At 37.0% G+C, this 72,089-nt stretch overlaps 2 protein-coding genes and 2 long non-coding RNA genes across 4 annotated transcripts; 2 read left to right on the forward strand and 2 right to left on the reverse strand.

Moving 5' to 3' along the window:
* Positions 1 to 23,908: 23,908 nt before the first annotated feature.
* LOC139128841 (uncharacterized) lies at positions 23,909 to 32,214 on the reverse strand. Its single transcript, XM_070694549.1, has 9 exons — positions 31,669 to 32,214; positions 30,978 to 31,099; positions 28,948 to 29,117; positions 28,309 to 28,547; positions 27,823 to 27,862; positions 26,782 to 26,847; positions 26,208 to 26,460; positions 24,560 to 24,727; positions 23,909 to 24,246 (listed from the first exon to the last, which is right to left on the reverse strand). Exons 1-8 carry the CDS (start codon positions 31,864 to 31,866, stop codon positions 24,676 to 24,678), a joined length of 1,140 nt encoding a protein of 379 aa, XP_070550650.1. The 5' UTR covers positions 31,867 to 32,214; the 3' UTR covers positions 23,909 to 24,246; positions 24,560 to 24,675.
* A 1,747-nt stretch (positions 32,215 to 33,961) lies between these two features.
* On the forward strand, positions 33,962 to 44,748 carry LOC139128842 (uncharacterized). Its single transcript, XM_070694550.1, has 7 exons — positions 33,962 to 34,840; positions 35,582 to 35,886; positions 38,262 to 38,415; positions 41,114 to 41,283; positions 41,756 to 41,961; positions 43,207 to 43,231; positions 44,581 to 44,748. The coding sequence occupies exons 3-7, from the start codon at positions 38,382 to 38,384 to the stop codon at positions 44,746 to 44,748; spliced, it is 603 nt and encodes a 200-aa protein (XP_070550651.1). The 5' UTR covers positions 33,962 to 34,840; positions 35,582 to 35,886; positions 38,262 to 38,381.
* A 174-nt stretch (positions 44,749 to 44,922) lies between these two features.
* Positions 44,923 to 48,710, forward strand: LOC139128832 (uncharacterized). The gene is made up of 4 exons (XR_011551424.1): positions 44,923 to 45,204; positions 46,216 to 46,405; positions 47,156 to 47,368; positions 47,824 to 48,710. It is a non-coding gene; the product is annotated as an uncharacterized lncRNA (long non-coding RNA).
* An 18,870-nt stretch (positions 48,711 to 67,580) lies between these two features.
* LOC139128836 (uncharacterized) lies at positions 67,581 to 70,847 on the reverse strand. Its single transcript, XR_011551426.1, has 3 exons — positions 70,518 to 70,847; positions 69,090 to 69,163; positions 67,581 to 67,756 (listed from the first exon to the last, which is right to left on the reverse strand). It is a non-coding gene; the product is annotated as an uncharacterized lncRNA (long non-coding RNA).
* Positions 70,848 to 72,089: the final 1,242 nt, after the last annotated feature.

Raw genomic sequence — 72,089 nt, forward strand, 5'->3', positions numbered from 1 at the left:
AGGGATTGCGACTAGAGAATGAGAAGAAGCACATGCATTTATGACAGATTATGCGTCTATGGAATTATGGTACGTAATTTATTATATTTGCAAACGTGACACCAACTTGCCTTTATTATATCGGAAAAGGTTTGCGCGATGACAAGGGATTACACATTGTCGTTTTTCACCTCGCATGATATAAAAATGAAGCTTGAATGGATGTCAATATTATTGACCAATGCCATCCACGATGATATGTGAAACAAGGGAGCAGCATTGAAATAACCACAAGGTTATGCATGTTTAGTCTTGGGTCGTTTGGACAATTGAAAAAACTATTTAGCTCCTACCAACCAGTGAAGATGAAATGACTGGTACTGGTACTGCTGCAGTGTGGGTGCCGATAGCCAGCCCTGCCACTCCCTCTGCTGTGTTGTCGACTAGCAGCAAGGATTATCATAATTGTAAGCACGCTTGAACTTGCGCCTAATACATGTACTTGATCATTTCTCGACCTACCTATATGAAAAGAAAATTCATTGAATGTCTACTTCGAAGCCCTAGGATCCATAGACTATAACTGTATGTAGCGCTTGATTCGGAAATGCATTCGATCGTAAATTACTCGATAACCAGTCTTCCTGACACTCGGAATAGTGTAAAAGTGTAGGTATGGTGTACAAAATATATACGCCGTGTTGGCAGTGTCACATCTGTTGCCATCACAAACTAAATTCAAAACATTCATGGTTGAAGAGCGCAGCATAGGAGCGCAGCCCTTACGGAAATGTATTTTAGGATGCCCTAAAGGAAAATGTATTTTAGGATCTAAAGTAATCGTAAAGGAATATTCTTATAAGAACATTTACCATTTTGGTCTCTTCCTTAAAGAATATTTAAGGAATATGAAAAGTATTCCTAAAAGAATATTTTTGAACCTTAAGGTATTCATAAATAATACAATTTAAATGGCAACAAAATTCATAAAGGAATACTTACGGCTTTAAAAAAAATTCTTATAAGACTATAAATAGTTTCCTGAACGAATACTTTTGAATTTTATAAGTATTCTTAAAGGAATACTATTAACAATCCTGAAATTTCCTAAAAGAACAAAGAATACATTCATGTTCTTTTTAAGTAACATTCAAGGACACAAAAGTCAATTATATACATATTACTAGTATTTTATACAACGAAACTTATTTGTGAAGTCCAAAAAATGACAAGTTCTTGAGATATGCAAACTGATGACACAAAACTTTAAATTTTCAGTACCATAATTATAACAATTCGATAGTCGAACGAGGTAATTGTCACCAGCATAAAATAATTCAGGCTTCATGATGGCAATATGTTGGGCAGAATTTTAATGAAATATCCACTTCCTGTTTTGTGATGTAACACGGTCGAAACCCTTTGTTTCATAGCTCTTTTGTATCACAATGGAGGTCTTTCGTTTACCTCAATGGTCTCACTTAAATGTCAATGCATTTTGGATAATTTGTATACACAAACTAACTTTATGCCTTTAAGTTTAAACTGCATTCCTGTGTATGCCATGGTCTACAAGCTGCAAATTATACAGTGGCTATACACTGAACAGGCATGTAGACAAATGATCATTGTGAACCTGATTGTGTCCAAAAGCAAAATATTCAAATAGATAATAATCTGTCCTACCCAACCTTGCCATATATAGAGAAGAAAAGCTGTCAAACCCTGGTTATGTCGCTACAACCGTCATTTTTTACAGCTGCAACAGCCTTATGTCTTTCAAGTGGCGGCCATGTTGTTTTGATGATGCCTACCCTTAATGTATTGGATCCCAGAATGGATGTGGAGCCCCCAATGCATTCTGGGCTTAAGGAACATCCTATGAGACAATCACATACGAGTCTTAGGACTTAAAAAGGGTCGAATACAGCTTTTTAGCAAAGACGGTGCAGAAACAAGAAAGAAAGAAAGGATATTAAACTACTTTTGTGTGTGCAGATTAAAAGAAGTGTATGATGTCTACTGCTACTTTCTATCCTTTTTTGTAACGGATAAAGGTTCTGACTTCTCTCTTTAGTATTCTTTGAAGAATATTATACACCTGTATAAAACATTTATAAGTAATACCAATATGCATAACAGAATTCCCATAAAACACATCTTCAGTTTTCTGGCCGACTACATACCAATATACACATATGCTTTAAAGAATGTAATACAGTAATCATAAGATATTACATTTATGGTTGACCAGAAATTAGGTGATTGTACATGTGTATGTTAAATATCCTTGTCTGAGTACATATACTATACAACCTTCAAAGAAGAACTTTTGGAATATAAATTTTGGGAATTTAAATTGAAAATTGTCAAAAAATCTACAAATCAAAAAGAATAACTTTATATGACAATATTTTTATATTCATGGCATACCTATAACAAATGTCCTACAGGAAAATTTAATCCTTTAGTATTACTAAAGGATATTCTTTTAGGACAATTACTCCCAAATCAGTTCTTTAGGCTGGCTAAAGGTCTTCTAGTAATCTTGAAGCAGTAATAAAAGACATTTTTGTAAGTGAGATTCATAGCGCAGAATGTGGGCGTTGATCAATAGCGCACATGGAAATGAACTAGCACAGATTGGAAGACAAGACTATCGATCACATACCTAAACTGTGAGGAATCCAATTAGAACATGGGGAGGGGGAGGCGAGAGAAAACATATCGCCCGATATTGGCATTCGTGGTAGTCCGTGGGCTTGACTGTAGCTCGCCTTAAAACCTCTGGAACTCGGCAGTCTCTTCCTTCCACGGCCCGTCACGGTGACACAGTGACAGGCCGGTATAAAACTTAGCATGACCTAACAGAACTTGAATACGGAGGGAAAATGGTCAAAATCCCACGGCGCACTACGTTCCGGGCAAAGGAGGCTGCCGTGGGCGCCAGGAACATAGTGTTAATATAGCATTGAAAGTATGTTGCAAGGCCAACAATTTGGAACATCCTACAGTCTGCATTGTGTTAGCAAACCTGGTGACTGGTATAGTCACTTGTATCATAAGTAGGGGCCAGCTTACATCAAAAGTTATATTACATAAATATTGCTACTTGACAGTTAACCATGCATTTAATCATTTACAATTTCAGTCAATAAACAAAAGACACTAACTCTAAAATTTGCTGTTTCTATTATTTTTTTCTATTCAGAAAAATAATCGTCTGTTCTGTGTCTGGCACAGATAGCTTTAAAACATCTGTCATTGTGAAAGTTGCTAAGTCTGATAAAATATTGACAGGAAAAATATCTGACTTTGCCTGATTTGAAATTTTCATCCAACAATTTGACTTTTCCGTAATTAGATATTTTCATGTGCAAGAAGTGGGCTCATTGAATATGAGATTGAATGATTTGTCATATGACTTTGTTAATATCAAAAATTTAACTCTTTAAATAATTTTCTCTTTGAATAATTGCCTAAGGTGACGTTTTGTAGAACTTCTTACATCACTTTGTTTTATGATCTAATATGGTCATTTTGTGGTATGTATTTTTTAATTTGTCTGTCCAGAGCTTTGCTTTGATTCTAACTTGCAGTTGATCTTAAAAAAGTGAAATATAGTACAGTTGATTGCTGTGCATTTACTATAATTTCCAGACAGATTAATTTACTTTGTTTTTAAGTTCTTATCTAAATGTGTGATGAACTTGTACAATTGTGTTTATCATTGTACACTAATGAGCTTAGCAGAATATAACACCAACACAGCATATTTGATCGAGTACTCCCACAGTGTTACATCAGTAGATGAACTCTCAGTATATAAACATTATTGCTGTTAAAGAAAATGTACATTATTTCTCAATTTGCCAATATAAGTTTGATATCTGCAAGTAAGATTATTACAAGGAACCAAAATGGAAAATTTACATTTTTGCTAGTAACTCCTGAACTTATTTTTCAAGGAAAATGATGACAGACAACAGAGCGCGAATGTTTATTTCTGAATAATGACAACAACATTATCAGAATTATGCTAGCATATTACTTGATATATCATTATTTTGAATAGGTATCTCTTGGAAACTAAAAACGCTCATTTAAGTAATTCAACAATTATTTATTGCAAAAATTTTTTCTCTAAAAAAATTCATCAACATAAAGACAACATTGCTAGCATTGCTGTTAGGTCTTGCAACCTCATTGAACCAAAATATATTTAACATGTAAACATTTAAAGGAAAAAATGCAAGTGGTCTAATGACAATCTTAAAGTACACCGTTATTATACAGTGTGTACGATCAAAGTTCTCGTAAACCATGAAAGTTAACATTTCATAGAATGTTTGTATTGTAATAGGAATTGATACAAGACAGGTTCCACTGTATCTCAGTATGTAGTTAAAGTAAATATTGTAAACATTTCAGTTTACCATGTTGAAATATTCAAATAAAGAGTATGCAATGTAATAAGCTGTATTTTATGAGAATTTCTCAAAGAAACAACATTGCTTAGTCATGTTTGAGTGATTTTTATATAATTTCTTTAGAATCATTCAAAAAGGCCAATTGCAGAGCAATAGGAACTGACTTCAGGGAAGAGAAAGAATTGAAAGAGTTACTCTGAAAACTAAATAATTTCTACAAGTCATGGAAGTAACCTCGTCAGATATTTTAAATTTGTTTGGAAAGCAACATTGTTTCCAAATAACAATTGGCTCTGATTGAGCTAACTTGGTTGGCAGGTATATTTAACGCACTGTCGAGAATAGCAAGCCCAGATGGCAATTTTTACTACTTTGAGCTAACGTGAACGAAGATCATACTTTACTAAAGATTATGCAAGATCGACTGCAATTGAAATGAGAAACACAGAAGCAGAAGAGTTCTATGTGAAAAATTAATAATGCTGTAAAATACTTTTTGTACTGTCGGCAAAACTGTTACATAGCGAATTTAGTATTTGCTCACTTTCTTTCTTTCTTTCTTTCTTTCTTTCTTTTCTTTCTTTCTTTCTTTCTTTCTTTCTCTATTTCGGTATTACTACCATAGAACAATGCTATACACAAATATACTTGGTATGAAAAGTGCAGCATCTTTGAGCAAAATTAAATATTCTCTTCATAAGTAAAAAGCAATGTCAGCACATACAATAATATCTCACTCAGTACATTGAAAAAAATAAAGCAGGCAAGAACTTAAGCCTTACCTTGGCAAATCCATCTACATTTTAATACCAAAATTAAAAGCCCCTCCATTGCAAACTAACACCTGGCTACAGTTCTTGAGGTTGCTATTAGCTGATTCTGTTGCAATCACAAATAGCCAAAGTATTTACGTTGAAATTAGTCTGAAACGGTCTATTAATTTCTGTATGTACCTAAACATATTGTTAAAGGCTGGTAAATTGTACAATAAAATTGTCAAAACATTCAAAAATGATGACTCAAAGAAACTATCTGTCACTAAGCTTAACCTCAGATTTGAAGAATAGAAATCTTAGAAAAAGGGTAGGAATTACACTAATCTGATGTTTATACTTTATAATAGAACAATAGTTTACTGGACTGGCTCAGTAGTCATTCAACACTATTCTCTGTCCTAACATTTATATCATCCAGACATCTGCCAAAAAGCAGTGCTAGATGCTTTGCAATTAGTTAGGTGTTTAGAGCAATCTTTAGTGTTTGAATACAAGAGTGTTTCGTGTATTTGTATCAAAGTGTTCATCTCATTTGTGTTACCAAGAATTGACTACAGTCTTTGCCATGTATTAAAGCCAAATAGCCTAATTTAATGACCATATCCAACATATGCTGTGTCTGGTGTAACGCTGCTAAAATTTCAAATTATACGCTGGGATACTAATGCATTTTCATACTTCACTTTTTGTACTTCAGTTAGTGTTTACATAGGTGCCAGATCATTCACAGCGTTTTGCTGAACTTGCACACAATAGGCGGGCGGCAGGCTCACCTATTTTTCACACTTAATGTACCAACCTTACATACAGCCACATCATACATCATCTGAAAGCTTATTATCTCTACTTCAAGAAAATTGACGATGTTGAGCTGCCAAGTAGGACCATATCCCTCTAATTTGCATAATTCACATGGGTACCCAATTTGCATAAATGTGACATAAATTAGGAAATTCATTGTTAACTACTCTAAACATACTTTAAACTATCGAGGTATATATCAAATGAACGGTATTGGCATGTAAAATACAAAATTGATATCAAAAAGATATTTAAAATGGTTTTACTGAATTATTTTCATATTAAAATTGAAAAAAATATTTTCCCCTTTCCAATAACAATATTTTAAAAATATGAACACATACAGCACATCATACAGCAACATTATACATCATTTGAAAGCTTACTGTCTCTACTTGAAGCAAATAGACAACATTTAGCAGTCAAGTACGGCCGTAGCCCCTAATTTGCATAAATCCGACGAGTACCCAATTTCATAAATGCGATAAAATATTAGATATTTATTATTCACTACTCGAAACATACTTTTAAACTATCGAGTGATATATCAAATGAAAGGTATTTGCATGTAGAATACTAAACAGACATCCAAAAAGATATTCAAATTCATTTCACTGAAATATTGTCATATTTATATTGAAAAAAATATTTTTCCTTTTTCAATAACAATATTTATAAAAATTTAATACAAAAAGCCAAATCGTACAGCATCATCATACGTCATTTGAAAGCTTACTATCTCTACTTCAAGAAAATTGACAATGTTGAGCTGTCAAGTACGGACGTGGCTCTTAATTTGCATAATTTACATAGTACCCAATTTGCATAAATGCGATCTAAAATTAGAAATTTATTAACTACCATAAACATACTTTCAATTATCGAGTGATATATCAAATAAAAGGTATTTGCATGGAGAAAACAAAATGGATATCCAAAGAGATATTAAAAGGATTTTACTAAAATGTTTTCGTATTAATGCAGAACAATATTCTTTCCCCTTTTGAATAACGATATTTTAATAATTTTAACACATAGAACCGCATCACACAACCACATCAAACGTTATTTGAAAGACTATTATCTCTGCCTCATGAAAAATGACGATATGCAGCTGACAAATAGGGCTGTAATTATTTAATTTGCATAATGCACACGGCTACCTAATTTACGCGAGGAGAAAAAAGTTACCGCGAACACTGGTATTCATGCCAATTAGGTACTCGTGTTTACTGATGCGGTTCTATGTGTTAAAATTATTAAAATATCGTTATTCAAAAGGGGAAAGTATATGTTCTAATTTTTATACGATATGAAATTACAATAATTCCATTGTTAAGTACTCTAAACTTACTTCTCAACTATCAAAGTGATATATTAAATGATAGGTATTTGCATGTAGAATAGAATCATGAACTCCAAACGTGTATTCCAAATATTCTTATTGAATATTTTCAATTAAATCGTAAACATCTTGACTCGTTTTTATATTCAAAATATTGTGTAGTAAATACTAGTAATGCTCACATATGATGATAAATATCTGAATTTGTGTTGCAATTGATTTTTTGTCTATTAAGGTTACGCACACTGTACTGGAACCTTTTCCTGTCTAATTCCCATATAGCTGAACAACAAGAATACATAAAACCAATAGGAACTAATTCGGGATAATTGTGTCTTCATAGTTTGCAAATTTTCTAAAACGTGTTTTGCGCTCTGTAGTTTAGTGTTGAAATATTACAAGTTACTCTTAAAAACAAGTAAAAAGAAAAGCAGATGAGCTTAAATTTGCAAATTAAACCGACATTACTTCACCATCCAATTATCCCAAATTAGTTCCAATCTTGTTATAAATAGCTGTGTGTTGAATGGCCCTTTTGTTTTATTGATGTCATTTTTGTTTCAATTTCTCTAGAAATCTTGTTTTGATGGAGACATCATTGGTTACTACATCTGTGTTACATCTGTATTTTCAGTTCAGTTATGTAGAATATGTAGACGGAAGGCACCATATTTTATTTATCGTATTCATTTTTATATAATGAAGGAATAACAACTCAACACACCGTTCATATCTTCGTTGTTTGCATTTTGTGTATGATATTGTGTATATTGTCAGTGTATATTATGTTTGGCTGTTTTATATAAAGTGTTAATTAGCCATGGAGATTATTCCAGTTAACAGTAAAATACTAGCACCACTTACAAGTTGGTACCTCATGCTAAAAATACAAGTGAACAAAATGACGCCCACCAGGAAAGTTCGTGGGCCGCCCAATTATAAGTGGATGATGCAGTTCAACCTTTCACAGATCAGAATCCATTGACTATTTTCTCAAACAAACCGTGAAGAAATAAACAATATACATCAAAGATACGACAGATTTTACACGGAAAATTGAGACAATAAAAGTTCCGGCCAATGCGACATTGTAACACTAGACATTGTTTCAATGTACACTAATACAACGCACAATGAAGCAATGGAATCAGTCGACAGAGCATTAAATCAGGAAAGATCATCAAATGATTGCATAATAAAAAAACCAACAACAAAATACATGATAGCTATGCTGAAAATGATCTTGAAAAACAACAAGTCAACAGTTAATTCTAACATTAGGTATTTGGGTGCGGTACGGGATCTTCAGTTTTACCAGAAATTCCCGACATTATATTTCACAAGACAAAATGAGAACAATCCAGCAACACACTGAACAAATATCGCTCTGACTGAGATTCAGAGACGATGTATTATTCTCATTTGAACTCAACACGAGCTTAATTAATTCATATCAAACATAAACAAATGCATCATACTTTCAAATTTTCGAAAGCTCTTCTCAAGAAATCATATCGTTAGACCTCATTATCTATAAAGGTCATCGGTGCAACAAAGAGAACATTCTCGGCTGCAAAACACACACAAAACAAACAGATATATTGCGGTTCATGAAACCAAACGGTAACATTCAAGGGCCTTGTTAAACGCGAAACATTACGATACATTAGAACAATCATGCAACAACAAGACAATACAAAATACAAGATATTTTTGAGATAAAAGTAAGAAATGCGACAAAACGATTCTAAATCTTGTTTAATTATTACTAACTTTGGACAATCGGATGACATTTAAATGTTATTAAATTTTCATTAAATTACTTTCAAAACCTTGGAATCGTAAAAAGTAAAAGGGAACCAAAACATTTTCAGGTCCCCTATATGCAGATCAAAAACTCCAAGTACCCCTCTGCAATCATCTAAACTTTTCGATTCCATCCCGAATTAATCCGCCCCTCGCCGTTATTTGTGAGCGTAGCCTAATCACATACATAAGAAACGGAAATATAAACGTTACGATGATGCCAAACTTCACAAAACCTACAACAGTCCGATCTCCGGTTCAAATGACCGTACACAAATACAGCCTGAACGGACCGTAGACACTCTAGCTTCCGTACTTGAACAAACTGAACTTCAGTGGAACAACTCGATTGGTAACACCTATCATTCAATCAGTGCACATGTTTCACCAAAAGAATATGAAGGACTGATGCAGACAACTCTATTCTTGAAAGGTAGTATCAAAGGATCGCAGTGTCACATTAGTCTTGCTACCCCATAGGGCAGGACATGTAGATTAGGGCTACGTCTAGCAGGGCAAATCAACACTACACATAAAACGGCCAAACATAACATAATATACACTTAAAATATACACAATATCATACACAAATTTCAAACAACTAAGATATGAACGATGTGTGGAGCTGCTTTCTCTCATTACATGTCACCAATTGTGTCTGCTGTCAAATTAATCTTCCCTGCACAGACCTTTGTTCCTGCCAAGGCAGCGATAACTGTGGCAACCGTTTTACTCATGACAATGTTGGTGAAGAAGAGGATGACGAATTCCTACAATTACTAGATTAACAGGAATTACATAAATGATTTGGATCATGAATCTTGCCATTACTTTGACTGCAGCTTACTCTGACACATTGTTTCAGCTACAGAGCTACTTTTCAACAACTACTTTAGTGTCGTTCATGTGGATTTTTTTATGTTTGCATTTAATAGTAATTGGTGATATTTTCCGAACACATCTTTAGGAAATAATGTTGACGTTCAAATCATTTACCATATATGTTAAAATCAAAATGTTATATATATCCTGTTTTCATGGTTACAACATTACAAGAAAATATTGGTATTCTCGAGTAACATTAAAAAGTTTCCTTATGCTGTGAATGGCTATATTATACTCCAAACAAAAGGCACATTCGAAGAATGAGCCTCTGACCTATAAAAGCTGGACATCGGTATTGGATAATATTGTAAACAAGAAGAGGTGTTCATATCTTTTAAAACATACATTCATCAAAAAAGTAATAAGTTTCAGAACTAATTTCAGCTGTTTTGTTCTTTATGTTCTACGCACTTTTTTTCACAACATGATACTTGTGGTTGCATCGTTACTTTAGTTAATTTTTTTAAATACCATTATTCAAAAGAGGAAATATTTATTTCAACAGAAATATGAAAATATTTCAGTAAAATTACTTGAAATATCACTTTTGATATCAATTTTGTGTTTTACATGCAAATACCATTACCAAATACCATATATCACTCGATAGTGTAAAAGTATGTTTAGAATAGTTAACAATGAATTTTCTAATTTTATATTTCATTTCTGCAAAGTGCCTACTAGTGTAAATTATGCACCTAAAAGGGGTACGGCCTTCCTTGATAGCTCAACATTGTCAATTTTCTTCAAAGAGATATAAAAAGCTTTCAAATAACGTATGATGTGGGTGTATGATAGGGCTGTATGTGTTAAAATTCTTAAAATATTGTTATTCTAAAGGAGAAAATATTTTTTCCATATATGAAAATATTTCAGTTAAATTAATTTCAATATCTCTTTGGCTATTCATTTTGTATTCTAAATGCAAATACCTTTCATTTGATATATCACTCGAGAGTTTAAACGTATGTTTAGAGAAGTTAACTATAAATTTATAATACTATATCGCATTTATGCATATTGGGTATGCGTGTTGATTATGCAAATTAGGGGGTTATGGCCCGATTTTGTAGCTCCAAATTGTCAATTTTTCTTAAGTGGAGATAATAAGCTTTCAAATGATGTATGATGTGGCTGTGTGTTGAGGCTGTATATGATAAAATTTTTAAAATATTGTTATTCAAAAGGGAAAATATTGTTTTCCATATAAACATAAATAATATTTCAGTGAAATCAATTTCAAAATCTCTTTGAATATCCATTTTGTATTCTACATGGAAAGACCTTTCATTTGATATATCACTCAATAGTTTTAAACATATCGTTAGAGAAGTTAACAATACATTTCAAATATTATATGGCATTTATGCAAATTGGGTACCCTTGTTAATTATGCAAATTAGGAGGTTATGGCCCTACTTGGCAGCTCCACATCGTCAATTTTCTTAAAGCAGAGATAAAAAGCTTTCTAATGACGTATGGTGTGGCCGTATGTAAGGTGGGTACATTAAACTCCTAAATAAGGCACTTTTTGTGGATTCGCCGCTCGCCTACAATGCTTACCTGACCAGGATAATTAGTTCCAGAGACCAGCTCTGGAACTGTTAGTTTTTGCTCACTTTCCCTCTTTCTTTCTGTCTTTCTTTCTTTCTCTATTTCCGGTATTACTACCATAGAACATGCTATACACAAATTTTACCTCAATTACCCACAATGCATTGCGACACGCTTATGACGTCATCGCTCAGCTCGGACGGGTTTTACCGGCATTTCTTGTTTGTTTATTTATTTATCTTTTTATTTTGCATTGCTCAACTATCATATTGTGTTCAGCTCTTAATAATTATAGCTTTCTTTCGCTGTCTTTTTTGTTGCTTTTTGATTTTATTTTTCTCTAAATACTCGCCGTGAGTGACGCTATACTGTTTCGCCCGAATGCTCATATTAACAATGGCGGCGGATATGATCGCTGCGCTCGCATAGAGAGATAAAAGTAGGCTTTCCGTAAGTTTACAAGCGCGGCTGGGCACATCATGTACCTAGGCGAGGTGGGAGTGCTCGAAAACGAAGATCAATGCAAAATTTGGATTCGAAATCTTCTGTTTTGGCGGAGAAACTGCCCGCCGTATTTCTGAGGAGCCACCAGTGTTTTTCCCATATCAGTCTGCAGGGCTGTAGTGGGAGGCCGTTTAACGCCAGTTACACACAGCCGGCCCCGCCATGCAGAGCTAGGCATTCATAGTGAACTGTTTGTCAACGCACCGGCATGCGTTGGCTGCATGTAAAAGCAAGTCACTTTCCAAGGTCAAACGGTCAGTAACATGTGAAAACAGCGACATAGCAAAGATAATTGTTTTAGTCTGTGCTTTTAATCAAATGAAAATGCATGTGGCCTCGGTTTTTAATTTCAACGGCCTAGGTCAGATGTATCCTCTCGTCTGATCATCGTCGTAAACCATACGCCTCTTTACGGCAACAACTCAGCACTACCCGTCAAGCGATTGATTTTTGCGAAGGTCAGCGGAGCGAAAATAATTGCTCTGGCTAGCGAGAATGTCATCTGATATACATTTCCGTGCGTTGTCGCCCCCGTATGTATCTGTTGCGTTTTTACCGTACATGTAAGCATTTGTAATCTGTGAACTGTATTCCCCGGACTTCCTTGCTTTTAGTTGTAATTATGGTGTTTACTGTTATCAGCCCTAACTATATAGGTACGTGCTTGAATGTTAAAATCCAAAGCACTCTTTCATTCTGCACCTATCTTTGTTACACATTCTTTTGTTTCTTCAGCTGCTCTGGTCTCTGGAACTTCGCTTTGCTTGCAAATGCTTTCTAGTTTTCACTTTTCGTTGTTTGACAGATGCATATATTCATTGTTCCTAACATTCCATATGTCTACAGTTCATGTGTGCTATTACACCGTTGGCAGCGCCTGCCGAGAACCAAGTCCTACGTTGAGTTGTTGGCATGTCGAGAGTACCTTCTACCTGATGTAGATCTGGAATGCGTCGCGCCTCCATCTACCTAGCAGTCTCTTTATGAGCTAGTCAGGCAGGCTGGCTTTAGGCAGCGGTTGTGGCTGCACCACTGCGGAAGCTATGTGTCGCATGCAGCTTAGCAACGGTAATTCCCGCATGCGTAAGCCGTTCCAGTTGGCATTTGTTTAGTCTTTGTTGTCTGAGCCATGTCCATCCATAAATTGGAAGGCCGGTTCCTCAGGGCACATGTAGCTGTGGTTCACGGTATACTTCCCACAGGCGCAGACTGCACACACATAGAGGTCACGGTTGGAGCAATATGGATGGTGTGCCAAGGGCGTATGGTCAGTCTTGGATGATTTTATCCTAATTAAATCTAAATCTAAATGACTTTGTTTACTTTTACTCAGCAAATTCGAGATATCCCAATATGAGATCAATTGATGACTATTTAAAACTTAAACCACAGTCTTGCCACACAGAATCATTTACTCGTTTTTACTTTAACAGAATTGTACCATTATGGAATCATTTACACACAGATATTAGAATGTCTGGGAATGTCTCTCTTTTCAAATCAAGAGTAACTTTATTTTTTCAGCAGAAATTTGTAAATATTTTCAATTGTACTGATACTTGTACATGGGTTCCAGCATGTCGCTCACAAAATTGTCGTCCAATTTAATTATTTCCGGTCTATTTACTGTTCCAAGCTGCCGACTTTCTTGTTTACTGTATGTTATTATTTCTTATTGTGCAGTATGTTATGTGCCTTGTTGTTTTTTTTTTTTTATATTTCAATTTTAATGCATGGCGGGGCAGTATAGGCCTAGAGGTGCTCGTCACCTGTTTGTCTCAGCCTTTTACTGGCGGCCATCTTATTGCAATGTTTAGTGTCACTCCTAGTGAGTTCGTTGTCTGTCATTGTGTTTTCTCTGTCTTTGTATGCCAGCGATGAAGTTTAATAAATAAATAAATAAATAAAATTCAATACATTCTTGATGTTATAGTAAAATCATTCGAATTACTCGTGTTTGCTTCTAATTATTCAGAAGGCAAAGTCTCATCTAACGTTCAAAATAAATACATGTTGATGGAAAAGTTACAATAGCAATGGCGGAACTTCATTTTCCCATCATTCAAATAAGCACAGATTATCAGTAACCCATGTATATAAATTAGTTTTGGTTAAAAAAATGAAACATACTGCAGCTTTCTACCCACAACTAAGATAAAAACAGCAGTGAAATAGTTCAATCTGATGACACTGAAAAAAGTTGAATGTTTACCTAATTTAGAGTAATGACATTACATGAAAGCTAGAGTATCTCTGACTCTCTTTTTTGTATACTACACCATTGTGACAAAATATCTTTGGAGATACCACTTCAACAAAATACACTTTTTGCCATCTTGATCCATTTTAATGTATTTTTGCTGTCAGTTGACTCGTCAAGAAAATATTTATAGGCTATATATTTTTGACTACTTTTTGACAGATGGAAATGTTTTTGGATAGAACATTATCATGATGCAAAAGCATCATGATATCATGTGTTTCTTTAAGTAAGATTACATAATTGTACTTATGAGAATTTATGTCCTGAAGACCTACCAATAATGCAAGTGATTTTTTCAAAGGATACATATTATTCATATCCTGAGGGTGATTGAATTACTTCCTACGTCATCATAGCTGCAAAAATAGAATGCGCACTCTACGACGGACGTGTCTGCTTTACGATACCGGGCTCACTGTAAAAATCACACGGTGTTTTGAATGGAAACATATATTTATACAACTTATTGTCAGAGCTTTTAGAATAGAGCGGACAATATTAGCGATGGTTGAATGATCATTATATTATCTTCGAGTTGTAGGTTTTAAATGTTTGAATGTCGGTTTATCTACAAATAATTTAAAAATCCAAACAAAATAATTTGAAAAGGACACGTTTCTCATCAAATTGTGATTTTTCCAATTTCAGATATGGGGGGGGGGGGATGTTAAGCTATTTCGCATTGTAAATCGGCTGGCGACCCCATATTTCTATTTGATACATATAATGTGCAATATCTGAGCAATAACTACGTGAAAATAAACAAAATTGTTGGATTGGAAAAAAATAAATCTACAAAGTAAGGATAAGGCGTTGTCATCACTTTTAAGTTTGAAACAGCTTTAATTTTTGTTTTTGGAAGATCTGAGAAGTGATAACATATATACTTATGCACATTTTCAGCGGAAATATAGCTAAAACTGCCATACATTATTCAATGTGGTTCACGTGTAAATAAAAATAGTGCAGCGTTTCAAGAGAGGAACTAAAAGTAAATATATCGATTTGGGCAACGCTTACGGGAGATTCATAATTTTTTGCCATTCGAATGGGATAAAGTGGGTGTATTTCAAATCCTTCTAGCTGCCAAATTAATCAGGTGATTTATTAATTTTTTGTCGTTATTTCATCGTCGCATATAAGTCTTACTGTAAGAGAAAATAACGAAATCGTTGGTTAAAATTTTTGGCTAACTAACCCTTAAATGGCTTCCGACTTTATTTTTATAAATTATCGGTACAGAGACATGCTCTCCCTATTTTTTTTTTATTTCACTTTTCAGAAGGAATTTACTCCACTGCACCATGCTGCAGAAAATGGCCGTAGAGATGTTGCAGAGATTCTCATTGGTGCTAAGGCAAACATAGAAGCTCTCACAAAGGCTGTAAGTAAATAATTGCCATGTAGCTTAAACTCTGAAGAGACATGTAATGAAAATAGTAATGCCTAAATACATTGGTTCAATTAACCTCGCCGCAGGAGCCAATCCCTCCTATCGGGCTATTGGCGTCAGCTCTTGGGGACATAACCCTTGTATTCAGGCAATAATATTTTATTATACCAGTATATTGATGACCAAAAAGCAGCAATCCAATTAGTGGAGACGTGGAAAGAACAGTGGTATGTTCACGATATACCAAGGCTGGCAGATGCGCGAGCTGTCAGGCAGAGCAAAAATCCTTTTCTGATGTTCCCTGCCGGAATTTCAATACAGTGTTATGATATTATAGCTATAAATCACACCTAGATAAGGCAGCAACTCGATTGTGACCAGTTTTTATTATTTTATTTAATAATAGCCTTCTCAGAGGATTTGCATTAGCTAGAACCAGACAATTTTAATCTCTATTGTCCATGGAAAGAAAACACTTCATTTTCAGATAAGTTGTTAGATCATTGGTAAAGATGTGTCAAAGAATTGCAAATGAAGAAGATCTGATACATTCAAGACAAACAGCACGATATCGTAGTGATTAAGTCTGTGAAAAAATATCTAAACCGTTTATAAATCAGTCATTGGTTAAGCCCCTACAATAGCTGCTAATTTATGCATTGCTTTCATGATTTTATTTTCAAACCAAAGTTGGTTCAAGTAAACATGCTAACTGAATGACGTGTATTGAAGTATCGCTGATCATTGATTTGGACCATGCCTACACGTTTTAAAAGGCTAAATAACAAACGGTATCACACACATAAAATGACGCCCCACGGGAAAATACAATAAAACAACATTTACTGCGCATACACATACTGATCATACCAGAAACAAGCATGATGCCATTTACTTGAATGAAGAACTCACATTGGCCAACATTTTGTTGCAGTGATCTTTTTTTCTCTCTCATATGATTAGTTTTTGGAAAAATGGTGGAAAGTCTGAAATGACGTAAAAACCTTTGAATCTACAGATCACTTTTGGCTAGCGTTTTGTCTGCGGCTTCTCCGCTCGATGACTTGGTACCGCACATTGTGAGTTCAAACCCGATTGAAACAGCATATTTTCTACCCTGGGTTGATAGCTCTGCTGGTGGACGGAATTGTTCTCGAGGCTGTCTTTCGCCCAGTTTAAGCCATGTATTTATTGCTTTGCTTCGATAAAGTTTCTGTGTGATAGTGAGCGTACGAGCGTGACTGCTTAACTGGGTCTACAGGGTGTGGAAAGGTTGCAGTCAGAAAAGTAACAACTTAGCTGGGTTATAGAACCAATCTTCATTGAGATTGGGGATTTGGCCTAGCGTTTTTGTCTATGGCTTCTCCGCTAGGTGATTTGGTACCATACGTCGTGAGTTCGAACCCTATAGAACCACTGTATTTTGACACTCATGGCAGCATTATACATTTTTTCAGTCTCTAATGGGTCTTGTTCAAAGAAAAAAAATCTTGGAAAATTAAGGATATTTGAGATCGCTTTCTTACAAATTCACAGCTTTTGGGGCTTTAAGTCGTGATTTCAAACCCAATAGAAACCACCGTATTTTGACACTCATGGTAGCATTACACATTTTTTCAGTCTCTACTCGAGTACGTTAAGGCGAGGCTCGATAAATTTCTTATGAATATGCAAATTTGCACTAATAAATATTCATGTTTCCATGAGCGCGCGCGCTCAGCATGATTCAACTGGATTGCGGACATGTATGGTGGTGTGCGAGTACTCGCGAGTGTAGCGTTCGATGCTTCAGCTCACGTAGGCAAAAGAACCAAACTGGACATTTGGAAGGGCTATTTATGTCATCCAACTTCACTGTTTCGGTCTTTTAGCATATCAAGAGCCAACGAAGACTTATACATATCGAAATGAACGCAGTTTGACGAAGGATATTGTGGCTACGCCATCATGGTTGCCGCCCGGGGTTGCCGCCATGCACATGTTGATCCCTGATGTGGCCCACCACTTGTTTTCGCCATCATTCATCAAGGACAGACAGGGGTGTTTTGCAACAACTGGTTGTCACTACTCACAACATGTACAAAAAACCGTCAGAAACAAAAGCGAGGTTAAGTATTTTATCGATCTCCGGAACTGCTCTCGCACTGACGCGATTGCTGAATGCGGGCTGATTTGGACCCGACCGCCTCGTTCCTTGGATACAGTCAGCTGTCTTTACCCATAAAGCATTGTATGTGGTCCCTGGATGGGCTTGCCCAGGGCCTGAATAGGGATTTCCCGGCCGGCTAGAGTCCCAAATTACAACAAGAAAAATGCAAAAATCCAGCCGCTAAACTTTTTTTAAATCGCTGATTTGAATATTATATTGACATGTTTGTCAATATTATGCTGACAATTCTTTATCCTAGAAAGCAAGTGCAGGCACAGTTTGACCCCAATTACGCTTGTACTGGAGGTCGTCTGTCAAGGGTCAGCTGATATTTTGTGGCGAGTCATTAATACGGGGGTGAAATTTCTTACAGTATAGGTCGCACTAGTGATGAAAAGTGAGGTCAACGCGGACAGTGTGGTTATTTACAGGATATTGGGGAGTCTTCCGGCTGGATTCTGTGCTCGAACAGACAATACAATTTTCGAACCAAAAATACCGTTATTTAGTGAAATTAAAAATCATTTCGGGGATTTTATCAACATAATACTATTTTGCGGAGTCGTTTTTTATAAAATGCATATACAAAAGTTGACTAATACGGAAGGATGTGCCGATTTAGCCAGTAAAACCGAAACGGACTCGTCGATAGAGGGCGCCCTTTGCGGGAGCCATGCCTTAACATACTCGAGTAATGGGTCTTGTCAAAGAAAAAAATCTTGGAAAACTAAGGATATTTGAGATTGGTTTCTTACAAATTCACAGCTTTTGGGGCTTTAAGTATTTGGACAATGAGTTGAATTGTCTGTCTTGATTGTAATGCTTTCGATATAATGTATTGATTCACAAGTTTTTGGCTGTACCAAAGCATCACTATCATAGGATGGCAGTGTCTTAATGTTCCTGGTGTAGATTCCCATATATAAAGGCAATCTCTCAAGTCCTGGTTGTTCAGAAATGATTGGCCAGTTTGAGTCTTATGTCTGTAGAGGATGTAGTCATCAACATAGGAGTTATCATCGGCCTTTAAATTAAACACATCTATCTCCAACTGCCGTGACAAATTTCATGAAATGCTTTCATTTTTATAGAAACCTTTAGGTCTCAATTACATTCCTACTTCGTTATTTGCTCTTTCCATCAAGGACTTGACAATGTTGCATGCCCTTGCATTGAGATTGTCTTTCACCGATTCGATTAACAAACAACTGTAAAGACCGGTCAGTATTATTGCTGATATTGCACCATAGACTATACAAGCCTATTCATGTTGAACCTATGAATGATGAACATCGTCATTTCATACATCTTACATTTACAAACAAAGGCATTAATGCCGTGAATATCAACAATTGAATATATTTTACAACAAAAAGGTTACAGCAACTATACCTGTATACTTTAAGGACCAGTCTGTTCCTATTCTGTCATATTGGTACACCAAGACAATCCCAAATAAAATATTCAATTACAATAAGGCATTGCGGCACTTAAAAATCGATGAATTCCTTCAGACACCAGCATCCTGTGACTGATCTACAGCTCCCTTAAAATATACTCCATTTGGCCAAGTCATCGCTGGTGACCTGAATTTGATTGAACATCACCACCATCATAAACTATTATCTTGTGAACTCAAGATCAGAGAGCCTTTCAGGATCAACGGAAACTATAATTTTAAGATCATTATGGACTCTGTTGAGGAATATGCCAGAAAATGGGCTACAATGGAGGATTACTAGAGTGAGACACACTGTCAGAATTGGTCAAATCTGTAAGAAAAATAAACACCGTGAGATTTATTTTCGAAAAATGAGAATTAGAGAAAATTAAGTATTTTCCAATTTAAATTTCATAAATCAGTACAATAGATCAGATTTTCAAATATTTAATAAACAAATAATTTAATTGCAAATACACTCACTTGGTTTTCCAATATTTCCCTATAGAAATGGCATTTTACAAAAAGTTGCAGTAAATGACGGCTGTGTGATTTTAAATTTTCCAAGAATTAAATATACTGAATGTTTGGCTTGTCACTGAAAACTACCTTTAGTTGACAGAAAAAACTGGAATAATTAAAATCCTTGAAAATTTGTCTTCAAACAAAGAAATTGAAATATTTTGTCTAAAAAAAACACAAAGTGAACACATACACTGAATTGATTTTTTCTTTTTATTATTTTATACATATCAATGTGAGACCTATAATTTTAACTTCTATTCAAGTAAGAAACAAATACTTTGGCAAATTTTGTTTGGAGGGGAGAAAGAGAGCAAAGAATTTATTGCCTGCATTCTTGTGAATGAGAAATGGGAACAAAGAATTCGTTGCCGTCATTTGTTGAAGGGGAAAAATGAGGGCAAAGAATTTGTTGCCTGCATTCTTTTGAAAAGAAAAATGGGGCAAAGAATTAGTTGCTGTCTGTTGTTGAAGGGAGAAATGAGGGCAAAGAATTTTTTGCCTGCATTCTTGTGAAAAGAGAAATGGAGGCAAAGAATTCGTTGCCGTCATTTGTGAAGGAAGAAATGAGGGCAAAGAATTTGTTGCCTGCATTCTTGTGAAAAAAAAAATGGAGGCAAAGAATTCGTTTCCGTCATTTGTTGAAGGAAGAAATGAGGGCAAAGAATTTGTTGCCTACATTCTTTTGAAAAGAGAAATGGAGGCAAAGAATTTGTTGCCGTCATTTGTTGAAGAAAGAAATGAGGGCAAAGAATTTGTTGCCTGCATTCTTTTGAAAAGAGAAATGGAGGCAAAGAATTTGTTGCCGTCATTTGTTGAAGGTAATAAATGAGAGCAAAGAATTTGTTGCCTGCATTCTTTTGAAAAGAGAAATGGGGGCAAAGAATTCGTTGCCGTCATTTGTTGAAGGGAGAAATGAGGGCAAAGAATTTGTTGCCTGCATTCTTTTGAAAAGAGAAATGGGGGCAAAGAATTTGTTGTCGTCATTTATCGGATGGGATAAATGAGGGCAAAGAATTTTTGCCGGCATTCTTAGGAAGGGAGAAATGGGGCAAATAATTTGTTAATAATATAATAATAATATTTGGTTCTTATATAGCGCACATATCCACAAGTAGATGTGATCAAGGCGCTTTACAATTATTATTACCCCTGGTCACTGGACCTAATATTATACCACTCAACTCCCTGGGGAGCAGACAAAAGCTCACATGTGCAGCCAATAAGCGCAGCAGAGCTAAACGCACACATAACAACCTCTGTCCTACCAGGTACCCATCACTCCTGGGTGGGGAGAAGCAATGAGGAATAAAGTGCCTTGCCCAGGACACAACACCACAGCCATGCCGGGGCTCGAACTCACCATCCTTTGATCGTGAGTCCACTGCTCTAGCCACTGGCCCATGATGCCTCCACTGCCGGCATTCTTAGGAAGGGACAAATGGGGCAAATAATTTGTTACTGGCATTTTGTGGGGCAGGAAGAATTGAGGGTAAAGAATTTATTGCCAGCAGTCTTGGAAGAAATTAGGCTACATGAGTGTTCATGGAAAATTTCATACAATTATCAGTGATTTATCCAATTTGTCCATTCAGACTGGGCACCTCATGTCCTTACAAGGATACTATTACTATTTGAGGTCAGCATACTCATTACGGTCCCTAAATTGCTATTTTGCCAGTTCCAAGGAGGTGATGGCTGAACATATTGAATACACAGGCAAGTCTGCATGTAAATGGCCACAGATTTTTTATTAATTACAGAAAAATTACACTATACCAAAATTGCCACTATGTGGCCATATTGGATCATTTTGTGAAACAAATCGATGTACATGTGTATAACATAAGTCAATGTTGTCATAAATGGTAACAAAATGGCCACCAGGCAGCCATTATATTGCATTGGACTGTGAAACCTATAGACATGCATTTAATGATATGATAGGTCAATGTTCTTGTACCAACTTTGAAAAAAATACCGTCAAGGACACTATGTGCTCACATTTGGTTTAAATTGGTCCATTCAAGAAATATTTAAACCAGGAAAATCAAGAATAACAAAAGCAAATAAGGTCTACAACTTAGGTACTGGAGGTCATCTTTAGGAACATGCATTTGAACTTCTTTAGCAATGGACAAGCAGATCCTGCAATGGCAAAAATTGCACCAAAAATACAAAATTGCAGATTTAGTTTATCTGTAGGAACCTGTATACCAAATATCAAAGTTGTCAGACGAGTGGTTTCGATGAAATAAATTTTTGACCAAAAATGACAAAAAAAATTCCTTAAAAATACATATTTGCATATGTCATCACAATTTGAACAATCCAAGTTAGGTTATCCCTAGGGACCTGTATATCATAATGCTGTCTGACCAGCGGTTATGAAGAAGAAGGTTTAACAGGTGCTGACTAATTGCTCATTTTGAGTCTTTCATACTTCTCTGCCAAAATGGTTTGTGTTCTTTTGCTTAACATTTTCTTGCTGGTGAATTCAAAGTCCCACAGGATTGCTGCAGCCAGATCTTGCTTGTCTTCCCATGGTACTTTGGCTCTTCCTTTGGTGAGGTAGCATGGTTTCCATGCAGTATTCCATTTGCCTTGGTACCAGTGAATAGTAAACGAAGTACTATCCCTACTGACAACTTTTCCAATTTGGGGTACTTCCTCCGATTCTGGACAAAATACTGCAACAAACATTCCTATAGCAACGGTTGAGTAACAACTTCCGCTGTTTCAGCTCGCCTGCCTTGCCTGTCAATAGTCACCTAGAGGGAGATAAATAACTCTATTTCATCACATAGAAAAATCAACAGGTTATCTCTATTTGTGGAGAGTTCACAATTTACTTTCAAAGACTTCACCAGAACATGCTGAAATTTCAAGGCTTAAATTTTTTTCGTTGGTAGCACAAGAAGGCCACCATGTTTGAAATTTGGTAGCTTGGAGTTACAGACTCAACCACAGCCATGTTTGCATTTTTTCATCTTAACAAATACTACCACATGGTCCTCTGCTTAGTGTTTTTTTTCTGCTAAAATTTAACCTAATAATTAAGATGTGTTCACTTTAAAATTAATGTTGAGGGGACTTCTTTTTAAGGTTTTTTACAGTCTCATATTTGCAGTTTTGACAATAAAAAATTATATTACTATGGTCAAATGTCTCATTGTTTATTTTATGCAGTTTTATGTCTGTCGAGGTATATCAAATGCAAAAGATAAATCATAATACCAAGACCACTGGAAGTGATCTGAGACAATACAAATGCAATGGCCTGTTCTCTTTGTGACTCTCATAAATTTCACTTCTGATCATTAATATTGCCCTAATTATTTAGTCTTTTCTATGAATACTGCTAAAAACAGGCTGAAAGTACCAAAAATCTGGAAGAAACTCCCTGCAAGCATAACTTGCCAAAGCACTGTTTGTCATAAGCTAGCTGATTCCTTGAGATTAGTTACAATCAACAGCAGGGAGGGGGGGGGGTGTTCTTCACTAAATATGGAAGTAATTAGCATATTGTGATCTTCTCATGCTCAATCTTCAGGCAGGGTCAATCCCTAGTCATATATGGCCATTTGAATGTCACTGAACACTTCAAAATTAGGAGAACATACCACTTTGAAAGAACAGGATAGTTTTGAAGAAAAATTTTGAAGTTGCTGATGTTTTTAGGTGAAGTTATGAGTTTCCAGCACACTAAATGCACACATAGGCATCCATTATAGGTTTTGGTCCAAAGCTTTAAATTGTGTCAGCTCTGTTCGGAGGGTACATCGATTCTCATTGGCCATTGTATGTTAACTTTCATTTTCAAGTTTGCGATAAATAAAGGTTGCTTCATTGTTTCACTCTCGACATTTTTGTAAAAAGTTAGACCTTTTAGTTCTAACAAAGTAACAGTGTTTTTGGTTTCCTTTCAGTGTGTGTGTGTAGTAATGAAAAAAAATATCGAATTTGACATGTTTGCTTGTCTGAAAAAAAGCAGTAGCCCATAAAGGCTACTATACCATGTATGTACTTTGGTAGCCCTAGAACAATTTTTGGTAGTCTGTGGACACGGGGCCAACAGGAATTTTTTAGCTCTGCATTTTAGTCATAGTCATATACAGACATGCAGAACTTCCTGATTTACAAGTAACTCCTCCTGTCATGTTACTGATGGAAAAAGAAAGGATAAAAATCCATCATGAAAGTGAACACCTTTAATAGTTTGTAAACTTCATAATCAGAGACATTGCGGACACTTACTGTAGGACACACCGATTCCATCTTTTGTTGTATTCGTTGCACATTTTCTGGGATAAAGTCCGCAGTTTCAACTCTTGCAGTCCTTCTTCTTCTGCCAACTTCAACTAACTGCTGAAGAGGCCATTCATCAGCTTCTTCTACCTGTTATGTGACAACGAAAATCAACAAATGCAATTGATTATGCACCCTTATTGACCCTTATATCAATCTTGGAAATTACACAAAGTTTTGTGACCCATGTTTTCTTGTTACGAATCCATTTTTAAAATATTTTCAACTTGCACCTCACTCTAATATTCAGTCTCAAAGTGTTGATTTACGAGTTCCTTCTCTTCATGATTTTTTCTTTGTATCATTCAAAGGAGAAATATTTCAATTGCAATCTAACTGAGGGTCAAAGATAAGCATAAAATATTATAAATACCACCAATATATAATGATAACTAAAACTCACCCGTTCATATTGCTCGATATCATTTACGAAATTTTGCAGATAATCCATGGCTGATTGTGGCATATAGTCAGCGTACTTGTTTGGAATGTCATTTCTTATCCTCTGGAGATCCAGTTTTAGAAGAGATGGTTCCACCATGCTGGGCACATCATTAACATCTGGCACAGTCTGTGAAAATGATTTATTATTGCAAAATTAGATCATTGCATACTTTACAAATTTCAACTCTTTTACTCAAAACAATGGTGTCACTTATATGATCACAGAATATATGAATGGCATCTGTGAATCTTTGACTAAATTACTAATATGCAACAGTATATTGTAACTATGTTTGTAGTAGAGGCTGGTGAGACAATCCCACATTATTGCTAACATTGCAAGTCAACACTAGCAATGATGCAGCATAATATGTGAGCTATAAGATAACTGGTACATGAGCATCAACACAAGGTTGAACATACTTGTTCTCAATTCAACACGTGACTTTCTGTTGTAAACAGTGGTGTTTTAGACAGTCCCATCATGAGGGCCATAATGATGCCATATATATGGCACACAAAAGTTCGCCACATCAGCAGCTGTACATGCATCTTGCAAAGTCAGTGAGGCTACCCACAGTTCCCCTTGATTTGTGCACTCCGACATTGTTTGCCAAAGGCTTCTCCACTTTTTCGGTTTCTTAACAATTTGAAACTTTGCATTAAATTTGAGGATCTGATTAAGACACAAATGCACGAAATGAGGATGGTTTCATTTGTTGAAAACCGGAGTCATATGCATGGTCACCCATTCATTATCTTTCAACATGTCAAACAATATAGTGTCTGGCATCAAACAAAATTGATGTAAAATGACCGGCTTTGTCATTTAAAAACATTTTCCAAAATTATTATGTTTAAATTCAAGAGTAAATTAAATAAGTAGTTGATATTCGAAGGTGCAAAAAATTGTACACTTGTCAAGGTAAAGTTATCAGCAGCTGACCACCTGTCAGACATGCAAGTTTCCTTTGTCATGAACATTTAATTAATCAATACCCTTTCTTTTGCCAACACAGATGCAACTTCTTCCCTTAGTTTCCTTGAAAATATTGTGTATGGCTGTCAAACATCTATGTCGACAAAATTATAAAATTGTTACTGTATCTCCTATCGCCTACACAAATCTTGGTTTGAAATTGGAATGTGCATGAGAGTTGTCCAGTGTCGGTTCGATAGTTGGAAATGCTACTTTAAATTTTATAATGTGTGGATATAAAAGTTGTCACAAGTAATTTAAAATTGTAAGCACTACTTTAATCATGGACAGTAGAGAGGGACTACTGTCTATGTTTTAAGAAAGGCTGCTGGACCACCATGCACCCACCCAGGTGCATACTGTCTGATCTGGTGAATTCAGTACATTTTTATGTTTCCGCTGGCCATGATTAGAGGTGACTCACACACAGCTGAATTATACATGCAATGAAATAAAAAGGACCGATTTGTGCAAAAAAGTGCCATCCAATATTGGTTCAGTACGTACACGATAAAATTTTCTCTATGCAGGGGCCTTTAATATACGGTATTAACAAAAAGAAACCATGTTAGATTTGCCTGCACAAATTGCCAAGGGATTTAATCTGTAGTGCATTAGTATTACTTACTTCAAGACACACAAGCCCTTGTGTATCTTCATTGTCTTCATCATATGTTGGTGCCAGGCATCGGTTGACCATAGTCTGTAGTGCATCCTCGCTCGTCCATTGACTTTCCGAAATCTGAAATTGTGTGGTTTTGAATGCCCACCAAATCTACCTGCCATATATGGTTCCAGCCATTCTTTAACATTAAAGAGGTACTTCACTTCTTCACACTTAATTGATGGTGTATAACTCTCATGAATATTATGCATCAATTCTGAAATGAAGAAATCCGAGACATCACATTTCATGTTATTATACCGGTATGTAGCAAACACAAGTCACATTACCACATCCAATATTTCAAGAAAAAACTATTCACAAAATGCTGATTAATACCAGGTAAAATATCAGAGGGTCCATGGCCCTGATCAAGTAACTAACTAGTAATACTGTAGATTCTCCTATTAATCTGCATTTAGTTGCTCCCCTTTCCAAGCAAATTTACATATCGTTTGCACTTTTTCAACTCTTCCGCTCAATCTATACAGATATAGAAAATGCAACAATCAAAATCAAAGATACTTAGTTTTCATACCTGGCAGAGTGAAGGAATTTGCCTTTCTCAGTGCTGTAGACACTCGACTGAACATTTGGTCAACATCTGCAAAATAAATAAATTATACGTCTGGGTTGTTTGAATAAAAAATACAGGTAACTGTAGGAATCTTGCATTCTGAAGTTGGCATTTGCCAGTATTTACCTAATTTGAACAGTTTACATTCTCTTTCTGCTTTTAAAAGACGGTTTCAGAATAAATGAATTAAGCTAGAGTACATGGTATACTTTGATACAAATGCAAATATTGATTTTGTGAACTTCACTGGAAGTGTCCATGTGCAGACAAAGTTATTTGCAAGTGCGACATAATTATTTGATACAATCTGAGTTGTACATTCATCACCATTGTTTCAAAAAACTACTGTGATCGCATATCTGAGGATATGCTCTTTACTTCGAAGTATCATATCAAAAAATACAGAAAAGGATAAAGCTCCAGGAGCTTTAAGTTTGAAAGACTGAAATGTTAGATGTTTCATTACAGCTTTCAATTGTAAAGCTCCTGACATGTGAATCATCCAAATTGGCATTTTTGGTTCAGTGATCTATGTTCATCACATGAAAAATGTATATTGTGAATACTAACAAGTCTAACAAATACCTGAGAGACATCGGGTACTTTTAGGCACGTCAAAAACTATTTGTGATGTGTATTCATGACAATGAAATTAAAGGGAAACTATAGTTGTAATTTTGGGTAAATTTTTCAGTTTTTTGGTTCTGTGTGTCGCTAATTTTCTTGTCCTACTCCCTTGTGGCAAGATAAAGCACCTTGTTTGCATATTCTATATATGTATAACAATAATTGTTGTTCACAAACTGAATTGTAGTCTGGACTTGAATTTTCAACAGTAACAATGTAGTTGTACACATATAGGCTGTGTTGATGAGCTGAGTGCTGAGTATTTCATTGTGCTTCAAGGTTTCGGACCTTAAAACTACATTTGTCAGACAAAACATGTCAAATATAATGGAAAAAAAGACAAAAATTACAGTGGAACTTTAATAAAGAACTCACCCTCATGAGTGTGACCCACTGGCAGGAAGTTTATCATCACCTAACAAATTGAAGAATAATACAGATTCATGTTACATATAACAGAAATGCACATCTTGCACCAACTACTGTCCAGCCTTTAATTTATTTTCATATACCAGCTGTCTGTACTCTTGTAATATATATCACAAACAAAAATTTACTCTACTTTTAACAATTCCTTTGGCATGGTATCGTACCTGCTTTCACTGAAACAACTACTGTCTGCTTACAACATTTATCACTTGACTCAACATGGTACGTGTACGTAATTACAACCTTTTGGCCATGTCTAACTGCATGAGAGTGTGTGTGTGTGAGAGAGAGAGAGAGAGAGAGAGAGAGAGAGAGAGAGAGAGAGAGAGAGAGATGGAGAGAGAGAGAGAGAGAGAGAGAGGAGAGAGAGAGAGAGAGAGAGAGAGAGTATATGTGTGTATGTAAATTTCTCTACATCCCCTGTATTCTTACCTCTTCAAACATGTCATACTCCACCAGCAGAGACGCAAAGGACAGAGATACCGATTTTTGTTTTTCTCTGTAGCAGTTATCTAATTGAACATGAAGCTTCTTTGAAAGCCTTTCTTTGTTATCAATCAAATTCCACATGATATTATTAATAGTCATATTTGAATCATGTGGAAAGTTGTGGATGTCCAGTCGCATAATTGCCAGTTTGCCTTCAGGGACATTGGTATGAATCAAACTTCCTGCAAAATAATTCAGGTGAATACTTTTTAGTATCCACTTATTGAAAATGCTTGTTTCCTAACCACAATCAGTTTAGTGAAAAAAAAACCAACTGCCACCTAATGTCATGGACCATTACTGAACAAGAATACCTAAATGGATCAAAAACATATTGACTATAAAACCACATCAGCATTCTAGCCAGTTCTTAACAAAATTTTGATTTTAATACTGAAAATTGTCTAAGCTCATTTTATAGGTCTTTTTGTGCTTAAATATTCATTCTAATAAATTTCCAAAAAAACCCATACATACTGTATGAGAAACAAGCTTCCATACGGAAACACACACAAACAAGATCTGACAACCAAATACGTAACACAGAGGACTAAACTTGCTTACATGACAAGGAAAATGTACCTGTTGCATGCATTGGGATCTTTCCTAGGTTTTCAGTGTCCTTCTTCTCTCTGATTAACCTTGGGAAATACGTCTTTTTCTGGTCCATCCCATCAATAATCATAACAAGTAAATCATCTGGCTGTCGAACTGCCTTTTCTCTTGCATCATGATAAACTGTCCTCTCTGTTCTGAAATTGCATTATGTCAAGATAATTCTGAGTGAGTATATATTTTACAGATGTACACACTGAAACAAAGTTATACAGATGTGAAATATTTTCAATGTATGTATTGATAAGTTACTAAGTTAGCTGTTCATGACACATGCGACATAGCTAATAGGACATCCTGGAAAACTGTGCACTGCAGAGAGCATTCAATGTGCAGGTTATCATCATTGCCACTGCTGAAAATTTCAAATTTTCATGATGGCCATACCAGGGATACCATTATATGACTCATGCCGATTACCATTGGAGATTGCGCAATGAAGACTCTAACATGCCTTCCATGTATAAGGACACTTGTACACTACTTATCACGTACATGTTAGTTCATTTTCATTAAGGACAACCATACGTGTCAGAGCTTCCATTAGGATTTTCAAACCTGCGAAAGCCGTAAAATGTATCAAAAAACGTGTACAACTGCATGTAAGTATCTAGAAAGTAGCTGTATAAAGCATATTGAAAACTAGTTCAAAATCCAATGCATCACTGTTCGATATACATCAACATTGACAATGCTTTTCTTTGACAACTTTCACAATCTTTAATTATGTTCTGTTCTGTTCTGTTCTCAGTGGACAGTATTCATTTCTTACTAATCATTTCCACTTCCATTGATGTCTTAATTTGCCAACTCAACTCAATCATCGCTACTCTGAAGTCAGATTTCACTAAGTTATCGCTACTCTGAAGTCAGATTCACTAAGTTTTAGGCCTTTCATGGTTATTACCATCAGATCTTTTATAACATCTTCACTGAGATAACTGTGTTTCTATGTTTTAATGCTGTTTTGGGTACTGAACCCACGTCCACATCGGACAGATGAGACTCAGGGGTCACGGCTGCAATTATGGCCATTATATGCCAACTTTGCAATATTTGGGAAGACTTCACGAAACTCATTGTAAAGAAGTGTGTAGTCTACTATGCTAGACCGCCATAAATCTATTATTTCAAAGTCGGCATAACATTAGCTGAAATTCAACACAGGGTTTACAAGTATGCATCGGGCGCGGCGGAATTAAGTAACGGCGATGTCTATTGATCATGTTACATTTTTAATAGTACAGCCTTCAAGGAAACCATTGCCGCTACATAATTGACAGGATTAGGACAAAATATTGCAAAATCATGAACGTTTTTTGTCAGCAAACATTTTACTTATAGTCATGGATAAATTACGCATTTGAGGGAAACCATGTGTGCTCATGTCTTTGTTACAGAGTCTGTGTTTTTCTTCCATGCATATCAGATTACACAGAAATCAATTTTCTTTGCGTACTTCAGAGTAATTATGTATGAGATATGCAGAATTTTCCGTTAACTGAAGCTCTGATGTGTAGTCAACACAAGGACAGAAATAAGGTATTCAAAATCATACATCGAAACATCCCGTGTATTAACACTACCGGGTAAGAGTCCTTAATACGATATAAGACTACTTAGCCAACACAGACCAGAAATTGAAGTCCCAGCCACCTGTCCCTAAATTTTACTCATAGCACATAATTATATTCACAGGAATCATAGTTATTATGATTAGTGTATTTGCAGGTTAAACATTATAACTTAAGTGAACAGTATCCAAAACTTAAGCAAACTCTTACATGACTTGTGCTTACTGCATTTCATAAGAGTACGGTATATGTAAAGGAAACTCTACAAGTGCTGATATCTATGAATGTACCGGTATGGCCTTAGCTATAATGAAAGGCAATAAAAAAGTAACAATCAAAATTTCAACACATTTTTAAACTTTAAGACTTACAGTTATGGGTTATTCATAGGACACTAAATTAAATGAAGGAACTGTAACTTACTCAACTCTCTTCTCATGAATTTCTCGAACTTTGAGGACGTTTTGGCGTTCAGAGTCAGTGGCTGCTGTTGAGATGGCATTACGTATCTGTGCACAATCACCACATTCAGCAAAGTCTGAGGTCTGCAACAACAAAGATAAAATTTACACTCTTGTAATAAGCATTTCAGGATACCACAAGTGTCCCTCCCCTCCTCTCCGGTAAATTTCCAAACCCTTTTTTTGCGATAAAATTAATTTCTCTGACATTTCAGAATTTGATTCAAATGTTTGTCTATAGTTGAGCATGCAATGGAATAGTGAAACATGCAATCGGAAGTGATGAGATGCTCTTGGAAGGTAAATTAAACTTAAAAGGGACATTAGATACAATTTCTGGATTTTTTCAGTTCTTAGGTTCTGTGTACATGAAAATACATCGAAATGAGTATCTTATCCTTACATCTCTATAGATGCTAAAATACCCAGTATTGTGTTTATCAACATAGCCTATATGAGTGTTATGATCATCCATGTTGACAAAATTATGAATTCTACTCCAGACTTAATTCATTTTTTAACAATTACGAGTCAAATGCAGTCACACTGGGTATTACAGGCTTTGTACGCAAATCAAACACATGGTATTCCATCTTATTTCAGGCATTAAAACCAAACATAGTTAATATAATACTGTCAGAATGAATGCTTACCACACCAGTACGAAATTCTGGCAAGTGCTTCCTCCATATATCACAGAAGTAGCCATATGATATGTGTGAGAAGAACAGTCTCTCTGCCAACTGAGTCTTCATACGTGACCACAGATCAACCTTAGTGTGAAATGTAGGAAGGCGTACAATATTCTTGTGCGGCATGTAATCCCCGATTCGTTCGAAGTGGAATCTCATCCATGCAATTGATCTCGATGTTTTCTCCTCATCTTTGTTTTTCCTTTGTTGCCATGCTCAACATTGGTGACACCACTTTTCACTAGATTTTTATACTTTATAAATCTTTGATAAGATGTGTCAAATACATTACACCAAGCTATTTCACACACAGATCTTCCACAGATTACCAAATCAAAATAAGTTTTGATTTTGTTTTCCCATAATGTGTGTATGAATGCTGTCGGATTTGTTGAGGATATACTGGCCTTGCTGAATTTCATTGAGTGATGTCTTAAAGAACTGTTCTGAATTAACGATGTCATTTAGAGAGAGAGTAGTCATGCACTTATCCCCACAGCAGGCATCTTTAAACATCTGTTGGTTCTCTGAGAGGTGCAGTAGAGCGGCGCCTCTTTGCAGGACTGGATGAGATGATAGTTTTGTCTTCACAGTCACCGAAATTCCCCTGAGTGTCATCAATGTCCAAAGAAGACTTGCTTGATGAGCAGGCCACTATGTCTTCTTGCGGGTCAAGAATACATTCATGGTCATCATTGTCACTTATAGAGGATACAGACTCATTCAGTCCTTCAACAACAGTCATACGGATGAGTTTGCAGTGTTTTCTACATATAGACTTTCTTCCACATTTGTCATCACTGCAGATGATGACAAGCTTCCTTCTACACTGTTGAACATGAGAAATCCATGGCACCTACAGGGAGAGAAACATTCGTTACTATTGAGTAATTAAAAATCTCTTCTTTTACAGTGCTTAGTCCTAATTTATGAAAAAGCCCAAGACTCTTGACTTTGCATCCAAGATGATGCATGCAATATTTCAAACATAAAAAAGTACCTCAAAATAAATGTAATACACATTATTTGTTGTGGTACATAGTCACACTTAGAACATGTGCATTACATAACACCCTTCTATCAGTTTCTTGTTTGCCCCTGTTTCCCTGTCACTCAATCATGGATAACCAGACGTCCATCACATTTTCACAATTGTACTGGACCATGTTCAAATGCAAGCTGTCTGTTCAGTGATAACTTATTCACTAAATCATGGTTTCTGAAACTTTGATACCCTGTAAACTTCGAAGGTATCAAAGTTTCAGGCGCCATGAATCATCAAGAAAATCTCTCACACAACAACCCATACGTTGTCAAAATACCAACGATAGACAAAGCAAATTCCAAAGGAACGCAAAGCCATGCATTATATACTCACATGTAAATGGCTGCTGACTACATTTTTTGGCCTTGTGGAAATTGGACTCGTGAGAAACTACGGCTCGCCCGGTCTACAACTACAAGTTTCAATATCTATGACCTACTTGGATGTTGCAAGTTGCATTTTCATTATTGTATGACAAAATTCCCGGCCGGGGTAGGGGAAACGGTATGCTTCATCTCATTTGAATGAGAAGAGGGTGATATCATTTTATCAGTATGAGAGAGGCAGCTCTGCATAAACAAACAAGCAAACGCGCGAGGTACAAACAGAGTCTTCAGTATCGATGCACCAGCTGTGCCGCACGCGCAGCTACATTTTTGGGACTGTGAATTGCAGCCCAGTATACAAAATTCTGGATTTGGTAGCTATCCTAGCTAACGAGAGATAGCTCTCTGCAGGGCCATACTCACTCCTTCAACACAATGTGCGCGCAATTTGAACCAGGCCGGCGCAAGCCGCTTGGAAATTTTAATAGCAATACCAATATTTACATTGAATTGATCATGGAGGTAGGATTAAAGTTCTTTCTTCCTCCATGCATTGATGGGTCTGGGCAAAATTAAAAAATACAGTGACACAATGATATAAGTGAAACCAGGACAGTCAAGTACAACTCTTACCTGTTGTTTCGGGGGAAAAGTCGGTTCTTGGTCATTCACATCGCTCTGCGTCTAACTTTGAACAAGGAGATTTCACAGTTCTTCACCTCTTCTCGGATAATCTGCGCTGCGGAGGTCTAGATACGTACGAATGCCGAACTTTGCCGAATTATCACGAGCAAATGTTGGGTGATCGCATTATCGTATGGGGTTGCACGGGTATTGTGACAAGGTTACACAAACTATTCAAAGGGTACTTTGCACTATATTTACGAATAGCAGCGACTAAAGATACATTTCACATATATTACTGAAATCAAATTGCATACAAGGGGTAGATATACGTTTTACTATCTACGAGCTGAGTGCTTACAAAGGTGTACATCGCTACGACAGATCGAGTGTTGAGTTCTACCGGTTCACGGACGTGATGACGCCAAGTGTGTGCTGACACCTTGACAAGCACTGGACAAGGGACCTGTGGGTTTCCGGTTGATCAGATTAGGTGTGAATGGGTAACCATCAGTCGCGTGAGTCTCGCAAACAACTTGTAAATGCCTTTTTTTGTGCGAACTTTTGCCCGTACAAAGTGATTTATGTAATGCAGCCGACATTACAGATGTAGGAAGACGTTCCTCCAGGCCATTTTCAAATATAAGTTGCGAGCTTTATGAAGTAAGTTGAACATAATTTTAGTTTTTAGTTGCATCAATCATAACAATGTCATCGATATGAAATCATGTACGCCATACCCAAAGTTCATACGGGAGAGGAATCAGAATCAGAATCAGAAACTACATGACTTTGAAACCATGACATGCAGTACCGTCACCCCACCGGACGGTGCATGGAGTAAACTACGGAGGATGGGTACTGTGAGTGAACAATTGCCTTCGGAGCATTCACGTGGCCGTACCCAGGACGTACAGACTACGGTTGCGAGGCTCACCACCCATTCACAGCCCTTCACACATACGTCATGGTCCACTCAAACCTCTTAGTGCTAGTGGACTGGCGTCATTTCATTTCTGCTTTGAGAGGAGAAACGTCACAGAACTATTCCGCAAAATGACATTGAAACGACATTGGTGGTTAGTGAAAGAAAATGGAGAAGGCGATACCAGCGTTTATGTTTACGTAACTGCAACAGGTAAGAAGAACAACAGTGGCGATCGAAGACGAGGTGTGAGGTTAACCAAATCTGGCCGAGCGAAAGGGATTCAGACGTGAAAGAACCGGTGTCTGCAGTTAGGAAGGTGGTAGTCGATACCAACAGTAAAAATTCACTCGGGCATAATGGCATAAAGGTGTGTAACTTAGTTTTGTCACTGTTATGTTTCCTACTCTAGTCCGGTTAACCCCGGCCCGACTAGGGGCCGTACCATCGGTAATGACGAAAGTTATCTAGCCATAGTAATGAAATTCTTTGTTTTGCGTCCACGCCCGCTTAGGTTTTTAACGTTTTCATGAAAACACACAGTGCATTTGAATAGGAAATTTTAGGACATACCCGCTTTAGCTTTTCTGAACCAAAAATTTTAGTTCAATTTTTTTATTTGCTGCTATCTAATTACTTTGTGTTAATTTTCTTGTGTGTTTTCAGCTGCTTAGGCGCTTACCTTTACCCATTTTGAGTGGACGCCAAACAAAGAATTTAATTACTTTGGCCCTTGGCATTTTGAGATTATACATGGGCGAAGAGCTTTTATGTTGTTCTGGAATATTAATATGAAGTGCGAAGAGTACTACTGTTTTGGCACTATTATCAGTAACACAGCAAGCATCGTTGAGATTTTTCACGTTTGGCACTGTGACTATGTTTGCATGTGTAACAGCGATGGCAAGGTTTCATTCAGTAACTTTATTGTTTTTGTTATTATTTTCATTTCAGTTTTTCTTCGAAGGTTATAAACATACATTCTTTCGTCAAGAGTTCGAATGGCATCAGAATGACTTTTGCCGCAACTTCCGGGATATCACATTGGCTGTTGACTTTGTCTCAAAATTCAATGAGCTTGTTGACAAAGACAATGCATCCCAAGAAGATACATCAGTCGCAGATGAAAGCATGCAGTCTGCATATTCACAATCTGATTCCACGTCAGACGACGTTAATACATCAAGTGATACAGGATCATCATCGGAGTGTCACAGCCAATCTCCAGAGGTTGCTTACTCTCAAAAAGATAATGCTCGGTAAGTGTATAGCAGGGCTCCCGCTAAGTCACCAAATGATTAGCCAACTCATTAGCCAAATCTAAAATCTTTTAGCCATTTTGAGTAACTTTTAGCCAGCTTATGATCTCAAGTGTGGCAACAGCTTTCTTGTCATTCAGGAGTCCCAAATTTTACAAATCAAGATGTTTTGTATGATGTTCATGATGGTTTTTACATTAATGAAATATGTGTTTAGTTTTTGCATTTATAATCTGTGTTTTTATGACATTTCAGGGATAGAAATCGTTTCTCATTTTTGGTGGTAAGTTTTAACACCAGAAATAAAATTAGGTAGCAATTGAATTCTAAAAATCTGGTAGCAATGTTAAGTGTATATTACAAGAGGTACAGATTGAATATTTCTGCCACAATCCATTCAGTTAGTATTCACAGTATGATAGCTTGTCATAAGTTACAGGCTTCTCATGTGGCAAATTTATGCAGTCTTCCATAACCTAAATGTTTGAGCCACACAAGTAAAACAATTTTCCATACAGAAGACAGCATTTATGGTATAGCACAATGGCAGTGTAGATACGATTATTGTGGTACTTAAGGGCCCGGTTTTACTTGTATTTATAGTTGTGATCAAGCAGGCTGAAATAGCATCTTGAGTATAAGTACTTTTCTTGAGACAAAAAGGGCTGGGCCAAACACAACTATTGTAAAACAAGACACAACGATATATGTTCATTTAAATTACTCACTGTTTGAGGGCATTCATTGTTTTAATGATTATGATAATGTTTTAGCCCAGATATATTTTCATTTGATATTTTGATATCATCAAGAAATGTCTGGTGATGTTCACTTCTAGATTATTAAACTGGTGGAATCTACAAAAATATCACAATCATTCAGAACCACATAATTTCTTGTATAAGTTATAGCAGTTTGGAAGTAGGCCGAATGGGAGTCAGTCAAGCTGAATGCCAAAGGCAGCAAAATTACCTTTCACCTATTGGACCACCCTAGGTGGTTTCTTGTGAACCATAATTGTGTAATTAGGGGGTCTTCATGCATAACATCACATGAAGAGGTGACCTAGACTTGACCTTTCAGAAAACCTCAGTTTTTCTCCTTTTTTGTATTATGGCTCCGTTTGTTAAAGTTTCCTTTGAAATTATGGTTTTTACTATCAAACTGAGTAGTTGCAGGCCAAATTTTGATACAGCAAAGTAGGTAAAACTTTTGATAGACTCAAGGACGATCCAGGACTCACAGAGGCATAGCAGGCCTCAGTGTATTCATGGACATTACGTTCATAATGTATTGTAGTATCGAACAGCAACAGTGTTTGTTTTACGTACCAGGGAATTTGTAACTTTGTAGAAAGGAGAGTAAACTGTTTCAATACATTGCAACTTTGTAGGAAGGAGGGTAAACTGTTTCAACATCTTACAACATTTTATTGTTAGGTGTAGTTTTCTGTTGAGGAGGTCTAAGAATTCAATAGCCACTACATTAGCCAAACAGGAATTTTTGTAGCCATTTTTAACTTTCTTTCGCATTTGGCGAATTGGCGAATAGGTAGCGGGAGCCCTGGTATAGTACATTCTGTACTTGTGGAACACATAGTTCTTGCTCAAGGCCAACTGCAACTGGACAACTCCTACCAAAGTAAGCCCCTATCCTGGTCAACTCAACCACCACTATGGGAGCATTGCAGCAAGGACATTGTACATGTATCCTGAAGCACAGTCAAAGTCAGTCACAGTCAAAGAAAAAATTTGTGAAACTTGTTATTTAGCTATTACCCCATACAATTTTTGTGGTAGCCACAGATGGGCTCGGCAGATGTTGGTGGAACTGTGTATGGTACATGCGCAATGGTTTACACTGAATCTGACTATTTGATTATTTAAAATTTCATGTAGAATCATACATTGTGTCACTGCAAAAATAAATCCATGTACAAAAAATTTCCGATTGGGTCAAGTTTGCCAGGCTTGGGCTTGTCTGTTTTTAGCTTTATCACGGGGAGGTGGGGGTGTTCGGGGAGTCAAGTTGTCTTAGAGAAATCAGGCCAATCACCCATTTTAGGCATGGTTGTCAAGAGAGTCATAACCAAATCATAGTTCAAATTTTTCTCCTTGACTCTACTTTTTTAGTACCAGCACAGTCAACAACTGTACACACAATCAGTCAAATGTACAAGAAACTGCCATTATTTGTGGTACATGCTGGAAAATCAGTTAACATAATACAGTACACTTCGTGAGACAGTTTGCTTATTGGTCTATGGTTTGTTTGCTACCTTGGCTAATGCTGCAGTCTCAATTGTTAGAACTAGAAATTGAAAACTGTTCCTTTCACGAAGTGTGTAATATTATTGTGTCGGCTTTCTTTTTTAGGTGCCCTGGTGGTAAATCACAGAAAAAACGGCTTTCTCGGATGAACTGATAGTACCGGATTTGAAAAAAAAGAAAAGAAGAAATCACAAAGACTCATCAGTGAAGTCAGCAGAAGATGCAATGACTGAAATTGTCAATGACCATGCAATACCAGGTGAGATATTTGGTTGGGTTGCTTTCAGGGTATCATTTTATTTTGCATGCTTGCAACTAAGTGTGTAGTTTTATGGGCAATATCCTGTCTGTCAAACATGGGTTAGAGGCAGTATGCCCTCTGAGCTTCTTTTTGCGTCATGAATCATAAATATTCTCTGCGAGGCAAGAAAATTTCAAGCTGAATAAGTAATAGTAGGTTATGACTAAGGGAAAAAATCCAAATTTAGAGGGCACACTGGTTAGAGAGATAGTGTGATGTATGCCAATTTTATGGTTTGCGCGTTCATATGTGAAATACTTACAGGTTCCTTCAGATATTACCGAATTCTACATGTACCTTCATTGCGATACACATGAGTGGCTCAATTCCAGCTTACTGTGGTACAGGGGAGGCAACCCAACAGCCATTTTACAGTGTTGGTGTTGTGCAATTTCAAGACTATAAAATATGTTTGAAGTATCAAGCCAAGCTACAGTAGCACCAGTCAGCACTATTCCTTGTCAATATATGACAAACACAAAGAACAAATGCACTGTCATGACAATATAAGCATATGTGCACATTGCACACAGGCAGTGATCCTATTCAAAGCTTTTTTGATCCATATTTGAGCTATTTTTTTGCAGAGAAAAGCGTGTTAATTATGTTTAACCCGACTTTTGAGTTAGGCTCTTACTAAAGCTGTGGAAGTGTGGAAACTGATCACATATAACCCAAGGGAAGACTAAAAGCCATGACCAGGTTCAGGGTCACTTAAACCCTCTGAGGTCATATGTTTTGTATTATGTTTTAGTCTTTTTCTGAACCGAAAACAATATACTTTGTCACTGTAAGCATCCAAGGTGGATAATAAGACTTGCACTTGCCACATGTTCATAAAGGTGGATTGTCTGTCGTGTTTTGTCTGTCAATATTTCAGAAATAAGCCCATTTCTCTGCTACTGCTTGTCTGATTGCTGTGAAATTGGTACACAACCTGGGTCAGTTTGGTAAATTTTTTGCATATTTTATTTTTGGGACAATATTTGTAAAAAATATATTTCTTTACGAGCACTGGTCTTATTTATTGCTTTGAAATTTGGTATGCAGGTTCCAAAATATATTGGACAATGTTTTGTCTTTTTTATTAAAAATATATTTTCTTGTCCAAATCTGCCTGTAAAATTTCTCGTAGTAACCTAAGGTTGACTGAAGTAACACGGTTTTGGATAAATTTTATGTGCATTACAGAAAAACTGCAAATGAAGCAGTTGTCCAACTGCTTAATTTGCATTTATCCAAAACAGTTGCCTTCTGACTGTATGTCAATATCACAGCAGGGCTCTAACAGCCACTAGGTCACTTGTTTTAGCTCATATTATAGAAATAACGGGCGACGCGCTGACCATTAACGTTTATTTGTGGGCAAGGGCGAGAGGAAAGCCGAAAATCAACGGGCGAGGCTTGCTGAGCCCGTTAATTGGCTTTCCTCGAGCCCGCGCCCATAAATAAACGTTAATGGTCAGAGCGGAGTCTGTTATTTCCATTATATTATCAGCCAACCCAAGAAAACCGTCAAAATTTCCGAAAATTTCAGGAGCGAACGACAACTGGGCCCCAGAAACTGAGCAATACGCGACGCACTGTCACGCGCGCTGTAAAAAATTGGCAAATCCGGAGATGTTTTCAGAAAAAAGTATCTCAACTTGACCTACAAGTGCTCAATTTATTTTGTGATTGATTATGATTTACGTTTGAGCTGTAAAATTACGATACTTTGAGTTGTTAATCTTATTATTCATATTCACGGGCATGTAAACAAACCATTACTGTGTATTTGTGGTCAGTCACATGGTTCAGCTCGACCAATCAAAATGCGACGGGCAGGGCATGGTAATATAATTGGTTTTATATATAAATACCAAAAAGAGATTATATGATGAGTGATTGGCGTCTGTATATTTGTGGGTATGTATGTGCGGATGTATGTCCGTCACACACAAAGGCTCCCATACCGCCAAAGCTACCGTCTCAGTATTTGGTGTACAGGTAGATGTAGGGGTTGAGATGTGAATTTGTTCAAATGAACACGCCAGTGTCAAAAATGTGCAAATGAGGTAAGAAAAAGGGAAATCCTGCAAATGTGCAGGAGTGGTGGCAGTGAACTGAATCAGCCCACACATCTGAATTAGAGGATTTTGACTTTTAACCTATTTGTATGCAGGGTACCTATTATGTTTGGGAGTGGTAGCAGTAACTGAAACAGCTAATTGGTCATTTCCTGTCATTGTTTATGAACTGTGACATATTAACAGATCTGCTGAAACCATGGATGTCTATTTTTTGTACATCCATGGTTGAAAGATTCTCTGCTATGCATGTTGCTAAAGTTGACCTTCAGTAACTAAAGTTTCCGACCTTATTTACTTTTGTCATTCTTAATTTTCTGGTTTAAATATGTCTTGTTTCTCTGGTTGTACTGTGCAGAAATTGTCATAACATCAACGTATGATTTTCCTGCACTGAACAGATAGAAATAACACTTATTGTTGATCTTTGGTATGTACCAATTCTGATCAAATTTGAGCGACACCGTATAATTGCGGTATTTTTATTTAAAGTTATCTTACTAGAAAAAATTATATAAAAGATACAGCCACTGGAGCTATAAAAATTCAAAGTACACAGCTTATGTTGTGATGCATTTTCCTTTCAGGTTTGTTTGGTATTCACACTTGTAATTTGAAGCTAGGAAAACAAGTGAGAAAAGTTGATGACTACTTTGTTCAGACTCTGGTCGACAGCATGGAGAAGTGTACAGACGAATCATACAGCCCATATGTTGTTATGGTGGATGTTAAAAAAGATGACTTCAACAAGAATAACGTGAGTATCAAATATCTTAAAGTTCAGTATATAACTTATGTTTGGTGGTAAAACACACAAGAAATAGCTTTAGATCTTTGTGGGTTTGCTGCCAGAATTTACCAGATTTCTACGAGGGTCTGCCAACTCACATTTGGGCAACTGTAACTGCAGCTGTGACTGTGTGTGTTTAATTGAATGGCAGCCTAGCAAGTATCTGTGACTGCCATTTTCAAAATCAGCCAAAGCAGTTTTAAGAAAATTGTTCCATTTATACCCTGGCTTTATGTATTTCATTCAGGCAGACAATCAGAGATGACAGAATAGAGAAGAACTCTTCATCTCATAAAGCCAACTAATAAATCCCAACAATTGTCTTTATTACGTGTTTTCAATATCAGAGTAGAGGTCGCAATAATTATATTGACTTTCTCATCTGTTGCCCATGGTCTAGTAAAATTCAGCGTCATTTCTCCTATCTATCATCGTGTAGGTTAACGGATACAAATACACCATACTGGGTGGTCAGCATAATTACACAGCCACAAAGCAACTTGCTGAAAAGTACAAAGACAGGCAATTATTCAAGTCACGGCAGTGCAAAATATACTGTTCTCTGAATGAAGAACAGTCCATGTGGCTTGCGAACCGTCATAATGATATGCAGCACTTAGTCCATAAACTCAGTACCAAGAAAAGGTAAGTTTAGTGCATCATTTGAGGATACATTATGTTTATTGTATCTGTCTTCTTTATTCCAAACAGCCGTAGTACTAAAATTGGTCATTTGTGGATTACACCATTGCCTGGTTGCAAGGCAGCTCTGCATATGATATTGAAGTAACAGACGACGCGCAGACCATTAATGTTTATATATGGGCAAGGGCAAGGAAAGCCAAAAATTAATGGACAAGGCTTGCCAAGCCCTTTCATTTTGGCTTTCCTTGAGCCTGCGCCCATAAATACAGAAATAACGGGCGACGCGCTGACCATTAACGTTTATTTGTGGTCAAGGGCGAGAGGAAAGCCCAATATTAATGGGCGAGGCTTGCCGAGCCGGTTAATTCGGCTTTCCTTGAACCAGCGCCCACAAATAAACGTTAATGGTCAGAGCGGAGTCTGTTATTTCCATTATATTATCAGCAGGAAAAGGGTTAAAAGCACATTTCCATGGTAACAATCACTGTATAGCAGAGAATATCATTTTCAAGGATATCTTATAAACTTTCACACTTTTATGTGGGTAACATTGATTTTTGCCTTTAGTGAATTGAACTTGCTCCTCGTACCAAACAAGCAAAAACAATTGTATCAAGTGATCAATGCAATAATGACACGAGGTATTATGTTTTTAATTTCATTTCATTTGAATGCTCATCTCAGGTTCAAATATGTCGGGACAGACTAGTTTCCGTGAAATCTGCTTCTGAGGAATGGAAGAGGTCCTGTAAGAACATTTACAACAAGTAAGTTTAATTTTGAAACTTTGTCAGTACAGTTCTTGTCAACACATGACATATGTGCTGGAAATTACAAACACATTGCACAGGAACAAAAACTGAGTTTTATGTCTTTTGTTAGGGACCAATGTCTAAGATCTAAATTTGTCCATGGAAATGTATGACTATCCTTCCTAGCATTCACAAATACACAGAAATGTTTAGTAGAAAGATACTGTGTGATATTATGTTAAACTATCAGTGAAATTAGGACTATCAAAATGCAAACCAAAACTTTTGGTATTATGCTTGGCATAAAGTGTATTGTGCATTGCAACTGCTTGGGAAATGCCACTGTACTGCCCTCAAAATGTCTAAGACATCTTGAAGTTCATGAACTGTATTATCGGTAATTTTTGTCACTTTTCAGATAGTTTTTTTGTCATACCAGATTTTTTCCAGGTTTTCTTATGTTTAATTTTTCATAAGAATTTGACTGCAACAGCTTGATGGACTGCAACAGCTCGATGGTTTGATTAGGTAGATCGCGCCTCTGAGACAGATTAAGAATTTTCACAGTCTTAGTTTTTGGATAATCCAAAATTTTTTTTTTTCATAGAGTTAACACAGGAGTGGCCGGTCATTTTGAATTTCAAACATCGCAATCACAGTGGGTTATTTGTTTCGCTAGTTAAAAAATTTGCACGGTGACTCCAGATTTTTATTGTTGATTTGGTAAGAGGATGGTTGAAATTTTGTTTAGGAAAGTCTGAGCAAAAGTTTAAGTCTTTCATCATAAAGGAGCATACTGCCTTTAGTCCTGCTTTTGATTGGCTTTGAGCATTTGTCAGACAAGCCTAAAACAAGCCTGTGACCCCGAGTCTAGCTTTCAACACGCAGTACTTGTATTTCCTACAATGTACAGGAAATCACATATAAATATAATTCAGTGGCAATGATAGTTATCACCTTTAGAATCAATGGCCCCAGACAAGGTGACAATGAGACATGCAGACTTGGCTGTCTATCTTAGCATGCTTTGAGCTTGCCTTAACCCTTTCAGCACCATGGTTTGGCCCAATCCCATTGTGTTATCAATGGCGAATGTGGATCTGTTATACAGGGCATTGGGGTGAACAGGTTAAGGCAAGCCTTTGGCTTGTTTGGGCTTGTCTTTGACAGGCCTTTCTGAAAGGAAGTTTAGTGTGTACTGTACCTGCAACGAGGTTCAGAACATAGATACAGGAGCTGTTGCCTGATTGGTGTGTTGAAGGCCTGTGGTTGTACATTTAAAACTGTGAAGTCATATACAACAGGAATTACCGTATGTGAACAACTGTGCTTATTTGTGAGCACATATTATACTGCTGCATGACTTTCATTTTTTACCGGGCCTTTATCATGCATGTAACCAAAACCAAGTAAGCTCTTGCTGAATATGTGGAAATTACCTAAATGGTAATTTTTTTTATATTTGCAATAAAGTGTTTTGTGTTTCAAATTGTCTTATTTTAACAAAAACTTGACCATTTAGCCAGGTTGCCCACAAAGATAAGTATAACATTTTCACAATAGTTTTCAAAAATGTACCCCATTAAAAATCCTAAAGAGCATATATTTATGAGAGTAAACTTTCCTGAATATGATTTCATCAATTTACATACTGCCACACAAGTGTTTTGATAGAGGTTGTGGCAGGAGTTGTGCCAACCCTTAGTTTTGGCAAGGTTGTATTGTTGTTGGTACTGTACATAAAGGTTGCATTGGTCCACACTGGCTCACTTGCTGTTGATGTAAGATACACAAGGCAGGGTTTATTGTGAGATGGCAGTATTAGGAAAACTCTCTCTGTAATAATATTTCTATTTATCTATTGCAGAATGATACTGATATGGATACAATTTTACATCTAGCGAAGCAAACTGAGACTGTCGCAGTGAAACTTGATGAAATCTTTGAAAACTATGGGAGAGGAGTACTGGCTGGTCAAAGAGTGACAAAGAAAAACCTGATGGCAAAGCCAGACATCCCAGTGTATTTATTTTAGCAACCTGGTCCATATAAATTTAAACTCCATCTGCGAATATCTTCAAGAGGTCCTTGATGGTGACAACAGTTTACAAAAAATGAACAGTGATGCCAAGGAGGTGCAGAAGATGAGAGTTGTACAGGAAAGCTTTGTGAAGGAATTGGGAATGCCTTGGCATGTTTTAGAAAAGAAGTTGCCAGCTTATGCAGACAGGGAATACCTATGCAGGTTTAAAGATCTTAAGTTTAGCAGAGGAACGCCACTAGAGCTCAAGCAAGAGTGTAAAAAGATTCGAGACATGTTGGACTCAGGTGAAGTTCCATTAGAATCAACCGCACTGAACATTTTCACAGCAGAAAACAACACAAGAGGATGTGTGCTTGATTTAAATATCACTTCCCTAACATTGGAAACAATAAGGACACCTGTCCAGAATTCAACGGTGCTGAACTAAGCCTTATAAGTATTCCCGAGGTGAGTGTCTATATATGTGGCATATATAGTAATTTAGCAGGTAACACAAGCGATAGTGGTAAAATGTGGTCCAAGTGATGCTCTCTTCATTTTGTGTTCAAAGCTTAAAAAAAATTACTGACTAAGCTGATCTCGTCATGTTTTTGGAAACGGGTTAGCCAATAGAAATAATTTTCACCAAGCTTGTGGTGTGATTTTTCTAAAACAAGTGTGTTGCATGGCCTCTGAAGTCCAAACCAGGAGATACAACAGATGTGGCATTGAAATGATGTATATTGACACCTTTGCTGTACAAAACTCTTTTGTTTTACACACTGTGGTTACATGTATGGGTTATGATCAAAATAGCTTTTGTGACCCAATTTGATCAGTACCGGTATACACATATTTGAGAGTGACTAACACACAAATACATGGTTCACTCAGTCCATGTTTTAGGATTCTATCTCTACACACAGTATAGAAAGGTGTTTGATTTGGAAATACTGAGATCAGATTCAATAGTCTTTACACTTAACAATATAACATGCACAGATTTATTGAAAAAAGAGCCTGTTTATGTCACAAACAGACCACATTTGTGCCAGCACGTCAATGAAAAACAACAATCCAATCACTGAAACAAGCCCATTGTTTCCAGACAGTTTAGAACTTCATATTTTAGGCCTTTGTTAAAACTTGAAAATGAACAAGTAGGAGGAAATGGTCACAAGAAATGAATGTTACGCATGAGAAACTTTAAGCCCCAGTGCTGCTCTTTGGGGAGAAGAACAAGAAATTATGGTTCACATTCAAAATAAAAATGGTGAAATTATCATCAAAAGTTAGCAGCACTGGGTCTTTAATTTGTTTGTGTTTAAAAATTTTCCTGATGATTTTAGAAAGAAACAATTTAAGTGCCTGCATTGTTGATTGATTAGATATAGTTGACTGCTTTTTTGGTCTCCAGATTTGTTGTTCAGTGTAACCATGTGAATGAAAAAACTGATGTTCTATGTTATCTGTTAACAGGACTGGAGTGAAGACTGTTTCACTGAACAAGTCAACAAAGTAAAGTCACTGAACCTGGACTGCAACATTCCATATTTCAATATTGTTGCCCTATGTGATGTAGAATCCATTAGCAGTGTGAAGAAGATTCTGGGACAAACATGTTGCAGGGTGGAAGAAGGCTATTATTTCCTGCAGTTTAACAAATCTTGTAATTGCTGGTATTTTATGTGATTTTTTATCCTTTTAATCTATTTACATACAGAATCAACCAAATACTATAATATCTAGAAGTTATTTTCACATGAGGTTGTTTCTACTGAAATGACACATGTATAGCAGGTGATTAGAGCCATTCTTCTCTGACCCTAGGATTCATTATGCACTGCCTATTCAGTACATTAAACCTTTAATTTCGAATCCCATGCACAGCTTTGGGTCACATGGTCTACATATGTCTATTGCCAAAGGTTTGATTAATTTTGTCCGTATACTACAACTGAATTTGCATGTATGTTACTGAAACAGCATTCGACTGATATTCATGGGTTCATAACACATGGAAACTTGTCGTACATATTCTCTTTGTCAGTGCTGCTGGTGCAGTTTTCAAAAGCTCTTCCAGGATGTTAACCTTTTCTATCTAAATAAGATATCAGCTGTGTCCACCTTTTATAATCAAGGCCCAGGTTTGACAAAGAAATGATCAAAACCAAATTGAGTTTTCTGCCACGGTCAGTGCACTCACTGTCACTCACATGGTCAATTCTGTTGTTTCTTACAAACAATAGCATTATCTTATTTGTTTCAGATCATGTTGTTGTTTTGGTTTCCTGGCTATCTTTTGCCATCCATTGAATCTATATAAACTGGAAGTCAGATATCACTCTTAGAAATACAGATACATATAGATACATATACATTTTTAAGATTGTTTGTGTCCCATTTTCTTAACTTACAGCTTCAAAGACTTTGTGGAAGTCTGTGAAGGGTCTGGTTGTAGGCTACTGGTCTGAGACAGGTGCGGTCAATGCAGTCCAAGTGAATTTGGAAATGACCCCCATCACAATCTGTGGATTGTGGAAGATGTGGAACAGATGAGTGATTTTTGTCGAAAATCATAACCATGTTCTGTGCTGAGGAAGATGGATACTAGATGCAACAAGGAAGCAAGGTAACTTTTTAGCTCACATTGGTTATGCATTTGTGAGTTTATTTAAATAGTTTTTTGTAATGTTTTTTTTAATTTTTTTGTAGAGCTTCAAAATTGATTGCAAGGAAATATATCTTGTTATGGCATAATTGTCTTGCATGCATGTGTATTATGTCTCTGAAGGGTTTTAACAAAAAAGGTCTGAAAAAACCACTTATAAAGAGACATTTTTCTCTGTGATTAAATTGCATAGAAAATCTTTTAACACAGGAAATGCTCTGATTGTTCACTAGCAACATTGTAAAGCTAGAAACGCTTTGTAATTAAAAACTTATATGAGCAATGACTAAAAGTCATGTAATGTCAGGTAAAGATTAACATCCTCTTTAATTTAAAGAGAATATACTTTTCTATGTGTAGTGTGTTCTATATAGTTCACAGCATTGTTCACTCAGTATTTTCATTTGTGTTTGCAGGTAGCGTTTTCACCACAGCTCTGCAGTTGGGACGACCCTGTGTTTGCCTGGAGGCAGAAGCGGACCAACTGGAATGTATATATTCATCAGCAACACAAAAATTAAGTTGGAGTGGGGCTTCTGAAATGGAAGAGTTATCAGTTCCTGCCCAGGACTAAGTTAGGTGGGGACTTATAGATTAGGTCCCATCCATCCAACCATGCATCCATCACCAGCCTTTTCTAAGACACCTGTGAAGCAGCTTTAAAAACTTTGTATAGGTATAGTGACCTATAGTCCCTTGATACACAACAATATCTTTCACAAAGCAATCAAAATTGGCCCCCAAGGATTCACCTTTTTTTGATATCAGAGCAGCTTCCCCCGAATCTGAATCCAAAATTATCCCTGGTGTCTGGTATTCAGACTCGTATTGTCTGAATCTGAACCTTAATTCATGTCCATCCATGCATCTGTCACCACCAATTTCTCAGTCATTTTAGGCAATTTGTAAAAAACTTTGCTTAAGTACAGTATCCTATGGCCTCCTGATGTATGCCATTTGATTTCACAAAACAATCAAAGTTGGCCCCCACAGATTCTCTTTATTTTGGATATTAAGAGGTACATGCCATGAAGCTTAATCCAAAATTACCTTGGGTGTCTTGTATCCAGACTCTTATTGTCTGAATCTGAATCCTATATTATCTTTGTATTTTCCCAGTGTAAATGTTTGGGACAATTGAATCATTTGTGATTTCTCGTCGAGTACTCACTCAAATCTCATGATACTTGGTAGAATGTTGATATATCAGAGCTGTAATAGTGTGCAGAGACATTTAGCTGTATCATTTCAATTATTGGTGATTTGCATTTTTTAATGAGATTTTATAATTAAGGTGATATATCTAAAATGATACAGCAAAGTCAACAAAATTTGGTACAAATTTTAAACACTCAGTACTTTGATAGTGTGCAAAGCCATTGAGTAGTAGTACCATGTCAATCAAATGAAAATTTGTATGTTTGATATGTCTAGAAAGACTGCATAAACTTTTGTGAAACATGGTACAAATGTCGATTTCGCAGTATTGTAACTGCATGCAAAGACATTTAGCAATGTGAAGTGAACTGCTGATTTACATGTTTAATGAACTTTTTTCTTTAGTGATCTATCCAGAATTATATCATAGCAGAATATTAATGGCGCAAATACAGCAATCTGATTGGTCAAAATGCGAAAAGAATCTTGGTATATTGGCAATACGGCTGGCATACGCTCAAGTTCTCAGCTTAGGCAAAAATCCGTTTTTGACACTCCACGCCAGAATTTCCAATATACTGTATGATATAATACCAATAAATCACACCCAGCGACGGTATACCACTCGATTTTGACCAGTTCACTTCATATATGCACTCGCTATCGCTCGTGCATATATGTCATGAACTGGTCAAAATCTCATGGTGTACTGTGGTTGAGTCTGCCCTATTGCTTAAATAGTGCCTCAAATTTGATGAAAATTGGTAAATATGTTAATCTGACAGTGTTGTAATTGAATGCAATAATATAACTCTATGAAATAACCTAATGCCATTCATACCAATGTCTGATTGTTTACAGTTCAATCCAATATGTGCATCAGTCGCAGATAGGTCAACTGTACTCTCATTCATGTTCGGATCATATTAATTTCAATGTAATTTTTTCCACTGACTAATTTCCAATTACAAGTGGGGATTATGTCATTGTCAGTAACTTGCTTCAGTATTGTCTTTTGCAGATAATGATGGACAGTGAAATTGATCTAAATATTATCACACCTGTGCCATTGTGTTTTGGAAAGTTGCTTCAAAATTTGGCTTCCACTGTAATTTAGTGTTTGTGTGTGTAGGGTAAAGATTCCCTGAATTTCCGTCCCAGTACATTTCGACAACTTTCTAACGTAAAGTTCTGGTGTATGTACACCTCTTTTCCAATGCATCATGATATTTTCGCCAAAGAACTTCATACAATGCAAAGGAAACACTAGGCTAATGACAACTGGACTCTGATTTGGCTGTGATACAATGTAACTCAAAGCAGCGGTATAGAAGGAATGTAATATGAGTCTGTGTCTGTGAAGAGCAGTTCAAAGTGTACTCCCAGGTGTGTGTTTATTACGGGTCCATAAAAGCACTTTGGTTTTCACAGTTAGTGCAATTTTTAGAACATGCATCACAGTGACTCTTCTATTTTTTAACAAGTGTAACTCTCATCTGTTAAGTTTGTACGACAGCAATTTTGTAGTTTCTGTTTTGCAATTTCAAAATAAAGTCTTTTTGAAAAGGAAAATTTAGTGTTCATTTTTATTTCTACAACAATTCCCAGGTTGGCTTGAATTTCACTTTGCATTTTAATCCTTGTAGATGCAAAATTGCATATTGCAGGATATAGATTTCCTAGCTGCATTTGATATATAACCATAAAGGAATAAATTTGATGAAAATTGGTAAATATGTTAATCTGACAGTGTTGTAATTGAATGCAATAATATAACTCTATGAAATAACCTAATGCCATTCATACCAATGTCTGATTGTTTACAGTTCAATCCAATATGTGCATCAGTCGCAGATAGGTCAACTGTACTCTCATTCATGTTCGGATCATATTAATTTCAATGTAATTTTTTCCACTGACTAATTTCCAATTACAAGTGGGGATTATGTCATTGTCAGTAACTTGCTTCAGTATTGTCTTTTGCAGATAATGATGGACAGTGAAATTGATCTAAATATTATCACACCTGTGCCATTGTGTTTTGGAAAGTTGCTTCAAAATTTGGCTTCCACTGTAATTTAGTGTTGTGTGTGTAGGGTAAAGATTTCCTGAATTTCCGTCCCAGTACATTTCGACAACTTTCTAACGTAAAGTTCTGGTGTATGTACACCTCTTTTCCAATGCATCATGATATTTTCGCCAAAGAACTTCATACAATGCAAAGGAAACACTAGGCTAATGACAACTGGACTCTGATTTGGCTGTGATACAATGTAACTCAAAGCAGCGGTATAGAAGGAATGTAATATGAGTCTGTGTCTGTGAAGAGCAGTTCAAAGTGTACTCCCAGGTGTGTGTTTATTACGGGTCCATAAAAGCACTTTGGTTTTCACAGTTAGTGCAATTTTTAGAACATGCATCACAGTGACTCTTCTATTTTTTAACCAAGTGTAACTCTCATCTGTTAAGTTTGTACGACAGCAATTTTGTAGTTGTTTTGCAATTTCAAAATAAAGTCTTTTTGAAAAGGAAAATTTAGTGTTCATTTTTATTTCTACAACATTCCCAGGTTGGCTTGAATTTCACTTTGCATTTTAATCCTTGTAGATGCAAAATTGCATATTGCAGGATATAGATTTCCTAGCTGCATTTGATATATAACCATAAAGGAATAAAAGAAACATTTGCCCACACTTCTTGCCTCCAATTTTCTCCCCTCCTAAGAGTGCAGGTAAAACATTTTTTGCCCTCATTTATCCCATCCGATAAATGCCAGCAACAAGTTCTTTGCCCTCATTTCTCCCCTTTAAAGAATGCTGGCAACAAATTCTTTGCCCCCATTTCTCTTCTCAAAAGAATGCAGGCAACAAATTCTTTGCCCTCATTTCTCCCCTTTAACAAATGACGGCAACAAATTCTTTGCCCCCATTTCTCTTTTCAATAGAAGGCAACAAATTCTTTGCCCTCATTTCTCCCTTCAACAAATGGCGGCAACAAATTCTTTGCCCCCATTTCTCTTTTCACAAGAATGCAGGCAACAAATTCTTTGCCCTCATTTCTCCCCTTTAACAAATGACGGCAACTACTTCTTTGCCCCATTTCTCCTTTCAAAAGAATGCAGGCAACAAATTCTTTGCCCTCATTTCTCCCCTTTAACAAATGACGGCAACTAATTCTTTGCCCCATTTCTCCTTTCAAAAGAATGCAGGCAACAAATTCTTTGCCCTCATTTCTCCCCTTTAACAAATGACGGCAACAAATTCTTTGCCCATATTTCTCTTTTCAAAACAATTTAGGCAATAAATTCTTTGTCTTCATTTCTCGCCTTCAACAAATGACGGCAACAAATTCTTTGCCCCCATTTCTCTTTTCAAAAAAATTTAGGCAACAAATTCTTTGTCTTCATTTCTTCCCTTCTAAAGATGGTGGTAATAAAGTCTTTCCCCTTGTTTCTCCCAAATTCAGTATGCTGGTATTTCAAAACTTTGGGCAAAGAAAAGCTGAATGTACGAGACCGTATAGGAATATGCTAAATTCAAGAATAAAAATTGTAGCATTCTGATTTCTATGACTAGTTGGTGGAGACAACAGATATTTTGTGGAATAAAATTGGCAAATTAAAATATCACATTGATTTTTGCTCTTTCCTATGGACATAATTCAAAAATCAGTAAATCTCATTTTACAAAAATACATCCCACGGTGTTAATAGTCTTTTGCGTATTGGCCGACTTTAAATCACACCTTACAGAAGACCCAATTCCGTATTTTAAGATCCACATGCTATTAAGTGTCTGATTGATATCCTTATGAAAAACATGTAGTCATCCCTGCTAAAGCTGCCGATAACATTGTATTTGTCTGTAAGAAGTATTATTTTGAATGTCTTATAGCCGAGCTTGGTGTAACTAAGACCTCCACCAACTCCACATACAGACAATCAATTTTCAACAAAAATTTTCACAAATAATAAGTCATTCATTGAACTTAGTATTTTCAGTTCTGTGTTTATTATTAGGGTGATATGTATAGAATTACTGCAGCACATTTGATGAAACTTTCAACAGATATTAAGCGAAGTCTCACATAAGTTTACAAAGACACTTGGCTATGTCTTGCAAACTAAGTGCTAATTTGCATATTTAATGAACTTTCCTAATTTGTGGGCTATCTTTAGAACCACTGCATCAAATATGATGAAACTTGTACAAATATTGATCTCTTAGTACTGTAATACTGTTTAAGGACAATAAGCAGTATCATGTCATGAATTGCTTATTTGCATATTTGATTGATTTTTGTAATTAGACTGATATGAAATCATTTATCAAATTTAATGATACTTGGTATAGATGGTGGGCTCTCATAGCGTTAACATTTGAAAGAAAAAATTTATCAGTGTCATTCACATTCATTGCCAATTTGTATATTTAATAGACTTTCCTAATTTGTTGGCTATGTCCAGGTTATTACCCCATATCGTTTTTTCCTGTGTCGTATCAGTATGAGTACCATTTGTGCTGCGTCACTTTAAGTAGTGAACATCACGCGCTACATCACTGCAAGTCCTCCATACCTTAATGAAGCCCAAGAAGAAAGACACCGGGATTTCAAAAATTGTCGTGTAAGATGGGAACTTTTTATCGTTCAATATGCTATTACAGTTGTAACAATTTAAAAATATCCTTGTCTTTAAATCTATCCTGATTTTTGATTGCACTCGATCGTCGTAGAGCATGGAATGGGGGGCGTCATTTTGTTTGTTTACACTCAGGGTTGCATTATCAACACGTGCCGTTTGCGTGACATCGCTGTCACGCCACGCACTCGCTACCTCTTCGGAAGTAGACCATGCCGTGCAAACAGCACAATGTTTGCTAGAGCTTTTATAAAAAGTACAAGAACTTTACCAGAAAACCATTGGAAAACATTAAAAGGCTTAACACATAATTTCCGTATTCAGCAACCCGAAATACCGTGTTCCGAAATTTAGCCATTCAAATTTTTACGTCAGCAAATTAACTTTGCAGGCGTAGAGCGGCAGCTATCTTATTTGTTAACCTGTTTACCAGGCCTGGTTGTTTACCATCAGAGTGCAAATGTAGTTCGAGAACACTCCAAAACCAATGGCATTTACCATGCATATCTCGACGTACATGATAATAGCAGTATCATGTCCAATAATTGCTACTTGGCATATTTGATGAACTTTCATAATTAGTATGATATATCTAGAAATGCTGTATCAAATTTGATGAAACAGGATACAGATGATCTTCCGGTAGTGTTATGACGTGCAAAGATATCTAAAAGTATCATTTTAATTAACTGCTGATTTGCATATCTAATGAATTTTCGTAATTAAGCCGATATGGCGAGAAATAGTTCATCAAATCTCATGAAACTAGGTACAGATGTTAAGCTCACATTGCTTTAGCATTGAAAAAAGACACTATTCAGCGTCATGTTAATTCATATTTAATTTACATATGAAATGAACTTTCCAAATTTGAGTGATATGTCTTGTAGCAGTTCATGTAATTAGCTGAATCTTTTACAGATGTTGATCTCACAGTGTTTTAATACAGTTTATTGACACATTGCGGTATCGTCTATAAAATGTAGTACACGTGATGATAAGTCAGTGTATAATAGAATGCAAAAATGTTTGGCAACATCCTGTTGATTAATTATTAATTGTCTTATTTCTTGACCTTTTGTAATTAGAGTGGCAACAGACATTGTTTTTACATTTTCACCATCATGGAACTCATTTAATCACAGAACAAATTAATGAACAAGACTCTATCATCTCTAACGACTTATAATCAAAGTACTCATTCACAAGAGGGGGTTGTTCATCAACGATGACTTGTTAGTCTAAAACTTTGTGTAAGATTGGTATGTATAGATGGAGCGATTATCCAGTATTTGCCTAAAACATGAACGGGAGTGCTGTTCCTCTCTAAAGTGACCAAAGAAAATAAATGATTGGCAACTTGCCGTCCCAGTAATGATATTATTCAAAAAGCAGTCAACACTTTCAAAGCAAAATCAATTAGGATTTTGTTTTTTTGCGATGTAAAATGTTAAGCTAGGAGAAATATAAAGAGTTAAGAAAAATTACCCGATTAGGGAAAAATTACATCTATGCACCATTGCAGGCAATGTGATGTTGATGGCTGCATGAAGTCAAGTAATGCAACTGAAGTTAATACGTGCATTTTTGTAAATGTATACAATAAATAATAAACATATAGGTATTTTTAAAAATACAATTATTTCTCTTATCATTTACCTACATTCACGTGCCTGTATAAGATGAACCAGTAGTGCACAAATAAAGCAAATCACAGGATCCCGCATTTGACGATTGTAGACATAAACCAATCAGATGACGCAACGTATTAATGTCAATCGACTTGATGGACAATAAGATCATAGCATTATCTGACTCAAAGTGAAGCTTTCCAGTCGTATGCCGAAGTAAGCTTCCGAGGCAAGTTCGCGTTATAGATTTGCCCTTAATTGAAGCGTAAATCACATTTTCACATGTAACTGTAAGGGAAGGATCGGTGTTTGACTGCAACCGGCAATCGTTCTGTTTTCTATGTAAACGCCAATAATCCGGTGAAAGAAGGGATATCGATATTTGTTTTCAACCGGCGATCCTCCGTTGTCAGGCGGCGAAAAATCGCCTCCTGACGGCTGTTAATGAAAGCCCTGGTGTCGGGGACAGAGTGTTAAACGCTTAAGTCCCCTACAAAAGGGGGGATATGGTAAGACTGTGCAAATGTGAAAAAGCCACGCTACGGGTAAGACACACTTTATTGCTCCGAGATTTCCAAAATTTGACATGTGAACCGTGTTAATTTCCGTCCAATCTCATACCATGACACCTGTGAATGTATAGCTCCTGCCTTTATGTCGAAATACGTTATATACTGTTATATGATACAGAGAACGCATATATCACAAAGCGGGGTTCCAGAAGTCCATTTGACTTCTGTTCTAAATATTAATGTATGCTGCCAATCATGATTACGCAAATTCAAATTGCGGCCTGGGCGATCTTGATCCCTGCACAGCACAACTAACAAAGCGGACTGACGTACCACTAAAAATCATCATTATGTAGCTAAACATACGCATACAAAGCCACATACAACTTACGTACGATACGATACGTGCGCGGCCATTCTGTTTCCCAACTTCATATATTATAATGCATACCGCAGCGGCCATCGCTGTCTATCGAACCACAAACGACTATGATTTGAATTCAGTAAGGTTTCGATGAGTTTCGAACTCACAACTTATGGCAACCAGTCACCTAGCGAAGACATCACAGTCGGGGAAGGTCTGTCGCCAAACCACAGACCCTCGGCAGTAGTAGGGAAATGTTCCTTTCTATGATAAATAAGAATACAATCTACAGGGGATGAAGGAAAAATTCCCCATCTAGTAGCTAAGTGACCCTTACCTATATATGAACTCACGTACGCGCGACAGCTGGCGATGAGTCAAGCAGATAGTGCATTGTCCTGAACTCCGTGGGAAATTCCCTGCTGAGTCAGGTCCTGAATGAGACTTGCGCAATACACTAACTATGACTCACTGGGTAATCCACTATCAGAAGGTGACTGTCGGAACAGCATTCTATTATCGGATCATTTGTTAGATAGATTCTGACTGAGATGTACCGGAGCGAGTCTGCTCTTACAAAGGCAACAGGGCCCCGGAACAGTTCCGGAGGTGATTCTCGTCTTCTGGATGTAAGTATGAATTTTATCAATATCTGCTGGCTGTTCCCTTTTCACTATGTTTCTCATTTTTTCCTACGGAACGGAACAACACTTATGTTAAATTTTCAACCCCTACCGGAACCGAAGGGGTTCCAATAGGGATGTTGTGCAATACCTTTCCAGCAGGGACTTTCCAGTATGACTTTCGCAATACCGTTCCGGTAGGCTTCGAATGTTGCTTAGCAACTTGTGATGTCATGTTACAGGTCTGTCTTATTATACAGTTTTCATGAAAATTTCTATGGAGTTTTTTCTGAACGACTCCAGTTAACTTGTTCACCCGATAGATAAAATTTTAGAAATACATTTTTTACAATAACCCAAATGGGATTCGAACCCCCACACACTTCACGGCAACATCGCCTAGCTGCTAAGCCTCCAAACTTAAAATATGTCGGAAGACCATTACTTCAAACAAAATGAGTCGTTTTAGATAAATGGTACTGATATCTAAAGTGTTCACACTTTTATCTTTACGTACAAATGTAGTTCCGGAGTCGTTCTCTACTCTATTCCCACCAACAAAACATTCAATACTCATTTCATTACGATCTTTATCGATACTTATAATAATATCACAAGTTGTTCTGTTGTCTGTTTTCATAGCGTAATATCCAACCAAATCATCAAAATCGTCTCCTGTAGCTAACTTTACACATCTAATGAGAACTGTACCATGTTGAAGTATTTTCATATTATCAGTCATCTGTTGATTTACTGTCTGTAAAGTTAATTCAGCTGCCTCCTCACCGACACTTTTCAAGCCCAGTTTCTTTAAAGTTGTGTCCCAAAATAATCTTACTGGAACTCCGCTAGCTGTATATGAACAATAATTCTCCCCATTATTTATCCACCTTCGCAGTGTATTATCTGAAGACATTATTGTTGAAAGAGGTTTGATCTTGAGGTGAATCGGTATACCGAGTAGTGTAATGTATGGATTCTTAGGAGTAAGCCAACGACGAAAATCTAGCAACTTATATTTGTTAACATTGCTATCAAAATAAATAACATTTGGAGTTCCTGGCAGTTCAGTAACTCCACCTCTAATTTCACTATCCAATATATCTAAGATGTTACGTGGTACATTATAAGGCATGAATTTCTGACTATCCCCATCCAACATCAGAGCAAAAGGAGTAGGATCATTTGAAGCCTTTGTAGCATCAATTACGGTTTCATCGACGTCTTTCAATTTTAGAAAATTCTACAGAATGTATGTGTTTCTGTGCTGTCGCTGGCGATAACATGAACTGTTCCTCACGGTCTTTATAATGAAGGACGTAATCCTTATTATGATTACCTGCTATCTTAGTATTATTGTTAACTTTAACATCACTCAGATCTTTGAGCTCGAGATTTTGTACGTGAATTGCACCTAGACCGAAGTTATTTGGACCAGACATAATTAACCTATATACAGTGAAAATATATAATACCTTGTAATAATGTACAATCATGGCTTCAGCTATAGGAATGACAGTTCTTGGTGCTGTATTAAATGTAACAGCATTCACAGGCGGAAATATTATCGGACAAAGGTTAGTGGGAATGGTGACGCTCTATTGAAGAGAAAATTAGACATGATAAAGCATTAGAAAAATTTGAACATGATCGCAACGTCTGGTCAGAAAAAACATTACTCCAGGCTGACTGGGAAAGAGAAAATCAAGCAAAGGACGCACATGCTGCAGCTGAATTAAGAGATACAGATGCGGAAATCCTGGAAGAAGCAGAAGCGGTGGCCAACTCTACGTCAGGGCCAGCGCAATTCTCAGATTATTACCCAGTCCTGAGCAAAAGAAATATGAAATGATTTATATTGCTGGAGGATTGGTCGGGGGATGGTTTATGTTACACCGGTAGGGCTTCGTTAGCTACAGCAATTCAATACAAAAGCTAGTTGGCCAGTTATTGAAATTAACTATGTTTTCATCCTGATCTGTTATCCAAATACGAATTGAACTTATGTAATCTGAGCCTTTTCTCAATGGCATGGAAATTGCGCCCCGTTTTTAAAATCATAGGTGACCTTTTCACTTATTTCTTTTGTATCCTGAACGGGAAGTATTTGTAAACAGTCCGATACTTTCCGCTGTATGTATTCGCCAGAGCCAAATGAAACATAATATCCAGTAACATCAACGACATCTAAATGAACTATGTATTTAGTAACTGTTAAGAAATCTGCTCGACCTGGACTCATAGTACTTTTTATCACGGGGTTGTCCTCAGGTTTATCTGAAAAGCCGACGATGTTGGTGAAGCTACCTGTGGCATTGAAATAGACTTTAACATTTCTAGCCAGTGTTAGATAAACACGGTCTGTGGGCAGATGTTTTTCGAAATTGATTTTTGGCTACATCCCTCTTTATTGAAGGTATCAATATTGTAGTTACCCGGACGTATTGATTTTGTCGTCTTATTTTTGGGGTCGTTTCCTTCTTGATATTTTAGTACATTATTCGCCCCCGTTATGTTATGCCATGAATTATATAGTCCACACTCTAGCAGTCTTATCTTCGTAAACTGTGACATGACTCAATGCAAGGGTTAAAATTAACAGTAACCGGTTCGCATGTTTTGCTTACAATCCAAATGATCATCGTTGTACATTGTATATACATTACAAAGTATAAGGTTCTGCAGGAATAATATTTTTCTGTTCAAGAAGATCTTTAGTCGCAACCGCGGCAGCAGTCGCACCGCCTAATTTTATCCACCGAGTCAAATTTGGTCGACTTGGATCGCCGATATCTATTTTCAGAAATTTGCTGGAGATCATTAGATATCCCATCGTAAGTCCTGCGATTACAATACCATCGTACATTGTGTTTATAACTGTTTTAGTATCCATGATTGCTGACAAGTATATAAAATAGAAAAATAAAAATAATTACGGAGTTAATCCATCTCATACAATGTAGAGGAGCTGGGACTTGGTTCCATTCTGGAGGGAGAAAACTTACTTTCCGCTACGGGCTCTGTTTTTTTCGCTTTCTGATTTTGGGGAGGATCTTTCCGGAGGGGGCAATTATGACGAGCACGCCCCCAATATAGCCCTAATGCAGTCAATGAAACTCCTATAATTCCTAAAACAAGATAACATTTATTATACCAGCTATCACACTGTTGTGGCGGAACGTCCCGAAAGGGGCTTATACAGTTTGCCGCTACCGCATCGCTATCATTAATCATTGCTTTTCGTTTCTTCTCCTTGTTTTGCCTGTTCCATTCCGCTAATCTCTTCCCGGCTTCCACTCTCCCTGGATGCTTCGTCGGTAATGTAATTTTCTCTATATTGCGCTCCGTTCCGGTAGGGTTCCGAATGGTAGTCGGTGGCGGAGCCGTTTGCTGAGTCGGTGTTGGAACCATTTGCTGAGTCGGTGCTTGCGAAGTTGAATCCATTTATTTCGGGTATTATATTAAGCCCGATTTTTTTTAAATTTAAATGTTTACCCGTAATTAAACCGGTGGAAACTAGAGCAAGTATGGGTCCCCATGTGTAGGCTATCCGTCCTGATAATCGTTTTATTTCACTGTTTAAAATAAAATCCTTTTTAAGATCAGTGGCATAGTTATCTCGGTCATCGATTGGAACTACCTGACTGATTGCACGGGCTCCTAGATCTATGAAACTTTGAGTGATGGTATCACTTATAAGAGAACTGTATTTCGCTTCATAGACTTTAAATGCTTTATTCACCGTTTCATCTCCCCATTTTCTACGTCCGCAACTGAAATCTCCTTACCAAAACATAACTTTTTTTGACCACTTGCGATGACACAGAGTATTTTTTCACGCTTTGTCTTTATTATGGATCGAGCGTCCGACGCTGCGGTTGGCCCTTCGGAACCGTTCGGAGACGCGCTGTCGTATTTGCCGCTGCTGATGTCTTTATTAAATTCTCCATTGTTTGCAGTATGTTATCTATTCTTAGTAAAAAATAAAAAATTCGTTTAAACCTGAATCCGAAATATAGTATTAACATAGTCTGGAATGTTAGTACGATTCCGACAGGGATTCTGAAGTATGGAAAATTCTCCTCCATTAAAATCTATCTGTATATAGAAACACGAATCATGAGTACAGACCTATTCCCAGTTGCTTTTCAATTGAATCAGACGAGTGTACCGACAGTACAGCATGCAGATATTCCTCCCAAACAGAACGACATAAAACCTATTCTCATGGACTTAGAAATATATGTATAGCCGGCAGATAAATTTACTTTTCATCCGCGGGATGTGTTCAAAGATAATGTATGTAATCACTCATCGATCAGCTAAAGAAAGTAACTATCACACTGTTGTGGCGGTACGTCCTGAGAAAGGGGCTTATACAGTTTGTCGCTACCCCATCGCTATCATTAATCATTGCTTTCGTTTCTTCTCCTTGTTTTGCCTGTTCCACTCTGCTAATCTCTTCCCGGCTTCCACTCTCCCTGGATGCTTTGTCGGTAACGTAATTTTCTCTATATTGCGCTCCGTTCCGCGGTAGGGTTCCGAATGGTAGTCGTTGGAGGTGACGGAGTCGGCGGAGCCGTTTGCTGAGTTGATGTTGGAACCATTTGCTGAGTCGGTGCTTGCGAAGTTGAATCCATTTATTTCGGGTACTATATTAAGCCCGATTTTTTTTAATTTAAATGTTTACTCGTAATTAAACTGGTGGAAACTGGAGCAAGTATGGGTCCCAAGTGTAGGCTATCAGTCCTGATAATCGTTTTATTTCACTGTTTAAAATAAAATCCTTTTTAAGATCAGTGGCATAGTTATCTCGGTCATCGATTGGAACTACCTGACTGATTGCGCAGGCTCCTAGATCTATGAAACTTTGAGTGACGGTATCACTTATAAGAGAACTGTATTTCGCTTCATAGACTTTAAATGCTTTATTCACCGTTTCATCTCCCCATTTTCTACGTCCGCAACTGAAATCTCCTTACCAAAACATAACTTTTTTGACCACTTGCGATGACACAGAGTATTTTTTCACGCTTTGTCTTTATTATGGATCGAGCGTCCGACGCTGCGGTTGGCCCTTCGGAACCGTTCCGGTAGGCCGCTGTCGTATTTGCCGCTGCCGATGTCTTTATAAAATTCTCCATTGTTTGCAGTATGTTATCTATTCTTAGTAAAAAATAAAAAATTCGTTTAAACCTGAATCCGAATATAGTATTAACATAGTCTGGAATGTTAGAACGATTCCGACAGGGATTCTGAAGTATGGAAAATTCTCCTCCATTAAAATCTATCTGTATATAGAAACACAAATCATGAGTACAGACGCATTCCCAGTTGCTTTTCAATTGAATAAGACGAGCATACCGACAGTACAGCATGCTGATATTCCTTCCAAACCGAATGACATAAAACCTATTCTCATGGACTTAGAAATATATGTATAGCCGGCAGATAAATTTACTTTCATCCGCGGGATGTGTTCAAAGATAACGTATGTAATCACTCATCGATCAGCTAAAGAAAGTAACTATCACACTGTTGTGGCGGTACGTCCTGAGAAAGGGGCTTATACAGTTTGTCGCTACCCATCGCTATCATTAATCATTGCTTTTCGTTTCTTCTCCTTGTTTTGCCTGTTCCACTCTGCTAATCTCTTCCCGGCTTCCACTCTCCCTGGATGCTTTGTCGGTAACGTAATTTTCTCTATATTGCGCTCCGTTCCGCGGTAGGGTTCCGAATGGTAGTCGTTGGAGGTGACGGAGTCGGCGGAGCCGTTTGCTGAGTTGATGTTGGAACCATTTGCTGAGTCGGTGCTTGCGAAGTTGAATCCATTTATTTCGGGTACTATATTAAGCCCGATTTTTTTAAATTTAAATGTTTACTCGTAATTAAACTGGTGGAAACTGGAGCAAGTATGGGTCCCCAAGTGTAGGCTATCAGTCCTGATAATCGTTTTATTTCACTGTTTAAAATAAAATCCTTTTTAAGATCAGTGGCATAGTTATCTCGATCATCGATTGGAACTACCTGACTGATTGCGCGGGCTCCAAGATCTATGAAACTTTGAGTGATATTATCACTTATAAGAGAACTGTATTTCGCTTCATAGACTTTAAATGCTTTATTCACCGTTTCATCTCCCCATTTTTCTACGTCCGCAACTGAAATCTCCTTACCAAAACATAACTTTTTTTGACTACTTGCGATGACACAGAGTATTTTTTCACGCTTTGTCTCTATTATAGATCGAGCGTCCGACGCTTCAGTTGGCCCTTCGGAACCGTTCCGATAGGGCGCTGTCGTATTTGCTGCTGCCGATGTCTTTATTAAATTCTCCATTGTTTGCAGTATGTTATCTATTCTTAGTAAAAAATAAAAATTCGTTTAAACCTGAATCCGAAATATAGTATTAACATAGTCTGGAATGTTAGAACGATTCCGACAGGGATTCTGAAGTATGGAAAATTCTCTTCATTAAAATCTATCTGTATATAGAAACACAAATCATGAGTACAGACGCATTCCCAGTTGTTTTTCAATTGAATAAGACGAGCATACCGACAGTACAGCATGCTGATATTCCTTCCAAACCGAGTGACATAAAACCTATTCTCATGGACTTAGAAATATATGTATAGCCGGCAGATAAATTTACTTTTCATCCGCGGGATGTGTTCAAAGATAACGTATGTAATCACTCATCGATCAGCTAAAGAAAGTAATATATGGCTGGGCGGCCCGCACATGAAATACTGGGACCAGCAATTAAATTTCGCTGTATGGTGCAGCACTACTGGTTGTGGTATATCATTCACCCATCTCTTCGATAAGAAATTTCCACCACAAATACGATCATTCTGTCGTTTTCATGTATATTTTACAATACGTCGGATCCTTCAAGAAATGGGTGTTGCACTTCCAGACGATACCCACCTTCAAAGCCGGCGACAATCCTACAATCTCGTCCAATATGAACTTCTATGTACAGAATTTGGAAATATAAGCCCAACAAAGTCTGACTTTTGTTATCGTTTTGGTCAAAACTTAGGTCTTGGTTATGGTTATGAATATTACACTAATTTTGGACCTGTTCGACAGCCAAAAGCAATATACAATGGTCATGACTTTTCCTCTCCGCCGACGGAGGCTTTTATACACACATACCATTTTGGAAAGAAAAAACATGTACTGCCCACAAAAGACCGACCACACTTTTATTTCTTCCAAAATGATGGAACGGAGGGACAATACAATAGTTTTGTCCCTCTGAAGGGAGACATGGGACTAACAAAGGCCGGTCTCGCCCGCCTCAATGAAAGCCTTGAAGCCTACGTTTATTACATACTCGGCGTACAAGCTAATCATTGGTAGTACCATTGTGGGCGATACTGGCAGTGCAGAGCAAGTAAGAAAAGAATTCGGCGTTCTCCTCGAAGATGAAATTCGTAATACCGACAAAGTAATCAGTTATAGGCGATATCAAGACACAATAATGAATACTGGTGTCAAACTTGATATGGCCGTTTCGCCCAATTTACTTCTCTTGCCGTCTAAAATGGTTATTCTTTCGGGCCCGGCAATCGCAGGTTATAATAATGAATTGCAATACGCAACTGAATCTATGGTCTTCGGGGTGAATGGTGATATAAACACGGAAGTTCGAGAAAGTGCTATACATGAGATGGAAGGGGAAGAGGATCCCGTGAAGTGGCAGGACGAGCTAACGCATCCCGGAGGGCCGCCTCACAATGACACAAGTCAGATTCCGAAGGCAGCATCCGTGACAGTCGCCGGCGCGGATCTTATTCACGAATATGGCAAAATTGGTTTGTTATCTTTAGCCATATTCATTACATTTATGTACAGTATATAGATCCGATGTATGCAACCGTGCCATTCAACATGATTGTAACTGGGCCGACAAATTCTGGCAAAACAGAATATGTCCAACATTCATGAACAATAAAACGTATAATAAAAGATTCATTTTCACAGATGACAACGTGTTTGTGTTTCCGGTTTCCGATGCTGTGGATGATACACTAGCCTTCGTACATAAAGAATGGGCTGGCACGAACACTTTAATAATCCTCGACGACTGCGCCTCGTCCAAAGATATGAAGAAGCGCAGTGACGTTTTAGTCAAACTTTGTTTCAGCGCAAGACACGACGGATTATCTGTCTGGGTCTGACTCAACAATATACTAGTATTAGTAAACCATTTAGGGAAAACATACAGATGTTAGTACTATTTTACACACCCAGCAAGACAGACAACAAGACTATTATAAAAGAATATGGAATGGAGGTGTCAGAACGGAAAGCCGTGGACCTAATCAAGCAATTAAAAAATACACCATTCAGTAAACTAGTATTTCATTTACGGTATCCATACGTCATAAAATTTTTCGTATAATATAGCTAATCATGGCTTCGCCCGAAGGCGACACCGAAGGTACTCTAGGAGAATTATATTACAACCCGAAAACTGGTTTTGGAGGTGTACAAAAATTATATGACGCAGCATGCGCCAGCGGACTAAAAGTTACTAAGAAAGAGATGCAGGAGTGGTTAAAAACTCAGCTAACTAATAATCTACATAAACCAGTACCTCGTACTTGTGGTGGCCGGTGCGTTTTCGTAACATCGATAGACGACTTTTGGCAGGCGGATCTCTCGTGGAGTTTTCTCTACAATTTGCAAAAGAGAATCGCTCCGAAGGTAATAACATTCGATACATGCTAACAGTAATCGATGTGCTCAGCAAATATGCATGGGCCAGGCTGATACAGTCAAAAACGGCTGATGATACGTTACAGGCGCTACAAGACATAATTAAGAAATCCGGGAGGCAACCCGACAAACTTCAGACAGATGAGGGGCGGGAATTTACTAATCGAAAAATGCAGAAATGGTTGGAGGAGGCGGGCATTCACTGGTTTCACACCTACAGTGACAAAAAAGCTAGTGTTGTTGAACGTTTTAATCGGACCCTCAAGACGATGATGTGGAAATACTTTACATATAAACAGACACGTCAGTGGCTCCCCATTCTACCAGAACTTCTCGAGAATTACAATAACACCGTACACGGAAGTATCAAAATGAAACCCGTCGATGTAACAGAAGACAACGATTGGCAGGCATTTTATACACTTTACCCTGAGTTGGCAGCCATGGGAGCTAACCCTGAATTCAAGCCGGGAGAACGGGTCCGAATTACAAAATACAAGACCACTTTCAAGAAAGGATATTTACCAAATTGGACAGAGGAGATTTTCATAGTTTCAAAAGTGGTGTATGCAGCTGGACTGGGAACGCCACCTGTTTACAAGATAAAAGATCTGAATGGAGAGGAAATACTTGGCACTTTCTATTCTGATGAACTTCAGAGCGCTGCTGGCGCCGACGAGCTGTACAGAGTAGAACGAATTTTGAAGACGAAAAAAATTAGAGGAAAGAAATATTATCTGATAAAATGGAAAGGTTATCCGGAAAGTTTCAATAGTTGGGAGCCAGAGAAAAATGTTACTAGAACTTCGTAACGTTCCGAAGGAGTACTCGACCAAGTTCTTTGCTGACACTTGTCAAGTACTAACGTAAGTACTAACGTAAGTAATTACGAAAGTTATTCAATAAGTACCATGGAAAAAGCCTTAATTTCTTGAAAGCCGAAAGTGCACCCAGCTTCCAACCACCTGGCCAAGTATTTATCATGTATTGTCGTAAGTAATGTTCACTTATTGCATCTTTTTTGGCTGTATGTGGATGAGGTGGTACAGGGGAGGATCCTCCGGAGGCACATATTAAGTTTGCAAGATCTTCAAAGCGACTTCTCATGTTGCCACGAGCTGTTCTTTCGAGTCCCCCTTTTTCAGCTTTATCTATAAGTTCTGGTTGAAGTATAATGTACACAACTGACATGAGCCATAGACAAGTAACTTCGAAGTCTTGCCCGCCTTCGGAACGCTTCATCATATCAAGTGCCTGTAAGTCAAACGGAGCATTATAAGCACACACTGTTTCACAAGCATTAAGAAGTTTGTGTAGGTTCTTGAGTGAGACTCGAGGTTGTTCTAGTTGTTCTTGGCCAGGTGGATAGTAGTCTTCCTCCTCGCCGAAACTGTCTATTAAAAATCCCTGGCTGCCGCCGCTATCGCGTGAGCCTCATACCGAAGGGCCGCTCCATGCAATTCCAAAGTCAAAAGCTTGTGGAGATTCTACTGGCCCGACTGTCTCGGTATCAATTGTTGGATTAAGTATATTCTTGAGAAGGGCAGGCGTAAGAGATTGATGAATTACCAAACATGGAAGCCTGTAGTCATTACAAATTTCTAAGAAAGTCTGTTTGAACTTATCGTGAATCTCTTCTAGTTCTTCTAAGGCGGCTATTTCATATTGTCTTGCTCGAGTCAGAATATTCCGCCTGCAATAATCCCAAGGCATATCTTTGAATATGATAATGAAACTGTGTAAATGGTCAAATGCCTTTGAAACAATCTTTTTTTCTTCCGCTGCCACGGAAACGCCCCGGATTCTAGAAAAAGTCAGATGTTGAATTATGGAAGAGTCACAAATAATGTAGTTGGCTTTCCCAGCGGAGTCTGTACCAGCCTGACATTGTAAACTAAGAGTATCCCTTACCGAAATGATACCCATTTACATAGTGTTTCCTACGGGTAACAAACATGTGTCATATGCATGTTACCTATAGGTTTCAAAATATGTGTCTGACCATATTGATTTTAACTTTTCGTTATGTATTGAAAACATGGACAATACATGTTGGAAACATGTATGGCTTGAAATCCAGGCAGTTGCACCCAAAATCTGTGCTGCTCAATGAAACATGTTTGTCACATGGACATTACACCCCTCCGACATGTTGGCAATCAAGAATCTATTCTTCCATGAAGGTCCCTCTCAAGGGTACAAGAGCTTGTGGAATATCTTTCCCGGAGAGCCCAGAATTAGATTTTCTGGATCTCTTCTAGAAAGATTAACAGGTTAGCTGCCACTCTGCCTGGCAATTAGCTGCCTTTCTGCTAGTAGATTTCCTACTGATGTGCTTTATAAAATCAACCTACCTTCTGCACTCTGAATTATAGTCACCCCAACAACTTGAAACATTTTTATCAGTGCTGCTGAGAAACTGCCATCACCTTACCACTTCAGAACACTGTGCTGCGCAGACAAAAATAATGCGATGGCTAAAAAATTGGTAGGAATAAATTTATCCACCAGATTTTTAAAGCCAATCAACATAATCAACATTAAACTGTTAAGTTGAAAAAAGTTCAAGTGTCCATAAAGTCCAGAACTGATATTGTCATGGCCATGAGCTCTTTTTAAAGACCTTTGATTGTCTGTATGGTTTTAGTTATTGCTTGACCTGATATCTTGAGGTTGTCCTGTGCATATGCTGAAAAAAATAAAAAAACATCAAGTTAGATATAAAGCTTATAACAAAAATATGTAATGTTAAGAGCACATGTGTTAGAATCCTTGCTAAAAGCTGACAATTTTGACTCTTTCCACAGCCATCAAACATTGAAGAATGAATTCGCATGTAGTCAGAAAATAATGTACCCTCAATTTGCGAATGACCCGATGTGATTTGTTGTACAAGTAACCTTCAATTTGCGAATGACCCGATGTGATTTGTTGTACAGTATCAATCTGTTCATATTGCAAATAGCTTCAAACTAGTGTATCCATAGACAGTGGAATCAATGGCATAAAACAAAATATATTTTTTTCAGATGATTTATCCGGCAGGAAAAAATGTTGATTGCCTCTTTATTAAGTCAATGAATTTTTAAATTATTCATGTACGGAATAAGACAGAAACGTTGCCACAAAAATTGATCTGTACTTTATCTTAATGTATATCTGCCAAAACATTTTATCCAACTATGTTATTATTTAATTAAAACTTCATCAGTCAATTATGTATGATTTGCAAAGGTTCAAGTGAAGTAAATGTTTATTGGTATAATTCAATTAAAATTGTACAGAGTCTACTACGTAACGTCCACTCATTTGGTTTGAGTACACATTGCATATCTACATGAACATTCTCAAGTCAAATTGGAATGCAGCATAGGAAAAAGGTAGGTCTTTGTATTAAAGGGGAATTCACCAAAGAAGATTTTTAACATTTATTTTGGTAACTTATTCAAGAATTGCCATTTTTGCCATTTATAACTTGATAATTTTACAAAAATGGATAAAAATAGTGGCAGAAGTTGCATTTTTGGGCTTCATAAACTAAATTTATTTTGAATGATGGTAAAAACAGACCAAGCTTGGCGCTTTCATCACGTGATATGGCAGGGTACATCTTCTCATTGGTATGGCATTGTACACTCTCTTACATTCATGCTAGGCTGTGAGCACTTGCATAACATACACAATAGTTAAGCAAATACATAAAGCCTGGTGTGAACATGAATGACAATGCCACACCCATCAGAAGATGGTCCCTGCCATATGACCTGATGAAAGCACCAATCCTGGCACCTTTTCCCTGATGAAGCCCTATAATGCAACTTTTGCCACAGATTTTATCTTATTTGTAAAAAACTGCACCAGTTATAAATGGCGAAAATTGCTTTTCCGGAATAATTGACCTTAAAGCTAGAACATATGTAAATATCACCCGTGGCAAACTTCCTCTTTAAGCCAAGCTCGAATTGCAGAGACTAACTGAGAGTACTATTCATTTAGGAATCTTAAGGTTGAATTTTACTTACCATTTAATGTTTCAAGGTTATGGGTAAGTCTTTGATATCCAGCTCGTAGTTGTTTTCTTTTGTGAAACAAAACTCTGTTGAGAAAAAAAAGGTGAAATACAATATTATAAACACATTATGATTAGTAATAATGCCATTTGATGTTCTATATTCTGCTCCCAACAGAATCCTTAAAGTACAGTGCATTGTTTGAAAACATGTCCTTCACAAGTGTAATAACTGTTGTTACGGTTGATAAATGAAATCTGTCCAGTTATACATTAGTATACTGAAATAATTTGCTTGCTCTATTTAGTTACCAAAAAAAAGCTATCATGTATCTGAGCTCTCCCTGTCCTTCATAACGTTCATAAATTAAGTACAAATATGAAAATTACGGAAAAAAGTAAATGCATGATCGGCCATTTACACTTTTGTAGCCTGATTTTCTGTTAAGATAATAATTTCTCAGGAAACACTCTGTCATATCTCATCTTTCAAAACTACTATGCCCCTATCATCAGCCTTTGATCGACACATGGTGATAGCACAGCCCCTCTACTGTAGTGATAGCCAGTTTTGAATTTGACTTGTGCCCACATGAGCAATGAAGTCACCCCAAGTGAATAATTATCGAATTTCAAAGCAATCGGCTTTACGGTTTCAGAGGAGAAGGCAATTGTTGACTGACCACAGATGGACAGACGACAACCGAGAAAGTAGCCTATTTGATAAGCTCTGAGTCCTTGACAGCAGAGCAAAAATATACGAGCAAATTGCAAAAAATACAGATAAATAAATTTCACCACAATTTTAATAAATCTGACAGAGGTCAACCAAAGGATCATGCATATAAATTTTCAAAACAAAATGATTTTTTTGACCAAAAACCCTAAAAATTGCCCCCAAATTACAACCATAGAAAATTAACCACAATTCGGCTATTTTTGGCTTGGTTGTTTGACTGAATTGAATTTTGCCAATGCATTTTATAACAATACAGATATACAAATGATTTAGCTACACTAGCCCTGCGTACAGGTCTGTGTGTTCTCGGCGTTATACGGCCTCCACCAAAGCCTTGCAACGGTCTATGGAGATAACTACATGTACATGTAGGGCTCTGCGGTCCGGATCCGGACTGCAACGAAAAAACGGTCTTTTTTGAAGAAATTCTGCTCTATCGAGGCAAAATCCTTTCCCTGCCTACCTTTACCTCCTAACCGACCCAAGAAAAGGTGCGATTAATTTCTCCTAACGTCCAAAACCGTTCGTTTTCTGAAACATAACGTACTCGACAGGTTGTTTACGACTTTACCCATGGAGGTCGCCATTTTGAATCTCGCTGCAAGACCCCAGTTATCTCAATAGACTGTTGCAGGGCTGTGGAGGAGGCCGTAAAACGCCAGGAACACACAGACCTGTACGCAGGGCTACAGCTACACTTACCTTGAGTAATGTAGATGGCATCAAGGATGGTTTTTGTCACCATTCTGCTACCATTACATCGCAACACTTGAATTCGTGTCAACCACCGGTGGCACATACTTGATAGATCCGTAGACTGTACAGTGACGCCGTCTCGAGATTCGAATCGCCCAGTCTTCGTGGACATGCAGAGGAATCCGCTACAATGGTATTTTACAGACTCAACTCATTTTCTGACGTCTGAATCGTTCTCACCAAACACCAAAGTCATGATTTCTTGTGTAAAAATGACAGCGATTTCACAGCAACGGAGACAGCTAACGTGGAAATTGAACCAGTCCAAACCGACGTTCAAACTGATCAAGCCTCGTTCCGGTTCATAACGGAAGTCAAGCGTCGACCCCGTCTCACTTGCGATCAGAAGATTCGATTCGCTGGAATTTTTCGGCAACTAATTGAAATTTCTGTGCACAAAATTTATACAACAATTACGGTTACTATTCTTTGTTTAGAACAAAAACAAGCGTTTTTAGGCGTTCGTTTAATGACCTCTGACATCACATGACTAACCTTTGACACGGAGTCAGCTGTTGCACAGAGCCACCGTGACAGAGCCCAGAGTACTATGAGCGTAGAGTAAGTGCAAACCTAACTTATTTCCTGCGTCCATCCTTAAAATATTTCATGAAAGTTACTCAAGATGCTTTTAAAGTCTACCGGTAACTAATACTTCGTCAAGCTTTAGTTTTGCAGCGAGGCATTCTTGTAAACCCGGAAGTAAGCGCCATGGAGGTTGCTATAACCATGGCGGTACCTCTGCTACCTTCATGCTATAACGTAGAATGACCGTGAATTTAAATATTTTTTCCATTACTGAAACTCAATGTGTTTGTGTCATGGGGCTGACAATTAACCACATGGTTGTTTGACTTCGACAGTAACTGCTTTCAATTCACTCGATGTTGAAAACGAAAACAAAATACATGAAGATCTTATTGGTCCAGTGCTCGTGATTATGAGTCGTCAATTTAAACAATGAATGTTTACAAACAAAGATGACATTGGTTTTTTTTTTAACAAATATGTCAACGTTAGCACAGTTGAGCATGGATGTAAAAAATAGATTTACATCCATAAGTTGAGCAACTGCATACATTAATCGCTTCTTTATTTAGCTCCGCGTTTTTTTGGTAAAAAAATTTCTCTAAAACCCATGTCCGATTGCTTTGAAATTTGACATGCAGTTCACTTGGGGTGACCTCAGTTAGGTTTGTTCAAATCAAGGTGACATTTTTATATCTGTACTTTAAGGCAATTTTTGTCATTTTTGTTCAAGAAATATTAAAAATCTTCAAAACCTACAAGTCACATAGCTTTGATATTTGATAGATAGGTCCATAAGGAGCTTTTCCAGATATGTTCATATTGTGCAGAAATACATAAATTTCTATTTTCAAATAATTTTTGTCAATTTTGTCAAACTATTGTTTCCGCCAAAACTACTTGCCTTATAGCTTTGATATTTGGTATACAGGTTCATAGGGATAATAAAAATGTTATGCTTTCAAACGATGATGACATCTACAATATTGT

Source organism: Ptychodera flava, unplaced genomic scaffold (genome assembly GCF_041260155.1).
Source record: "Ptychodera flava strain L36383 unplaced genomic scaffold, AS_Pfla_20210202 Scaffold_73__1_contigs__length_589788_pilon, whole genome shotgun sequence".
Lineage (NCBI taxonomy): Eukaryota > Metazoa > Hemichordata > Enteropneusta > Ptychoderidae > Ptychodera > Ptychodera flava.

Bases quoted from the DNA above. Each gene is read 5' to 3' on its own strand.
- LOC139128842 (XM_070694550.1), top strand. From the start codon at position 38,382: ATGACTGAAATTGTCAATGACCATGCAATACCAG. The intron at 41,284-41,755 runs GTGAGTATCAAA...ATCATCGTGTAG, and splicing joins ATGACTTCAACAAGAATAAC to GTTAACGGATACAAATACAC. The intron at 41,962-43,206 runs GTAAGTTTAGTG...TGACTGCAACAG, and splicing joins AAACTCAGTACCAAGAAAAG to CTTGATGGACTGCAACAGCT.
- LOC139128841 (XM_070694549.1), bottom strand. From the start codon at position 31,866: ATGAGATTCCACTTCGAACGAATCGGGGATTACATGCCGCACAAGAAT. The intron at 26,848-27,822 runs GTGAGTTCTTTA...TTTATTTTGCAG, and splicing joins AGTGGGTCACACTCATGAGG to ATGTTGACCAAATGTTCAGT. The intron at 24,728-26,207 runs GTAAGTAATACT...TCATTTTCACAG, and splicing joins AAGGGCTTGTGTGTCTTGAA to ACTGTGCCAGATGTTAATGA.